At 57.4% G+C, this 70,123-nt stretch overlaps 1 protein-coding gene across 1 annotated transcript; it reads right to left on the bottom strand.

The window, feature by feature from the left end:
- Positions 1 to 32,575: 32,575 nt before the first annotated feature.
- Positions 32,576 to 43,352, bottom strand: MINAR1 (membrane integral NOTCH2 associated receptor 1). Its single transcript, XM_044230660.1, has 4 exons — positions 43,333 to 43,352; positions 38,005 to 40,355; positions 36,450 to 36,704; positions 32,576 to 32,773 (listed from the first exon to the last, which is right to left on the bottom strand). Exons 2-4 carry the CDS (start codon positions 40,306 to 40,308, stop codon positions 32,576 to 32,578), a joined length of 2,757 nt encoding a protein of 918 aa, XP_044086595.1. The 5' UTR covers positions 40,309 to 40,355; positions 43,333 to 43,352.
- Between the last annotated feature and the right edge of the window lie 26,771 nt (positions 43,353 to 70,123).

Here is a 70,123-nt window from a genome sequence, read left to right on the forward strand (position 1 = left end):
TCCGTGGCTTTTGTGATGAGCCACAGACTTGGATGGAAATTCTCTGTGAACCCCCACCCGTCCGTGGGAATCTCCTGGCAAGGTGAAGCGCTTCCCTTTGACCCTCGGAAACCCCCCACCCCCCACCCCAAGCTGGTTTCTGCCGCACGTGGGGGGAGGTGGGAGGGGAGTGTAGGGCATGGTCCCTCCTGTGTGTGCACATCCTGTGACGTCGTGACCTTGAAGTTAGAATCCCCAAGTGCCTGGGTGGCCCAGTCGGTTGGGCATCTGACTCCTGGTTTCGGCTCAGCTCGTGACCTCCGGGTCGGGCTGCACACTCGGTGTGGGGTCGGGCTGCACGCTCTGCTCGGTGTGGGGTCGGGCTGCACGCTCTGCTCGGTGTGGGGTCGGGCTGCACGCTCTGCTCGGTGTGGGGTCGGGCTGCACGCTCTGCTCGGTGTGGGGTCGGGCTGTACGCTCTGCTCGGTGTGGGGTCTGTGCGAGATTCTCCCTCTCCCTCTGCCCCTCCTCACCCTCTAAAAAAAGAACGAAAGGGAAAATCATGCTGGTGATGTCTGGACCCAGAGGGTGACCCCCGGCTCCCCCCTCCCCGCGAGCCCGCACACAACCTGAGCCAAGGACCTGGGGATGGCGGGAGGGCAGGAGTCAAGAGGCTCTGCTCCCTCACTTTCGGAACCGTTGAACCATGAGGCGAGCTTACCCTCCAGCGTCCCCCCTGGACGAGGACCCAGTTTTCCTCCCGACACGCGCATTCCCTGCGTCCCTCCGTGAGAAGCGCCTGCGTGTTTTCTCCTGGGGACGGGCCGAACAGCGCCTCCCATATCGCCTGAGACTGTCCGAGTTCTTTAAAGTCCCACGTCCCTGTACCTTGTCCCCTCCCTTGGTCCAGGTCCCCTGGGCCAGTGCTTGCTCCGTCAAGACAGGCACACCCGTCTCCATCTCCGGGTCTTGGAGTCCAAGTCTCTGCTCCCGGTGGTAAATGCTTCCCTGCAATCCAGCACCTTCAGCCCAGGCGCGGTGGGGACAGGAGGTCACGAGGGGCCTGGGAGGGAACAGCACACGGACACCTGAGGTGACACCAGGGGCCGGACGCCGGCGCTTTCTGGCCCGCAGGGAGGGATGTGAAGGTGGAAACCAGGGGAGGAAAGGACAGTACGGCCAAAGGCAAGAAATGAGGCAGGGAGAACTTCAGGGTGCCAAAGTGTCAGTAAATTGAGACATTTGCTCAGGAGGTTGGTGACGGAAGGAACGGGGCATCCAGTGATGAGAAATCCAGCCATGAACGCCTGTTGGATGAATGACCAGACAGACAACGTGACCAGGCTGTGAGACCCTCAGACAGGCTGGTGTAGGAAGGGTCTGCAGCCTCAGCGCTGGGCCAGAGGGGACGCAGAGCACTGAATCGCAGAGGCCAACGCTGAGCTCCACAGAGGCCCAAAGGTTTCCACGCCAACGATGGCTGGATTTCACAGTGTCGCTCAAGCCAAGTCTAGTCGATTCGCTGCTGCGGTAAAGAAGGCCGCGTGCGGGGGTCGGGCGTGGCTCTGCGCAGGGTTCTGGAGGCTTAAATGGAGGGTCTTTCCACATAGAGGCCTGGCGGACTGACAGCTCGGGACCGTGGACACCGTGAGGGCAAGCGAGTCTTGACAAGTAAACAGCCGTCTGGAAAGAGGGTTGTTTTGTCTGTGCGGCGAGACCAGGTCTAGAGGCGGAGCCGTCTTCTTGCTGTTCCAGTGAGTGAGTTTGTAGGCAGCTCCTGAAAAACCCAACAAAGGCATTTGCAACGTTCTCTCCCTGGCTAAGAATTTTCTGAAATAATAAAATTGTGCCAATCTCATTGGTTTCTGATCCTGTCAAATTGTGTGGTTGGGGGAAGTTCTTCCTCAAACTCTCCCCCACCCCCGCCGTTGAGCAAGGGGCCTCCCCGGGACCAGCACTGGTGACCTCAGGTGTCCCCCTGGTGTTCCTCTCGCGTGAACTTGGCTCCAAGACAGTGACAAGTGGGGAACAGAAGCAGGGACGACATGTACTTACCTGAAAACAAATTCAGGAACATGAAGAAGCCTTGGCCTAGAGAACAAGCCCTCCGGAGTAGGCTGTCCTGTGCCCATAAGGGGATCATGGCCATAAAATGCCGCAGCTCACTAGGAGTGCAGAGACCGCGCGGGCCCGAGGCGAGGTCCCAAGTCCTTGCTATGCGACCCCTCGGCCCTGCTGTGTGGTGGGGATGGCCACGGCAGGGCAGGGCCAAGGACTAAAACAGAGAATATGGGCTTGGGGATCGCTACCCTCCTGGCCTGGGGGGAGGGTACTCCCCGGTCAAATGTCTGGCTGGTGGTCTCTCTCCTCTATCACGTCACACGGGGACGCTGGGGGTGTTCGCCCAGGGAGGAGGGGTTCTGGCCAGCATGGGCTGCCTCCCTTCCCACCCTGTGGATGCATACCAGGGTCAGGGGGCGAGAAGATGTGGTCTAGCTGAGCACCCCGCCCCAGGACGGGCTCCAGAGCGCACGGAATTCCAAGGGCACGAGGAAAGTGATGGAAGGTGACTCGGGGAGAGGCGGCTGGGCAGGTGAGCAGCACAGCAGCGTGGACGGAGTCCAAGGAGGGCAGGCGTGCAGGGGAGAGGCGTGCAGGGGAGGCTGGGAGGATCGGCAGGTCAGTCCCATGATCTCCTGGGTCAGGTGAGGTGGGGGCTGGGCAGGAGGGGGCCAGGGGCAGCCCCGTGGTCCCGAAGCCCGTCTCCCAGGCTCCAAGGACGGCGATGCAGCGGCCCCAGCGGGACCCAGAGCCGCGGGCCTGGCCCGGGGAGTCAGCTGCGGCCACGGCTGCTTTTCTACCCACGCCCCCACCGCCGCTGGGCCGAGAGCGCCCCCGGGATCCCGACATATGGCTGCTTATTACCCATAATGTCCCCGCTGTTGTGAATTTTCTCCTTTTCATCTTTTTTATGAGTATTTTAATGGGAAGGTAGGGGGAGGGTGCATCAGGCTGAAGCCGGAGACGATGATTTGAAGGAGTTTCCTTCCCGGTGCTGAGTCGTCTTGGGGGCAGGGCCTTCCAGAGTCTATGAGTGAGGGACACAGGAGGGGCTCCTGGCTCGTGGACCGGGACGCCAAGTCGGAGGGGCGAGCGCTGGTGGGGGGCGGGTGGGGGTCACAGAGTCAAGGCTGTCCCCACCCAGGGTGCTCCTCCAGTAGGAGCGGGAGCCGACACTGGGACCCACGTGCCCTGAATGACTCAGAGCCCAGATGTATGACCCGGCTGGCCTCGAGGGCGCTGACTGGCTTGGGGCACAGGAGGACCCCACGGAACGCTCCGGGGCCCCAAATTCTCATTTTCTCCCAGGCCTTGCAAGCCCTGCAGCCCCCCCTGCATGGATAACGTGCGTGTTCGTGTGTTGGGAAAAGCTACAGCTCCGTGTGACTCACACAGAGCACTTCGACGCTGACTCTCGGGTCCCCGAAGGTGGAGGGTTTCCCCCACCGAGCAACTCCGCGGCACCAGCCGGCCGGCCGGCCGACAGCGTCACTCACCTCTGTCCTCCACTCGGGGACAGCGTCACATCCCGCAGCACAAGGGCCCGGTCTCCCCAGACTGTCCCCGCGTCCCACACAGTCAGGAGCCCAGGCTGTTGCGGCTGCTTCTGACCCAGCGGAGGCCCCCACTGGTTCACTGGAGCGGCTCCCGGAGCCGGTGAACAGCCACATGGGAGAGGCGTGGGGCGAGGCCTGGGAGGGGTGCAGAGCGCCCGTGCCCTCCCCAGAGGCACCCCCCGGTGCCCCTTCATGCTCACCAGCCTGAAACCTCCCTGAACCCTGTGCCATCGGGATCTTCACGGAGGCTCCACCACGTAGGCCTGGCCCGTCCTCGGAGCGACCCTCTTCCAGCCCACAGTCCTCTCCCTGGAGAACGGGGGCGGGGGGAGGGTGCTGAAAGTCCCAAACTTCTGAGCACAGCGGGGTCTTTCCCGCAATTGGACCCCACCTAGGAGCTCCCCAGAGTCACCTCGTTAGAACAAAGGACACTCGTGTCACCCAGGAAGTGACAAGAGATCTAGGACTGTCGGGAACCAAGGTCAAGACCAAGTGTTAGAACAAGGGGGACTCCTAGTGCTCTTCCTCCTTGGGAATTTACGGGTTTTAGGAGCTCTGTGCTGGGAACAGGGACGCAGACCAAATATATATTTCATATTATAAATCACAACCTCACAACCAGAAAATGTTTACCTTTGATTAATATTTTATTGAACACGTCCACACGCCTGTCTGCCAAGGCTTTTGTTCACATATTTGGTCTCCTTGGCCATTCTGCCATAAAAGTTACATTTTGTAAACATATCAATTATTTTAAAACCTGCTATCGCATAAATATTAAAGGACTGCGTAATAAAGAATTCAGCCCCTGGAAAGCAACCAGTAATTGCTTGCCTTCTTGTTTGCTTTCTACTCCGGATCCGGATGCATAAATAAAATGTACACACTTGTAAGCAGAGCGTGGGAACAATACTGTATGCCTTCTGTTTCTTTCTTTCCCTGGGCCCTTAAAATAAGCTTCTCCCACACTGTAATACTGCATTCCGAGGACGACATCCTCTCACACTGAAATGATCTTGCATGATTGAGGTAAAAAATTATCCTTTTGTGGCCGCGCGTCTTCATTCATGATTTTCACAAGCTCTGGAATGCCAGCTCTGTGTCGTGCCCCGTAGAGACTGCGTTGGGGACACAGTGGTAAATAAGACAGACCCTGGCCCTCAAAATTCTCCAGGAGGAATTAGCTGGGGTGAGCATCCGTATTTTGCCTTATTTTGTTGTATTTCTCGAGGAGAAATCCCGTGGAGGGATTGCTGGGTCAGAGAAGCCAAGCGTTTTAATGGCTGTGAGGGCCTAACGTCAAGTTGCTTCCCGGTCTGTAGTCCCTCCGGCATTCCGCATCCGTGCCCGCTTTGCTGGCACCTGGCCGAGATCGGGTATCACCGTGAAGAAGTGTCCTCCAATTTAATAGGTGTAAAATGACAGAGAACCGCGTTAGCTTACATGCGGCCCCCAGGTCCCGGGAATGGCTTATTTCTGCCTTGACACTTGGTCTACATGGCAGAGCTCCTTCCCCTCCTTTGTGGAGTTAAAAGACGTCCTTTCCCTTGTGGCTTCCTTAGAAAATAGTGTGTGACCTAGTGAAGCTTTTACAGCCTCTAAAACCGTTTCCTTACAGAGGAATCCTTCTGCTTCCCCAAAAAGCACCTGTGCCCCGAACACTAGCTCCTTCCCACCCTGCCCCAAGGTGGGGGCCATTCTGGGCAGAAGCTTCTTTTACCAACACCCGCCACTCCGAGACCCACCTTTGAGGAGTGGCTCCCGCACACCTGAGTCCAGGCCACCGGGGACCCACCTGGTTGCAGAGTCTGCCGCGGAGGCAACGTCCCCCTCCCCTGCCCCGGCCCCCTGGGCTGCGGCACTTCCGCGGTCGCAGAGCTCCACCCACCCCGTCAAGCTGAGCCAATCCGATCTCCCGCTCCTTGGACGGACAGTCCAGTGGGCAGGCGTGCGGTTCAAGGCCGGCCAATCACAGTCCTGCTCTGAGATTTTCTCCAGCCCAGCTGGGAGGAGAGCAGCGCCGTCTCCTGCGTCCTGGAGCGCAGAGACCTGCGTCCCAACGGCCGCGCCCTGCCCGCGGCTGCCCTTGCCCCTGCGCCCGCTCCAGCCCCAGCAGCGGAGCGAGCCTGCTGGGGGCCCAGAGAGGGTGAGGGGGGCGCTCCCGGCTCCTCGGCCGCCCCGCCCCCCGCCCCACCCCCTCCCTGCGTTTCAGTCGCAGGGTCTCAACCAGCCGCAACAGACGCCGCGCTGTGTCTGCTCCGCGCGTCCCCGTTACGGTACTTCGTCTGCGGTGAGACCTGCTGTCACTCAAGTCACGCAGACGTTCCGCGCGGCTCGTGGGGTCCGCGGATCCCGGACGGGGGAGACACCCCGGAGCCCCGAGGACTCGCGTCGAGGGTCGGACTCGCATGATGCCGTCGCTGGGCACGAATTCCGGGCCTGCTTCGAGCCAGACGGATCCCGGGCCCTGGAAGCCGACGCTCCACGCGCCCGTCCGAGCCGCCGAGGGTCCGAGCGGCTCTCAGGTCCGTGCAGCGCGGAAGCGGGGCCGGCACGGGACGCCGCCCCACTCCGTCGCCCTCCGGCTGCGCCCGCCCTGAGGAGGCTGCCCGGGAGCGCCGAGGCGGGGCGCGAGCCGCCGCTGCGCTGAGACCCGCCTCTGGAGAGCGGCGATGCGAGCCGAGAGGGGCAGCCAGGTGGGCCGCGCGCCCGGCGGGACACAACGGGGAACAGCTTTCGCGTCCGCGGGGCTCGTCTCGGGAGGAGCGCGGGGAGCCGGCGCGTGTTTGTGGCAGAGGCCGCGGGTCTTCGGGACCGACGCGCCGTTGCGGGAGCGGGAGCCTCCGTTCCCTTGTTCTCCTGAGTCCTCTGGACCGCCCTCACGCGTGCCCCCGAGGGAGAGTAACGACGGCCAGGCGGGGACGGCTTCCTTCCGCCTGCAGGCTGTGGGAGCAGGTGCCTGGCCACCCCCAGGGCCCTTTCGCGACAGCGGCCGAGCCCCGCCCACGCCCTGCTGTGCACCTGCTCCCGGCCTCGCTCCGGCTGGCCAGCGGGTGCGGCGGAGTCAGCGCCCCAGCGCCCAGGCCTCCGGGTAGAACAAGCGAGGAAAGAGACCAAAACACTCTTCCCATCAGCCGCCCTTGAGCCCGGGAGCCGCTCCCTTCTCTGCGGCTGGGACTTCTCCTGCCCTGAAGGTCAGGCTCTGCCGGCCGGGGCCTGTGAAATGGGTCTGGGAGGTAAGGGAGGGCGTGAGAATAAGAGGGTGTGTGTGGACGCCCGCGAGGACCCAGCGAGCCAGGGGCAGGGACCGGAGGATCTCGTGCTGACCTGGGACCTTTCGCTTCCTCACAGGAGGCTCTCTGCCCGCCTCCTTGTTGGTCCCCAGTGAGACGCTTGAAGTGAGAGGCGCCTGCACTGTTCTGGAGGACGGCAGAGAAGGGTTTGGGGACACCCCATCCAATCTCACAACAGGGGTAGTTAAGAAGGTGGCATACCTGCCTGTGACCCGCCCTGGGCCACAAAGAAAGGAAAGATGGTCCATGCTTGTATTTGTGTAGGAACCCAATTGTTCATTCATTTGTCTTTGTTTTATTCTGTATTTTCCAAACTGTCCTCTTTTCTGTTTAGCGTCTCTGACAAGGGCCCTTAACGTGTTCGTCTCAAAGCCCAAAGACTCCTTCCCCGCCATGGGCCGTGGGGCCAACTCCCGACACCTCAGCTCCCACAGCCTTCCTGACTCCTAACCGATGACCCTGCAGCCCTGCACCCCTGTTCCAGTGGGGGCACCTTTCGCAAACACACAAGCACGAAACACCCCAGAAATTCTGAGTCAGATTAACCTTAACATAGGAGATCGGGGAGGGAGAGCCGTGCTCTAGCTGGGACCCGGGCCCAGCCCACGGCAGAGAAATGCAGGGGGGCGTCTGGGCCTCTGTCCTGCCTCTTCTTTCAGCCGCGGGGGGGGGGGGGGACTCTCTCGGCAGCAGGTGTTAGCCTCAACATTTGCCGTTTCCCAGATGAGTTACTAAGTCTCACGGTTTCATAATCTGCCTTTGGTCCGGACAGTTTTATTTACCTGTGTTGTCCTGGGAAACAGGAATAGGCCTCGCGGTCCAGATGCCAAAGCCAAGGTAGGTGGAGAGGACGCGCTGACACAGGTTCATTCATTCGTCAGTAACGACCGAGAGCTTCTTCCTGAGGAAATCGCGTGGATCCGAGGCCCAGACTGTTGTTCTGAAAGCCGGCTCGGCAGGAAGTCTGCTGGGAGCCCGGACGGACACCGGCGCAACGGAGAAAGCCTTTGTCCTCGGGTGCAAAGGCACAGGGGTGTCTGGCCGAGGTGGGTCAGTCTGGTAGAGGCCGCAGTCGGGGGGTCTTAGTCCTAGGTGTCCTGGCAGCGGAGGTCGCTCGCCGCGCCAATGAGAAAGACACGTGCAAGTCAGTCAAGACTACCGAGTGTGGGTGACGGTGACCTGCTGAGCTCCCTCCGGAGTGTCTGCAGACGGGCACCCGGGGCGCCCCCGCCAGGCTGGCACCTCGTCTCCACGATGCTCCTTCTCCCTTTGTTGCGTCTGCGCATGGAGGACCGTGAGTTCCTTCTCCTGGTGGGTCCGTGCAGCAGCCCGCGGTGTGCAGCCCCCCCCGCCCCGCTCGCCTGCCGTTCTCCGGAGGCTTGTGTCCTCCCAGGGAAGGAGAGCAGGAGTCCGACAGGAACGGGGCATTTACCCGGTGCAGGGACTGGGATGGGCACGGCTGCGTCGTGGGAGCGCAGCCTCTGCCTCCAGGGAGCTCATTGTCCAGTGCAGGAGACAGTCCAGTTCAACTCAGTGTGGCGAGTGGCCGGGGCAGCCGACGGGGGCTGACATAGGACCTCGCGGGGGGTGGGGGGCGCTGGGCTTCAGGGGCAAGGAGAGTTTCTAAAGGGGAGGTCATTTGAACTGGGCTCTGAAGGTCAGGTGGAATCTGGGGGTGGGCAGAGGAGCCCGGGAAAGGGACCAGCATTTGCAGAGCCCCGGAATGAGGGAAGATGCGTGTGCGCAGGGCTTGGATGTGGCTCCTGTGGCCGGAGCAGGACAGACAAGGAGAGAAGGGGGAGATGAGGCCAGAGACATGGGCAAGAGCCATCCTGGGGAGGGACATGTGACCATGTCGCGATGGAGAAGGGCTGGAGGGGAGGAGAGGCTGGGCTATAAATCGCGGGGTCCGTGGGCATGGGACCCCGGTCCATGGTGTTGGCTGCAGGCATGCTGGGCACAGCACTACCTGTGGGGATGTAAACATGAGTAAATAAACAAATAAAAGGATCCGGGGCAGGGGCAGGGGTGCAGGGTTGAGCCCTTCCTCGGGGGACAGAACGTTCTTCATCGTAATGAGAAAGGAGGAGGCTGCCGTTGAGTGGGGAGGGAAGGGGGTGTTCTGGGCAGCCCGTGGTGCCCTGACTGATGGCTCCTTTCTCCGGAAGCAAAGTTATAAATCACTTATTATGTATTAGGCACGCTCAGAGAGAAATGTTTCACTAATGTGAGCCCTGATTTTAAAACTGACAGGGACCACATCTTCCTTATCCATTTGTCCGTTGAAGGGCATCTTGGTTCTTTCCATAGTTTGGTGACCATGGCCATTGCTGCTATAAACATTGGGGTACAGATGGCCCTTCTTTTCACGACCTGCTACCCCAACCTCCCACCCCCCGCCACTTCAAACCCCTCAGATTGTTTTTCACAGTCCATAGTCTCTCATGGTTCACCTCAATGTGGTTTTAATTTGAATCTCCCTGAGGGCTAGTGATGATGAACATTTTTTCCTGTGTCTGATAGCCATTTGTATGTCTTGATTGGAGAAGTGTCTGTTCATATCTTCTGCCCATTTTTTGATATGTTTGCCTGTTTCTTGTGTGTTAAGTTTGAGGAGTTCATTATAGATCCTGGATATCAACCTTTTCTCTGTACTGTCATTTGCAAATATCTTCTCCCATTCCGTGGGTTGCCTCTTTGTTTTCTTGACTGTTTCCTTTGCTGTGCAGAAGCTTTTACATACACTATGGAGTATTATGCCTCCATCAGAAAGGACGAATACCCAACTTTTGTAGCAACATGGACGGGACTGGAAGAGATTACACTGAGTGAAATAAGTCAAGCAGAGAGAGTCAATGATCATATGGTTTCACTTATTTGTGGAGCATAACAAATAGCATGGAGGACAAGGGGTGTTAGAGAGGAGAAGGGAATTTGGGTAAATTGGAAGGGGAGGTGAATCATGAGAGACTATGGACTCTGAAAAATAATGTGAGGGGTTTGATGGGGCAGGGAGTGGGAGGTCGGGGTACCAGGTGGTGGGTATTATAGAGGGCACGGCTTGCATGGAGCACTGGGTGTGGTGAAAAAATAATGAATACTGTTTTTCTGAAAATAAATAAATTGAAAAAATTTAAAAAAACATAAAGTATATAATGGGCCAAAAAAAAAAAAAAAAAAGACAGGGAGCATTTCGGCTACACGTGTAGCCGCGCTAGTTTTGAGAAAGAACAGGAGGGAGAAGAATCAGCTTTCCAGGCCCCAAAATGTATCCCAAGTCTGTAGTCACACAGGGTGGGGCTCACGCTCCGATAGAGAAACAGACTCACGGCACAAAAACGGGCTCGTGCAGACGTGGGTCCTCTAGCGCAAGTAAGTCGGCTCCTGACTCGGGCTGCCGGCCTTCTAGAAGAGAGAGAATCGTGCCGACACCGGGACGTCTGAAAGGACAGGAGCAAACACGGAGGGACAACGCAGTCCCCACGCACGCAGGTCCAAGAGCGCGGACAGCAGGGTGAGGAGGGACGGGGAGCCCTTGATGGTGAGACGTGAGCAGAGGACATCGCCCCCAAAAAGAAACGCTGGGCCCAGCCCCCAGCACTGGGAACAGACGTCCCAGCTCACGGTGTCGGCTGAGCCGAAGGGACGCACACGGCTGCGGGACAGGGTCAGCCCTACGGAGAAGGCGCGATGCCTATGCCCCCAAGGGATGTGGCAGTGAAGGGGAAAGAGGGAGTCAGGGTGGACCCACCAAAGACCCTGCAGGAAGGGAAGAAAGACCGTCTCGGCACCTCCACATCCCAGATTACAGCTGCGTTTCCCTGAACGGACGGAAGAAAGTCCAGGGCCCTCGTCACTGAACGTCTAGCATACGCAGAAACCAAACCAACTCTAGACCCAGCTACGATAAAAAGAAAAATTAAAAATGTGAATCATAACCGTTTAGCCGATGATTGTTCTTCTCACAAAGCCGGGAAGTCGGGTCGAAGGGCAGCGTGACACGGTTTAGACGACGTCTGACCTCCTCAGACTAGCTTTTGGAGTCATTAAAAAATACACAGAAATAGGAACTCAAAGATGAGAAATGGAAACGTCAGAAGGAGGAGGAGAGAGAAGCAAGGTGAAGGCAGGAGAGAGAGGGAACCACAAGGCGAAACCATCTCAGAATAAAAAATAAATCATAAAATGGCTAAGGGGAAAAAGTCGAATTAAATCTTAATCAGAGGCATGAAGACAAGACAGAAAAGTCGCCGTCAGAATGAAACGGAGCTAAAGCAGGACGTGAAAGTGACCGACACGGGAGTCCGCTGGGTCCCGGAAGAAGAAAAACAACGGAGCCGTGTTCGTACCCCAGTCTGCAGCCCAGGGTCTCAGGGAGAGCTCACGCCGGCCCCATCGCGTGCTCTGGAAATTTTACCTGGAACGGTCACCTCCAAGGCCCGCGTCAGTAAGACAGTTAGGCTTTAACGACAAATATCCCCATGATCTCCACGTGCGGAGCGTTCATGGCATAACAAGACGGCAGGCAAGACCCTTCCCAAGAAGAGCCCGCAAAGGAAGGCAAGAGTGGGGATGTGTTTCCGGGAAACCCAAGGAAAGGGCAGGGCCGGGGACGGTGTGCGCCTACGTGCTGTCTGCCAGCTCTCTCCGCTGTCAGGAGCCGGGAATGATGACCTCCCGCGATAGCCCAGATCGTGGTTTGCAAATGTCATTCCCACTACACGGAACGAGGCCCGTGGAGGGCTGACTGATTCAAGGGCAGGAAGGAGAATGTGCGGGATGAGCCAGAAATATCTCGTGCGGGAAAGTAACACTGCGCGCCAGGGAATAACTGCTCGGAGTGGTGGGGCTCGTCACAAGGACGGAGGGACCAGCTTGAAGGGGGCCCCGTGGGCCAACGCTTGCCGTAATGTGAGCACCAGACTTTGACCACAAGAGACGTGGGATCCACAGCCTCCAAAGATAAGAGGCTCCTAATCCCTGCCCCTTGTGAACGTCACTTGAGATGGCTCAGGGGACCCGGCGGGTGCCATCGAGGTGACGATCTTGAGACGGAGAGATTCTCCAGGGTCATCCGGGGAGCCCTAAAAGAACCACGAGTGTCCTTACCAGCACGAGGCAGAGAGAGACGAGAACACGGGGCAGAACGGGGCCGTGGGTGGGGGCCTCCCCGCCGGCTTTGAAGGTGGAGGGCGGGGACAGAAGCCGGGACATGCTAGGAAGGGGGGCTCTGGGAGGTGGATCCGGGAGGGAAGGGTCTCCCCTGGCTCCAGAGGGGGCGTGGCCTGGCCGGGACCTGGACTTGGGCTCCGTGGAAGCGATTCTGCGCTTCTGACTCCAGTAGGAGAGTAAATGTGTTTAGAAGCCACCAAGTACCAAGTTCATGGTGATTGTTCCAGATGCCCGAGGGAGCTGATGGAGTCGCAGCGGGCACAAGTCACAGTGACACAGGAATCCAGGAGTGCGTCCTTGTAGGTGGAGGGGGCGCAGGAGAGGGAGGGGATGCGAGCTCAGTGGAGTCAGTGGAGGGGAGGGGCTCGACCTTGCAGGAGAAGGCCGGCTGGTGAGGGCGGGGAGTCACCGCTCTGTGGTGAGGACGGGTCCAGGCAAGAATCGGGGATGAATCGCTGTGTCTGGGGGACATTCCGATGAGGGTCAGGGGAAACGGCGACATGCTGACCTTTACACTCGGGTCCAGCAGTCACGATCGCAGTTAGGAAAACAGCTGGTGCACACCGTGGGCCTCCGGGTAGGAGACCCTGAGAGAAACAGACGCCGCATTTGCAGCAAAACTTGCATCTGGATGGGAGGAAACATCGGACAAACGCAGTTGAGGGAATAACCAGCGAGTGCGGAGAACTGACTCGTGTCCCAGAATTATCCGTGTCGTGGCAGAAGGAAGGCTGTGGAATGGACAGTTCTAGATCGACGGAGACCAAGACCGGTGAGTCAACGCTGCGTCGAGAAAGGACGTCCGCTGCCTCCATTCGGACCTCAGATTTCGCAGCTGGGTTCTTCTTTCCAGCGGGGCCTCGGCTCAGGCTGGAGACCCTGAGGGCCGAGCGTCCCACGGTGGGAACAGAAACCGCCCCCTCGAGCAGCCAGGATGGCCCTGAGCCCGTGAGACCGCGTGACTGACCCCGAGACAGTGACGGACCTGACCTTCACCGCCCACCTGCCCACGTCCTCCTCCTGTAGGCCTGGAGCTGTTTTCCACCCTTGGGGGACGGTCTTTGAGGCGCTGGTCCCGGGCTTCCCGGGCCTGGCTCCGTGAAACGAACACCTGTCCTGTCTCGCCCCCGACGTCTCCTGCCTTTGATGCTGCCGCGGCGCGGGGCTGACCTGGTCCGTCGGGGAGCCCCAGAGCCAAGGGCTCGTGCACTCCAATGCCCCATGCCCTGGAGGGAAAGAATGACATTAAGAACAGTACTGGGACAAGGAAATGACTGGAACGTGGACGGTGGGTTTGGTAAAGTGATATCCTCAGTATGAAAGTATTGATTTCAACATCAGCACTCGGTTACATAAAAGAATAACTTTATTCTTGGGCGCCTGTGGGGGGCTCAGTGGGTTAAAGTTTCTGCCTTCAGCTCAGGTCATGATCTCAGGGTCCTGGGAATCGAGCCCTGCATCTGGCTCTCTGCTCAGCGGGGAGTCTGCTTCCCCCTCTCTCTGCCTGCCTCTCTGCCTACTTGTGATCTCTCTCTGTCAAATAAATAAAGAAAACCTTTAAAAAAAAAAGAATACCCATATTCTTAGGAAACACACAGTAAAATACTAAGGGGCAAATGGGTACAATGTCTGCACCTGGGAGACTATGTTTGCAACAAATAGTAGGGGAAAAAATTAGCAATCCTAAAAATAATTGAAAAAAAAAAAAAAACCTCCACAAAGAACACAATGTAAAAATGATCATATAATAAGAAATAACAGAAAACATACATGGAAAGATGCTGAGTCTCTCATCACTAATGACATGTAATTTAAAACAAGGAGGTTCCAGAAGAGTTTGGGAACGTAAAGCGTTGGCACTAAACCCACAAATAGTGGGGGTGCATCACGGGGCCGCCGCTCCCGGGGCAGCGCACCCCCACGGGCGAAGACGGTCTCTGCCGTGGTCACGCTCAGGGCGGAACATGGGTAGTGACGATGTGTCGGGATAGGAACGGAGACCGGTCCCTTCCTCCAGCGGGACTCGAGGAGTGGGATGGATCGTCACGTGCAGCTAACGAGTCCGTCCCGGCAGCGGCCCTGCTACCCAGCGCGGCGTCACGGGTGGGCGAGGACCCCGGTTGTCCCAAGTGGACGTCAGCCTCCCTCGGGGCCGTGTTTCCTGTCTCGGAAGGGGAAACGTATGACTGTGTTGCTTGTGTAATTAAGGATTTCATAGGTAATTAAACATTAATTCCAAAATGCAGGCAGCAATCTTTACCTCCCCAAGATCATTTATAAATCAGTGTCCCTTGTGTCTGTGAACAGAGCAGCGACCACGTGCTGAACGACGGCTCCCTCCTGCCATTCTGGCTTCTGTTTTCCCTCTCCCCCGACCCCTCGGGACGCACCGTTTAAATCTGTAATGTGGCGACCCGGAAATCCGACCGAGGCGAGGACCAAGGAAAGCGCGTCTGGATCCCAGCAGCGGGGGTATCTGCCTCCCCCCGTCCCGGTGCGTGTGGGAACGTCTTCCGTCTCCGTGCTGCGGGGACTGGGGGGCGGCGGGGAGGGTGTGGCGGTGGGTCTACGCAGTTGCCCATTTTGGCAGCTCTGTTCTTCGGGGATGACGTAAAATGACGGTAGTTCCCTCCCCAAGCCAGATGGCTAGAAAATCTAGGTCTTGCGCGACCTCAGGGTCTCAGGGACGAGTGCCCAGCCTCGTACGATGCCCGGCGGCCTCGAAGTCTCCCCAGAGATCTCTCCACAACCGCGGGCCCTCACGGTACAGAGCGCTTTGTTGTTGCTGTTGATTGGCCTGTAGAGAAACCGCGGTCCAGAGGAGGGAGGTGACTTCTCCGGGCCACGGGGTTGAGGGCCGACCCCGGCGCTGACCGTCCCTCCGACATCACAGTGAGCCCATGTGTTTCTCACGGGCTCTCCTTGGCAAACCGGAGTGAGCGCAGCAGGGCACGTTCCGGTCTTCTGTGGGTTTACCCGCGCACATGGGCGCTGACGGGAGCCCAGTCCCGGGACGCTGTCTGCCTTGGAGCCGGGGTCCGGGAGAGGGTCTGCACCTCCTGTACTGACGAGGGGCGACGGGGTGAGCCGTTGCAGGGGGAGCGGGGGCTTCTGGAACACTGCGAGGGAAGAGCATCATCTCCATCGTGAAAGTAGACTTTGTGAGGGTCTGGTCATGGGTTACCCGCCGTTTCCCCCAGTGGTGAGGGAGCCCGTTCTCTGCCTCCCCAAGGGGCAGAGGAGCCCTGGGGGGGAGGAACCAGTATCCCCAACTCCCCGGGGCTACTTCTGAATCTGGTCGAAGCCTGACCTGGTTCATCTCGCCGTATTACGCGCCCATGCGGTTCGACAGCCGTCCAGGAGGCCAGCTGCCCGGCGCAGCGTGGGGAACGCGCCAGCGAGGCGGGGGCCGTGGCCACACGGGGGGAGCAAGTGTGGGGCGGGTCTGGGGACGCCCGCAGGGAGCGACGGTGCAGAGTGTGGGGCCTGGGAGCGGACGGGCCAGCCTCCCACATCTGTGCACACGGTCTGACGTTCGGTCACGAGGGCCCCTGATTTTCCCGCCCGCAGGACCGTGGTGACATCGGTGGCCGCCAGTCCCTGTGGGCTGCAGGGAAGTGAGGGGTGGGGGACGACCACCAGCCACCCTGTGGGGCTCCTGTCGCCGTCGGGTGGGACAAACTACTCAAAGGACCCAGTGTTTTGTTTCAGGTTTTCCTTCTGTGGTTAGAACCAGTTGTGCTGTAGAATCCAGAGGGGACCCGGGCTGAAAACCCTGTTTCTCTCCGCAGACATGTGGGTCACCAGCCGTGTCATTGGCTTTGTTGTGTGACCTTGGGCCCAGTCCTGCCCCTCTCTGAGCGTCCTGGGGAAAAATGGGGGTCAGAGGTCGATCCCACTGTGACCGCTTAGAGAGACACTGGTCACAGTGACAGAGGCGGGCGTGGATGCCCCCGGCCGGGATCAGAGCTCCTGGGGCCACGTCCGGCGAGCAGGACACGCACTTTGTATTGGCCGCTGGCAAACGCGCGGGGAAGCAACGAGGACGGGAAGCAAACGGCACATGTCGGGGTTCTTCAGAGGAGCGGAGCCTACAGGATCCATACGTTTACACCGTATGCACCGTGGGGGCGGAGAGTTCTCCTAAGGGACGAGCTCCTGGGCCCATGCCCCTGGGTGCACAGCCCGCTGCGCAAAGACCCGAGATCGGCAGCCCCTGGAGTCGGAAGGCGGAGACCGTGTCCCGTCCGGCAGGAGGACAGAGCCTTAACTCAGTCTGCCAGATTGCATGTTCGTCCCTCCAAAACCCCTTCCCGGACGCACCCAGGGCCCGGCTGGTGGCACGTACAATCCACCCCTGCAGGAACCAGACGCCGACTTCCCAAGGGACAGCTGGGGGCATCTCCTTTGTCAGCTACGGGGCTTTTCTGGGGGACGGTTCCCTGTACCTTGTCGGGCCACGGAGTCTAAGTCGGCATAAGAGAGAACGTTCTGGCACTCAGGGAGGTCTGTTCCCGCAGACAGCGGCAGGAACACCAATGTTGGGGGCAGGCACGGGATGGTGTCCGGGGCCTCAGGTATCTTCCAAGCACGGGGGTCTTTGGAGAGGCTTCCAAACACAGGTGGTGTCGCCACCAGGATCCACACGGGACCGAGCTCATCGGCACCTAGTCCAGGCCAGACTGTCCCTGTCCTTCTTCAGTCCACCCACCACAGGGCTTGTGTGAGGACACTCTCCCTCAATAACCATCAGGGGCTCCCATCACCCAGCAAACAACGCTCAGACTCACTGGGCCAGTATACAGGGCCTTCCTCCCCCGCTGACCACACCACAGCTTGTCTCCCCACGGCTTTCCCACCAACCTCCCATGCCCCAGGTCTCTGCGTCCTGTCCCTCCTGGAGGGACAAGCTCCCAGTCCCTCAGGAGAGGGCTCTCTGACCCTCCGTGAGTCGCCTGGGCCCCGGGTCTGATGCTTACACCAGCACTGGCCACACGACCCTGCTCTGTCTGCGTCCTGCATCTGTCACCCCTGTGAATGGGGCGCGTGCTTGCTCCTGTGCCCAAGCCGCACTCGGTGCCGGCCAAGGCGACGGTCTCAGATCCCGTTCACGGAGGTGGACAGATCGTGTCTGCCGCTGGCTCCCTTCCGCCTGCGGTCCTTCCTGCTGAAACCCAAACCCCTTTGAACTGCTTATCTGCCCAGCTGATGTGTGCGAGTGGTTTCCGGGCACCAAGCCCCGCCCCCCGGGTTTGGGGACAGACCTGGTGAGACGTGAGAGGACACGGTCTTGGCTTTCAGGAGGTGTGTGATCCAGCAGGGGATGTAGGAACAGAGCCGACGAGCAGACGCCCCCCCGCAGGCCCCCAGCGAGCCGTTGGCCGGACGGACAGCTCCCGGCCGGCAGGGACGCTCCGGGTGTTTTATCTCCGTCCTTCAGTGCCCAGCGGGGGGCACGGCGCGTTGTCCCAGTTATGGTCCACACTTGGGCCAACGACGGGTCCACCTCCTCCCACGTGTCCGAACCACGGGCATCTCAGACGCACCCAGAATCCCGAACTGAAAAGAGCATCAGAGCTGGAGAAGTCCCGTCCCCGGGCACCCTTTCAGTTGCCTGGACAGCATTCCTTGTCCCGTGAAGACGAGCACGGGTCCCTGTGCACGGAGCCGTCCCGTCGGAGTGAGGGGTGCTGTGTGGTGGGGTTTCAGAGGCGGCAGAGGGGGCGTGAGAGGCCTCGGCTCCAGGGCAGCCTGCGGGGGGTGGCGGTTGTCCAGAGCCGGCACCTGCTGTCCGTGGCTCCTGTTCCTCCTGGCGCAGAGACAGGGACGCGTGGCTCACACCCTCATCCTGGCGAGCACAGAATTGCTGCCCGTGTAGCGTGGTCAAGCTTCCGCCCAGAGCCGGCTAGTTCCACACACCAGGCATCCCCGCAAAGCCAAGCTTCTGGAAATTCACCACGACCCTCTCTGCCTCGGAACTGACGCCATATTAGGGGGGGGCACAATTCACTCGGACTCCTTGGCTTTGCCTCGCTGAGTAAATACGTCTTGGATACAAGGCAAGTGTTTAAACTGGTTGAACGAGACACATCTCCATGGGAACTCCAGCTCTGGCCGCTGTGCTGCTGGGGACAGGGAGTGACCGTGTGACACACAGATCATCTCATCGATTTCCTTCAGAGCACGTGCTGGTCTCCATCGCATGGGGCCGTCCACTGTCCCCAGCAGCAGCAGCACTAAATGAACCTGTATCGTAGGTTCGATTTCTTCAAGCTGCGGCCATCGTCTTGATGCCTCCTGTTTGGGACGCGTGGGGCTCTGCGGTGAGAGGCTCGGGGGAGCTCGGGAAGGGTCTCTGGGACCACCTGCTGACATGAATGGTCTCAGTCCCCTTGGGAAGGACAAAGGGGATTTGGGGGATTTGGAGAACTGACTTGCATATCTGGGAAGGACGTGGATGGACGTTTCAGGGACACGGAAGCGCGATGTGGAAGGTGAGTGGGGAGGCTCCTGTCACGGCCCTGCTGCCCACGTGCTCTGTGCGGTGAGATAGCCACAGAGGGGACAAGGCGCGTCCCCCAGGTTGAGGGAGCGGGCGAGGCAGGGCAGGTGGCTCAGAGCTTGGTGAACATCCTCCCCCACCCGCACCGGGAGCATGGGGTTTACACGCGTGCACACACAGGCTGCACACGCGTGCACACAGCAGGAGGCTCCAGGGCCCGGCTCGGGGCCCTCTGCAGACCAGGCCCCGCAAGGCCAGGCATGGGAGTGATGGATGAACTCTGCCCACGACAGCTCATCCTGGAGGCCGGGACGGACCGTGCGCCTGTGACAAATCGTGCGGCTCCTCTTCTGTCTTTACACGAACACACTTGTCGGCATCAGAGAAGGAGAGAGAAAACCACAGAGAAGCCGGGCGGGTGTCAGGGCAGGCCTCTCACCGACGCGGTGACTTGCTTCTGTGACGTTCTTGTTCGGAGTGGGACGCGGGGGCCTCTGCCTGAGGGTGAGGACAGCCCAGGGGCAGGACGGGGACCCCAGGGTTCTGCCCACCCCCACCCCTGTCCAGCGGGGGAGGGGGAGCGGGAGGAAAAGAGCAAAGAGGGGGCCCCAGCGGAGGTCTCTTCCCTTTGACCACGGCCCCCACGGCACAGTTCTGAACGTCGGCTTCAGAGTCAGAGCGGGATTTAACCAAAATGAGGTCCAAGTTCAAAACCCTGCTAGCTGGGTGACTTCAGACGTCCCTAGTAACGTCTCTGGCCTCGGTTTCTGCATCTGTAACGGAGTCGAGAGCAGTGGGAGCCCGGGGAGGAGCTGCTGTGTCCGTCTCTGGCAGGCACGGTCTGGCTTGGGTCCAGCTTCGGTCTGTGGGTCCCCCCACTAAATGTGTGTTTTGTCCGCTGCTGTGCCCTCACCCCCAGAACCCCGTCCGGGGCGGAGCAGGCACTTGGTACCCACCGTTTCGGGGAGCAGCCGTGCAAACACAGTGGTCGGCCCGGCGTCCTCACAGCTCGGTCCGGGGGGGACAGTTTCGGGCGTCGGTGACCTCACTGCCAACTGCACACGGCTTCCACACTCGGCTTCCTCACTTGAAACTGTTAAAACCTTGGAGTGGAGCCCGAGCACGAGGAGTTACTGTTACAGTTTTGGAAATATTGTTTTAATAACGGAAAAGGTGACTGTAGAGATGAAACTCCCTTTCGCCACCCCGGGAGGAAAGAATTAAACTGACACGGAGCAGCGCGGCGGCCTGCGGACCACGGGTTCCCGAAACCCCGCGCTGCGGTCCCCGTTCCTGGGTCTCTGCGCTCAGGTCAGACCCTCTCTGGGTCACAAATCGCTAGTGGCCAGCACACGTCACACAAGGAGGATGCTCTCCCGGCCGCGGAGACCCGGAAACAAAGCCGTCCTGCGTTAGCTGTGCCTCCCGGACCCGAGAGGGGACCCCACATGCTCCCCCAGCGATCTGCTCTGTGCTTGTCTACACCGCAGGAACCCGTCTACACATACTTCACGTACTTCTTCTGGGTCTCTTGCTTCTCTGTGTTGGATGCGAGGAACGCCCTTCCCTGCTGGTCCCTCCCCGCAGGGGTCCCCGGCCAAGCCATGTCTGTCCCATCGTCTGCCCCCGCAGAACCTCACCCGAGCTGCCTTCTCGGCTCCAGAATCTTAGCCTCGCGAATGCGGAGATGCCCAAACAGCCGTGTGAACGCTCGCATTTCGTGGATTTTGTGCCGTTTAAGCAAAAGCTTATGACGGTCCTTACACGTGTCATTTCTAAATGTGTTGTTTTACGCTGTTTTTCGTTGTGGCGGGAGAACGGGGCAGCTAATTTACAGGAGTTTATCCACCAGCGTTTTTCACTGTGTGGAGCGTCCCAAACCCACATGAATAATGTTTTTCCTCTCGTAGGCGACACGTCCTTTACACAGCTCCGTATGTGTTCTCATCTTTAATGCCAGTCTCGGGAAATGCTTCGTCCTTTCCAGAAATGCTCCCCGAAGGCCGCGGGGCTCAGCCCTGGGGTGGGCGCCGGAGAAGCAGCGCTCGGTGGTTTCCACGCAGCGAACAAGTAAATGATGCCGTCTGCAAACCAACCAAGACAGGTGCCCGGACGCCTGGTAACGTGAACGGCAGGGACGGGGGGTGAGGAGGCTGGGGGACGCCTCCGGCTCGGTGATGTGGGGACAAGGGAGGACATCTCTGCCAAGCAAATGCCCCGAGTGGGGACGGGCGTGGGGTGCTTGGGCAGCACGGGGACCCGGGGCTCGGTGGGAGGTGAGCGCGCGGGGGGAACCACAGACCCTGTTTGGTCCACATGCCATGGGAGCCGGCGAAGGTGACGCAACCCGGTTTCGACCGGTTGGGTGGATCCCTGCGGCTCCTTACGGAGGATGAGCTCCAGGGCGAGGGGAGGGAGCGGCGCGGGAGTGAAGGGCGTGGAGCTCGACGGGCGTGAGGGGCGGCGAGGCACAGGCATCGGGCGGGAAGTGCGAGTGAACCGGGGTCCGCAGGCGAACGCAGGGCGGAGGGACTCGCCGATGTGGCTCCGCTCTTGGCTGCAGGGACCGCTGGGGATGCCGCGGGAGCCCGGGGAGGGCATGACCTAGCGGGCCGCCGGTGGGTGCGTGAAGGGTGCGGTGCCCTCACACACCCACGGAGGAGTCAGCGGACATCTGTCTCTCCGCGCTGGAGCTCGGGGGAGCGACCGGCAGCCAGGACACGAACGGGCCCGTCCGCCCTCGGGTGGTGTTTGAAGGCGCCGGCGGCCGGGGCCGAGCCCGGGACCCCACAGCCGGAAGGAGGAAGGGCGCGGAAGGGAGGCAGAGACGGGAGCAGGAACGTGGAGGCCAGTGAGGAGGGGAGAGGCCGGGGGGCGGGTCTGAAGGAGCTACTGCGGGGCTGGTGACACGGACACGGAGCGAGGACCTAGCGGGACGGAAGTCTCCGGCACCTTCGCGGGCAGTGTTGGAATAGTCACGGGTGAGAGGTGGGGCGGGGCGAGCCGAGGCTGCTCCCCACGGCCCAGAACGTCCCTCCAGGCAGAAACTGGGGGTGTCCTGCTTGCCGACCTCACCCTCCTGGACGCCCCGAGTCTGACGCCTGGAAGCAATTTTGCCTCCTTCACATTCCGTCCGGTTCTCGACCGGCTGATGGCAGGAGGGCAAGCTCGGGGCCGGTTTCTCCGTCTCGACCGCGGGCTCGTGTCTACGCCCCGCTGACGGGACGGGGTCCTGTTCAGTGAAGTTGACCCCAGTGTGATGCCCGATGGAGAAAAACCCTTTCTGTTCACATGTGTTTCCTGCCAGGCCCTTCGGGGTCTCGTGGTTTTGAACACCGAGCCCTCCAGCCCCCACGCAGACTGACTAGGGCGAAGGACGTAACAGAGCCTGGGTCTGACTTTCTGCTACTGGAGCTGTGACATGCCTCCTCGGCACACGGAGACCTCCACACGACCGCACCTGTGTCTTGACTCTTTCTTTTGTTCAAAGAACACAAAAGTTCTGTTGCTGAAACCACCCGGGAAACCACTCCGAGCTCCCGACACCGACCCGCAGACAGGCCCCCGCAGGAAGGCTGTTCCAGAACTCCCGGAACACGGGAGCGGGGAGCCGAGCACGGGCTTACGTCTCCGTTCCGCGCTCACTCCCTGCTCGGCCCGAGCGAGCACTTGACCCGTGGGCTCGGCTTCCTCGATGTGAAATGCGGCCAGCGGCCCTCTCCTATCCCTGCCCCCTAGGCCCCTCACTCCCGCAGGAAGGGGCTGGCCCTGGAGCACGCCCCGTGGTTTGTGTGTCCACGTGCCGCCGCACGCCGCTCCCTCTGCTCCCACAGCAGTGTCACGCGCTCCTCGGGAGGGACTTTCACCGTCCCTTACACCGTAGCCGCCAGAGCCGCCACGCCTTGAGACCGTCCCGTCCCCCGGCTGTGCAGACCCCCTCGGGCTCCCCGGGCCGCCTGCGCGCGTCTCCCAGGGATGGATGTGTCCCGTGTCCGGCCCCGGCAGTGGACCCTCACCCCGGGGTGGAAGCTGGGCTAAGTATCCCCTGATGAGCGGAACCAGCGCGGAGCAGGGGCTCCACGGGTCGAGCCGACAGGCGGACAAGCAGGTGCTGACGCGAGGCGAAGCGAGGGTCCAGCCGGCCGCCCATGCCCCTCCTTGGCTCAGTGGCCACGTCCTTAGTTCTCTCCTGCTCCCTGATGACAGCGTCTCGATGTCAGAACCCCTCTCCCTGGGACTGTCGACCCCAGCTGGGTGCCTGAAAGTCTCTTCACAGCTCCTCGAACAGCTGTCCCCTTCTTTCCCCGCGGACGTCCCTGCTCCCTCGGTGGGCCCTGAGCTCCTGCTACAGGCTTTGGTGGCCTCAGGACATTGGCATGAGACCACCAGGCAGGTCCCTCACTGGCCTGCAAACCCGTGGGACGGCAGGGCTGTCCGGTGGTTCTGACCCCGGCCTCCCGCCTGCCCAGGGCTGCGCAGCGGGGCCGAGACTCCGCGTCTGCCCACCCTCGCCCCTCAGGCTGCCGAAGGCAACTAACATTTTTGAGCAATTGCCGTGAGCCTGATGCTTTGTATGGGGTTTGCTTTTCACTCTCTCAAACCCCCGAACACCGGGGTGATCTCTTCTGTCCCCAGCCACCCCAAGCGGCTGAAAGTTTCCAGCAGAAAGCGAACATGTAGGATTTAGTCGCCGAGCGCGAAGACCCGTCCTCCTTCCGCAACTTCCTCTGACGCCCTGGCCCTGCTTTCCCGGGGTCATCACGGACCTGGGGCACGCTGCATCCGGCCCATGGCATTAGACCCCCAGGGAACCCACTGAGCGGCTCTGTCGAGGCACCTGCTCTGTGGGTCTCCCCCGGTTCAAAGTCCGCTGCTTCGGGTTTGGAGTCAGAACCCCCGGGCCCTCCAAGATTTGCGTTTAGGTCCCGCCCGTGTTGCTTACGGATCCTCAGTGTCTCTCGCCAGAGCAATGCTCCCTCCCCTTCCCTCCCAGAGCAGCCGGTTCCTGGAGGGGGTCCGGGACTCACCTTCGAGAGCACACTTCTAGACGCAAACCGACCATCCCCGAGCCCACCCTCCTACGTCTTAATTGAGGGGTTCGCCCTCCCGGCTCCTCTCCACCTGCCGCAGCCGGGGCCCGCGTTCTCGGGCCGGTGCCTGGAGTGGGAGCTCGGGGTTGAGCCGTTGGACCTACTAGTCCAAGCTGACCTATCGGAGCACACACCTGGGCGCGGAGACCAAGTCCGCCCTGGGAGTGTTGCAAGAAGCAGACTCGAGCCGGCAGGCGGGGCGAGGACTGGTGTAGACGGACGTACGGACAGCGGAGGGTGACCTCCCGGAATCCGGGTTCTCCTTGACCCTGCACAGAATCCCAAGAGCATGACGGACCGGGGACCCCGCAGCAGGGAGAGAGGGTGGCGAGTGCCACACGGTTCCACCAGCATTTATTATGCACCTACTATGTGGCAGTCTTGATAGCGAGAAGGCTAGGTCTGCCGAATACGGCGGTGATGGAAGTGGGGGTGTGCCGGGGAGCAGCCCCCTTGACCTCGTCAGTAGCAGTCAGAGAAGATGCACGAGGTCTGTGGGTCTCAAACCTGAGCGTTGGAACCACCGGGAGGGCCGGCACATCACGCCCCCACACCTGCGTCCTGCCCCCACCTCCAGGATTTTCTGCTTCAGTAGATCGGGGGGTTCGGGGGGCTGAGAATCTGCCCTTCGAACACACGCCTACGTAACCAGCCCTGTGTCATGTGAGGTTGAACCTGACCTCGGCCCGTCCCTGCCAGGCTCCTCCCTGCTTAGCCGCTCCCCGGGCAGGGGTCTGTTTCCCACTCGCCGACCCCGGGAGGGGCCGCGTGACTTGCGCACACACGGGGCTTCCCTGTGACTCTGGGGCAGGAACCCCCGCCGTCCTTCTTTCTCTCCGTCAGCAGACAGCTGTGTCCCAGACATGGGGCTGCCCACACGGCCGGGGCCCCGTGACGATGAAGATGTGAAATCCAGCTGCAGGGACACAGGGTGACCATGCCCTGAGGGAAACGCAGCTCTGTTGTCGTGAGCTGTGGGGACGGCTTGTTGGTGCAGCCCGTCATGGCCTGAGCCCACAGATATGGGGACTGTCCGGAGAGAACTGCCCCGAGCGGAGGCCCATGGGGAAGCGTCCAGGCAGGGAAGGGGTACGGGTTTGCAACAACACACAGTGGGGTATCTAGGGCACAAGACAGTCCAGTAGCAGATGCGGGGGGTGGCAGGCAGCAGCCAAGCCGGTGGGGACCAGAGGCAAAAGACCTCGAAGGCAGGGTGTCCACGGCAGGGCCCGAGATGCTGGTGCCCGTCCCGAAATGGTTCTGCCCAAACTCTCCAATAACACACTCTGTTCTTCAAGCCCCAAGACCTTCCGCATCAGCCTGTCCCCTCTCTCTCACCAGAAGGGCCAGGTGGCTCTGCTCACAAATAAAGGTCAGTGACGTTCAACTAACGGCCTTGCCCCGGCCCAGCTCAGCCATCTCTCTGCTACTGATACCAGTCGCTCTGGGCCCGTCACCTGCTGCCGCCGCCTGCCTCCCTTCGGCCCACTCTCCACACTGCAGCCAGAGCAATCTCTTAAAAATACAAAGTGGATCGTAGACAATGGCTGGATCTCCCTATTTACCGCCTTCCGGCGGCTTCACGTTATACTGAGAATAAAATCCAACCTCTTTACTGTGCCTGAGGGCCTCACCTAACCCAGCCCTGCTTGCTCCCCTGATCTCCCTCCGACTGTGCTAATTCGAGCCACGCGGCGAGCTTGCTTCATTCCCACCTCAGGACCTTTGCACAACCGGCTCCTTCTGCCAGATGCGCTCATCCTGAGATGTTGCAGTCCTTATTCTCCCAGGAGCCTGCAGCGGCTGCCCTACCAGAGCCCCCACCCCTCTGAAGGGGAAATCGCCCTTCGTTACGCCTCTTGCTGTTTGAAACGACGTGTTTGCTCCCTTGGTGCTACGTGTACTTTCATTAGAATGGAAGCTCTAAGACGCCAGCTCTCGGGCGTCCTGCGTTCATTTCATCACTCATCATTCGACGAGTCTTTTTTATTACGCATCTAGTATGTTCAAGACATTGTTGCTTCTGGGGACAATATTTCAGTCCCAAGCCACGGCCTTGCCCGTTCGAGTTGCTGAATAAATGCCGTTCGGTAAGGGAATGAGTGGAGCAAAGGGTAGGGAAGAGACTGGGTCAGAAGGACACGCGTCACGGCTACCTCGCTAGCGGTGGAGCTGAGCTTTCATACTAAAGCGGATCGGTCACGAGATGCTAACTGGGGCTGCGCAGACCCCCGCCTGCAGCGGCACTGGTCCCAGAGAGAGCGCGCGGGGAGAGCCTTCCTCGCTGGGACTCTGCCGTCACGCGGGGTTCACCACGACGCGGGACCGGACGGCGAACAGCCAGCACGAAAACACCGGCACGTTTCCTCCCTTCGCAGGGGACTGTCTGGTGACGTGTCAGGCATAGTTTATTAGCTGCTTTCCTTGACGAATGAAAGCAAACTGTTAGCAATTAACCGCACGCACACCGTCGATCTCCAACAACAATTGAATGTTGGGATCTAACGAATCTTCCAGGAATGTCCAGAAACTGCTGAGTCGCAGTCAGACTGGAGAGGGCGGGGAAACGGCGCGTTCGCGGCTTGGCCGGGGGTGCCGGGCTCCAGCCGGAAACGCGGACCTTCGCTCCCGTTTTCAGAGATGGGTGTATTTGTCACATAACGTGGTATCTCTTCCGTCTAAAGTCAGGCTGCCTCCTCCCCTCCTTCCCATTACGGGGACGAGTCCCGGTATCATCCGTAACGGGCTAGGACGAAACCCCAGACGAAGCCTGAAATCTAAATGACCAGGGGCCGCACGTGTGTTTAAAAGTACCTTCGACGGCAGAAAGAAAGGTGACCAAGTCTCGGCTTCCGCTGGTACTTGAGGGACACATCTAAGTTAATGACGGCTAAGATGGCTTACGATAGCCCAGTGCACACCGGCTTGTCCCCACGGGGAGGTAAACGTTCCCCCCACACGATTACTCACGCACTCTTTTTGTGATTCGCTTGCTCAGAGCACTCTGGCCAACATGCAGTCCAGGTCCAGTTACTGTGTGTGCAAACCTTGGATTTAGGTCTGAATTGGTGTCTTATTGGGGAACTGGAAGCGTTCCTTAGCCCACGGAGGTGTGGCCGCCCTCACCTGGTCCAAGCTCGCATCAGAGACTTCTCTCCACGCGCCGCTGTCGAGACACGAACTGCTTTTTGCTCTGACTTGTGTCCGGTCACTTTTCTTTGCTGCCTCGGGCGGGGAACTCAGTGACATTGTGAGCGGCACAATGAGATGAAGGAACCGGATGAACGGCCTTCTCCTCCGCGTCCTCCGCGATACAATTTCCCAGGCGAGAGGCGTGCTGGGGCCTCTGCCCAGGTCAGCGATGACGCATTTACTCCAGCGTGAGGGATGTCCTCACATCGCTGGTACGGAAAAGGTCCTGCTGAGGCTGTGCTCACACAAACACAGACGGACAGACCTGCAGCAGGATAGCAAGTGCAGAAAAGCCGTACCTTCAACCGACTTGTGTCAAAGGGGGAAAGATGGTCTTTCTCATAGAGATACCCCTGTGGGGAAACACACACCGTACCCGTCCACCTCACACCAAGTGTAAATATGAGTTCAGGAAGACGGACAGATCTAACCATGAAAGGTAAGACAATAGGAGTTCAAGAAGAAAACATGGCAACTTCACGACCTCAGAGTCTAAAAATTTCTTAAATGGACTCAAATTGTCAGTCATAACGAAGAGAATGATACCTTTCTCTATCAAAATAGAGGACCTCCATGGTCAGAAAGACACCATTGGGAGCATAAAGATGCAGCGCCCAGAATAGAAAATAGTATCTGTGACGTAACTCGTATCCAGAATGTCTACAGACGTCCGACGAATCATGAAGGAAAAGACAACAAGCCAAACAGAAAACTGGGGAAAAAACGTGAACAGGTGCTTCCCAAACTAGGACACCCAAAGGGCCAGTGAGCATACAGAGGGAAGTGAGTGTCCTTCATCCTCGGGAGAATGTAAACTGAAGACAACGCGGTCCCACGACACACCTGCATGACGGAGAAGACGAGAGAGCCGTGTGAGCAGGACGGAGAGCGCCGGGAGCTCACAGGCCTGCTGCACGGGGAGGGTCCCCGGGAGGAAGCACGGAGACAATGTTGGGGCCTGAACCTCACAGCAAAGCATGCGCCTACGCTGCGGTTCAGCGTTTTTACTCTTAGACATGCCCGCCGCAGAAATGCACACAGGCCTCTGCCAAAAGCACAGACAAGAGTCTTCGTGGCCTGGGACACCTGGGTGGCTCCGTCTGTTAAGTGTCTGTGTTCAGCTCAAGTCATGATCCCCGGGTCCTGGGATTGAGTCCCACATTGGGGGTCCCTGCTCAGCGGGGAGTCTGCTTCTCCCCCTCTCTCGCTCACTCACTTGCTCTCATTCTCACTCTATGTCTGGCAAATAAATAAATAAAATATTTTTAAAAATGAGTGTTCATAGCCCAAAACCAGAAGCTACCCAAATGCCCATCCACTGTAGACTGGATAAATAAATTGTGCCAGGTTCTCCATCAGTGATGCAACAAAATGGGAAGGCTACCCCCCCACACAGCAACTCGGCGTTTCCCACAGCAGCTGGGCGAGGAAGAGAGACACAGAAGAACACGAAGTATGTGTTCACTTGTTTTTTTAGATCCCACCTATAAACGAAATCCTATGGCATTTCTCTTTCTCTGACTTACTTCTCTTACTCTGACTTACTTCGCTTGGCACCCAAAGAGGAAGCAGGGACAGACCCGTGAATACAGAGAACACGCTGGTGGTTGCCAGGGCGGCAGGCAGGGGCCGGGTGGGCAGGTGGGGGACGGGGAGCGGGAGGTCCAGGCTTCCAGGAATGGGATGAAGACTCCACGGGATGGAAGGTGCAGCTCCCACGGGAGTCACCCTTCCTGTAACAGCGTCGTGGTGACGGACGGCAGTTACACTCGTGAGCGCAGCCTCCCAGGAAACTGCCCACGTTGTACAGATCCTTGGAAGTGAGGACGCTCGTTACCAGGAAGGGGGCATGAGGGAGGCTTCTGGGGTGTCTGGATGTCCCGCCTTCTATTCTGTGCTCATTATATGCCTGGTGTTTCCATTTGCGCAAAATCGCCAAGTCGGACGCCCACGATGTGTGTCAAACTCAACGCTTAACCGTTCCCGCCTAGAACAAAATCTCACGGCAAGAGATCGTATAATTTTTCAGTTTATTTTTGATTATATTTGGAGAGGCAGACTTTGCACAAAGAGCTTCCAACCAACCATGATACGTTGCCTAAATTTTACACAAGCCATTGGAAAAAGGATCTAAAAATGTGCTTAGTTATTGGTATTATATAACATGGATCAAGCACCAAGAGTGTGCTGTACAGAGCCAACGTAGGAAAGACGATCCCTGCCCTCGAAAATACCATTCCTTGAGGCTTGCACGTAAAACTTCACCTCACGCTCCACACCCTTTTACTCATAAGGCATAAATAAGGAAGTTGGTTGCATTTCTCGTTGAGTCAATAAATATCTAATCCCCTTCCCCCAATTGTACCAGCAATCACGAGTGTCTCTGCCTTTCAACACAAATGTCCGCAGTACGGTATACGGTACGTACTGGTGTGGTGTTCACACAACTGACCACAGCATTCTTGTAGGGTGGCGATGACACGGAGCAGGTTGAATCTCAACATTCACAGATTCTTATACCACTGAACAGCTTCATTGACTGTTGGCAGAACTGATTTCTTGTTTAAAACAAAGAGAAGGAGGTGCATTACTCTTACGTTGATCCAGTGTAAACGGAAGCAGCCCTGCCTGGATCCCGAGAAGGGTATGGGGGCTCGGGGCGGTGAGTTCGCACACCGACGGATAAGTCCCCTCGTGGGTGTCGGTCACACAACCGCGGGCGCGGCCGCACGAAGGGTTCACGATCCGCGAGTCACGGGCAGTCGGAATCTGATGTGTTTACCGTGTTTGCAGTTTGCAGAAGGGGCTCGTGGTGTGACGTCAGAAAACTGAGCTGGGAACCTTTTTTCTTTTCTGCAAGGCTGCGATCAAAGTGGACCAGACTAGGGAAGAGAAATGGAACGATTCTGAACTGAACCACGGGCTGAGGGGACCCAAGTTCCATGTCGTCCCTTGAGCAACCTCCTCTGAGGGTTCATCTTTTAAAAGCAAGAGAAATGAAGTGGATTTTAGGCCCGGGCATAAGAAATTGTACTTCGTGGGAAAATGCCAGCGAGCACTGTAGAAGGTGGTGCCCAGCCCAGGAGGCCGGCCGGTCTGCATGTCCGTCACCCACCAGGAGATCACAGCAGCAGGAAAGGAGAGGCAGGCGATGTTAGAGGGAGGGGGAGGGGTCTCCTTCCCAGCCTGTCTCTGGCCTCGCCCTGTTCTGCAAATACAGGGATGGAGGAGTCTGGGGTCCAGGGAGAGAAGGCTGGCATGGGCTTGGGGTCCGTGAAGAGACAAGACCCAACCATGAGCTACGCCTTCCCGTCCCCAGTCCCCAGGACCCCAAGCATCCGCCAGCTTCAAGCCGCGGCAAGGATCCTTAACTTGATCGTGTGCTCCCTCCTATCAGGATGCGGATAACCCATCCGCATAGGAAACAACTTGCCGTTGGGGCCGTCTGGGTTCCCAGTGCACTGGCAGGACTGGGTGTTGTCCATTATGTGGCAACGGGGTCACCTTGAACTCTAAGGCTACACTGGACTAAGAGCAAGACGAAATTTCTCGCCACCATCTCGCCAGATAGGAGAAAGGTAGAAGAAAAATCTAGAGTCCAGTCTCCTCCACACATGCGGTGGGGCTCACGGTCACATGCCCCCCACCCCGTGGTAGCCAGACACATGGCTCAAGCAGGGCCCATTAGGAACAGGTTCACCCAAAAGCAGTGACAACAGGGGTCTGGTCCAGCCCCTGTGGTCCTACCTGGCAGGGAGAGCTGGGGGGCAGGGGGATCTGACCAAGTTTCTCTGATCGCGGGAGGCTATCTGATCTCCACTTCTCTGCAGATCCCAGCGGGACCTTGGGAACTCCCTGTCTCTGGGGCTCTCCTGGTTTAATCTGTGATAACAGGGACCACCTGCCCTGGAACCCCCCCTCCCCCCCCCGCGGCCCCGTGCATGGGAGAGCTGGTCCGGGGATGCCCGACTCTTGTGGGTGCAAATCGTGCATTCCCTTCCGGAAGAAAGAAACAACCTTATTTAGTGTGCCCAACCCGGAACGGCACCGGGAGACTAACATTCTGACAACAGACAGTAACATAGAGAGAGATAGAGATATATTTTTAAAATTTTCAATTATAAATCCTCAGTTCTTCATACTAAGGCTTCATCCCAGTCACCTAGAAGAAAGTCCATCCACCCGCGACCAGAAACGGGCTGCGTGGAGGCCCCTAACAACGAAGCGCCCTGGCTTTACTCGCCGACGGCGGGAGACGTGCCGACGCCCTGTGCGGGGCACTACAGGCTCAGACAGAGCAAGAGAAGCATTACTCGGAGGTTTCTGGGATGGATGCCGGAATCCTATTGCTTTAACATCTGAGACGCGCCCCTAACCTCTCCTTCGGGAGCTTCCTCTGCGGCCCAAGAGAACTCTCGCTCCCCACCTTGTTCTCCGAAGGGTTAAGCTGGCTGGTATTTGTCGATCACCTTTCTCCGACCTGTAATCAGACATTAGGATCAGCTGCTGGAAAGGATTCTTTCTGTCCGGTTGGGTCAAAGCACCATTCGACAGGTGGGAGCAGAGACCAAAATCCGATCGAGTCACAGCCGCTTCCTTCACGTGGAGAAACCGTGTTCTCGCGCTGTTTAACAGAGGACACCATAACCCCAGACTAGGTATTTAGATAGACATATAGACGTGTAGATAGATAGATAAATAGATAAACGGTTAAATATTTTTTCTTTTTTTTTGCGCTGCTGACAAGAACACGAGTTGGGGTCGTGGTGGGTGAGAACACCCGGGTACCTCTGTCGTATGATTGGCAAACCTGCCAGATCCTGTGAAAGCCCCCGGAAATGGCTGGGATTGGGGCACACGGAAGCCACGGCTTACGGTTAGAATGGGCGAGTTCAGCCAGCGTCTCTGCTCTTCAAGGCACAAAGAAACGTTCCAAGCTCTTCCAGGAGACAGAAGACCAGGGAGCAGAGCCCCCGGCCAAAGCAGGCGTGGGAGGCCCTTCTGGGGATGGGGGGTGGGCTGGGACTCTCAAAGCCTGGCCTTACGCCGGGGGCAAGTGGCTCCCCCAGGCCTCGGGTGGGGACAGGAAGGTCTCCCGGCCTGAGCACGGCAGCCTCTCAGGCAGAGGCAGCACACTCCGGGCTATGCCTGGTCAGGCAGTCCAGCTCCTCCCTGCACTGAGCACAGGAGGACGGTCCGGAATGTTCCGTGAAGATCGTAATGACGACTGAAGGGCGAGAATGGAAAGTCAGTAGCCCTTGATGAAAGTCAGCAGAGAAGAAACCTCCTCCGTGGCCACGACCCCCGTGACTCCACCCGCCGTGGACTGGACGTGATGGAAAACACAACTGCCTTCCTTCCTTCTCGGCTCGCCATCTCCCGTAGCCTCCCCCGCGGGCAGGTATCAAATAGCTTCGCGGAACACCCCCGCCGTGGAGCTTCATCAAGATGGGAAGACTCCGACTAGAATCTGTTTTTTGCTTGGAATTCAGTTTGTGTCTACCGGGAGCGCAGAGCGTTCTTCTGGTAGGAAAAGACATCGCGCGGCTCCCAGGAGCATCCGCGCGTCCCCAAGGCAAGGCCAAAGGGAGGCGGGTTTCTCCGGAGAACGCACCGTCCCAGACCCTGCCCGCCCTGGCCGAGACCGGCAAGCCGCGGCCGCGCCGGCCCCGAGCCCTCCCGCCGCGGGGTGCCCCGGCCGTCGCGGGCTGTGCCGCAGCGGCCCCGCGCTCAGGACTTCATGGTGCAGATGGGCACGACGATGACGAGGATGACGGTGCAGGCGGCGGGCGCCACCAGGGCGGCGATCTTGCAGACCTTGGCCCGTCTGAACTCGGCCTCCTTGCGCTTGAGCAGGGAGTCGTAGCCCGGCGTGTAAATGTCCTCCATCCAGTACTCCAGGTTGTTGGGGTTCAAAGATTCTTGCGTCTGGAAGTGAACAGAAGCGGTTAGAGACACCGCCAACGCCGGTTCCCCAAGGCCCCGTGCGGCCCGCCCGGGCTGACCGGGCTGACCGTGACGTCCGCCGCCGCCGGGCCGGGCTGGGCCGGGCTGCTGAGGGCCCAGGCCCCTTGGCACGGCGGCGGGCGCCTGCCCCACCCTTGCTGCCTGGCTGCCGACGGCCCCGACGTGGGGAAACCACGGGTCTCCTCCGCAGCAGCCAGAAAACAGGGCTGCGGCCTCGGGCAGGCTGTCCCCGCGGCTGCAGGACCAGGGGTCTCCCCAGCAGCCCCCCGGAAGCAGGGCCCTTTGCAGCACGGCTGTCCCCTCGCTCTGATTCCGTTCCCAGCTCCTCCCTGAAGCCTCCACTGAAAACTCAAAGTGCCTCCCGATAAGCAGCTCGAACCAAATAGAAACTCGTTCCGTGTCAAACATTTGTCAGAGCCGGTCAGGCCCCTGCTCAGGGTCAGGGTCTACAGACGTGCGCAGGCCATCCCCGGGCCTGGGGCTGCGTCCCCACGGGCAGAAGCCGCGTGGACCCTGTCTCCTGGCTCCCTGAGATGGAGGCACCGTCCACAGGAAAAACACCAGAACGAGCCTGTCCTGCGGAGGGCCCCACTCCCGGGGATGGTTACGACCCCCCGTCACAAAAGGCAGCGTTCTCGTTTGGCAGCAAGTATTGGATAACACGGTGTCACATGAAAGCAAACACGTTAAAATTCCAAGTGCGGTCCCCTCGCTCTCTGAAACGCAAACATCCGTTTTGAAGATGGTCTCGGCTTGCTTCATACGAAACTTGGGCACACGAGAGTCTGTCTCATGAGATCACAAAACAAACCCCTCCAAACCGCTCTAAACCTGAGTCGGACTGTGGCATTGGGAGAGCGCTGGTGATTCGAACCCGTTTCACTCATCATCACCTGACCCTGCAGAGGAGCCCTGTTCTTTCCCGCCGTGCTCTTTGCCCCAGGAGCCTGGCTCCTGGGACCACCCGGGGGGGCCCGGTCAGGGGATGAGGGCCTCTTGGTCCCTACCAGGCACCAACTCCCGAGCCGTGGGTCTCGGTGGACTGCAGAGCAGCTCCCTTCCCTCAGCTTCAGATCCCCAGGTGACAACGTCCTGTCACTGGCACTGGTTCCCCAGAGGCTGCCCGGCCTCTGCTCCTGCTCTCTGCACCTGCAGACCACCCCCCCGCAGGTGGGCCAGCCGGGTGGACAGCTGCAGCCCCACGTCCAGCCCCCGCCACCTGCCCGTGGACAACCCCCAGGCTGAGAACAGTCCCTACACTTTCCAGTGGCTGACAAAAGTCAAAAGAGGACTATTTCACACTATGTGAACATTATATGAAATTCAGATCTCTCAGTCCACAATAACGCTTCGTGGAATCCCAGCCATGCCCAGCCGTTCGCAGGGGGTGGGCAGCCACTTTCGGGGGCAGGGGCGGAGTCCGGCAGCTGTGACAGACACCAGAGTCCTTGAGGCCCAGACTGGTCACCAGCCTCCTTTGCAACCCTGTTCTAGTGCATTCTGTACAACACTGCATCATGGCAAGGACAGGGCTGAAGGGTCCTTAGAACTCCCCAGACTCCCTTCCCCACTAAGACAGAACATCCACGGGCTCCTGTCCCCTGCGGGGTGGGAAGCAGCGCTAGCCACCCCAATGTCCATCCTGAGCAAGAGGACCCTCTCCTTGAGCTCAGGGTGCTCCGTCTTGGCAAGAGCCCCCTACAGCGTCCTCCACCAGGGTCCCCAGGACGGCAGCCTCCCCGAGCTGCCCACTCCCATTGTTTGGACACACGCCCGTCTGCACGCTTCAGCCAGAGCTCCCTCCCCACCAAGCTCTGCCCTCCGTGGGCCCTTGGGCTGTGTGGCTACAGCCACCAACCCCCTCAGCCATCACACAGACAGCAGATGGGACAGAAGGATCCAGGGTGGGCGCATCTGGCTGGGAGACTGGTCCGCAGTGGCGGGGGGCTACCCGCGAGGGCTGGTGCACCTGTTCCTGCCGTGCACCTTGAGGATGAACTCTGGCCACGTGAGCCACACCAGTCCCCGCCTTCCTGCGCTTGCCAAGGAGGGAAGCCGTGAACACACCCCACTTCCGGTGTCTCCTTCCCTCCGGCTCAAACACAAGGATATCAGCTTCTTTTCTTGTACGTACGTTTGATGGGCTGGGGGACAGCCTATGAAATAAACTATTTTTCACGAGTTTTTCTAGCAAGCGGAAGCTCTAGTGACAACAGATGGAACGGTGACACTGAGGTTTCCAGGGATGCAGGCGAAGAGCCTTGTTGTGACCAGACTCCATCAGGGAAACCAGGAAAACCCAGCCCACACCCTTTCTCTGCCCTCGAGTGGGCCTTACCGACAGGGATACTCATGTGCCCACGAGGGGACCCCGTGAAGACCATCCCCACGCTAACGCTGCTCTCACACGACCCGAGCTCCAGGAGCGTCCCCTAACTGCTGTCCCTTAGGGCCCACTATGAACAAATGTCACTGCACAGCAGTCACGACAGGGGCCGGAGGCTCCCGGACACCCCCACCAACAGGAAAGAACATGCGGGAGAAAGGGCCCAGGCCACTATTGGGCTAAGCTTCTCCATCTCCTCATGGGGAGCTGGAGGTGACCACAGTTGTCCCTGTGCCTTGAGCTTGCAGCTTGCCGTGAAAAGCCCCTGCGAGGGGGACTGACGGGTCTCAGCATCACGGACTGGCCCCAAAATCCGTTTCAGTGCCCACTTAATGGCGGTGCTTTAAGTACCTTCTTTCCAAAATTCCTCACCATGACTCTGCATGGGAGATAGTGCCGTGTGCCCACCGGACAGCCGAGGGGACGGACGCTCAAGCAGAGGCATGAATGTCCTGGGTCTCACGGCAGAGGAGCTCTGGACCGGAGCCCCACACTGCCGCGGACCCGTGGAGTCCATTCCGGCCACACCGCGCCCCCCGCCCCCCGCCCCTCTGCCTCGGGCCTGGGCCAGCCCCTCCTGGCGTCTCTCCCACTGCCCCTCAGTGACACGGTCATCCTAGGACCCAGAGGTCCGGCCCCACCACCCGCAGAGCGAATACGCAGGTGGGGACACGCACCTCCGGGTCCCGCAGGGACGCGGACACAGGCAGATGCGGGGCCAGCGGGAGCGGGTGGAGCTGCCCACCCACGTGCGAGGGCCCCGGGCCCCAGCCCCGCGTGTGGGGACCAGACACATGCCCGTGGCCACGACGGCCTTCACAGAGCTGACGGGGCGCTCCTTACCTGGGGCGGCTCCGTATGGAAACAGAGTCCATAGCTCGGCTCCCACAAATGTGCTTATCCCACGAGCTACGTGTGGAAGGAGAGATCAGCGTGCATCTCACTAAACAGTTCGGCTCAGGTCTCGTGTGCAAAGACGAGAAGCTTCCCTGGGTGCAAAGCCTTAAACGTGCGGTGAGCAGCGGTGCGGCCCGAGCCCGGGCGTCAGTCACGCCGCGTCCCTGTTATCCCCTCCGCTCTGCGGCCCGGTAAAGCTCCGAACGCCATGGCGGCGGCCCGGGGAGCTGAAGGGCGCGGGGACGGGCTGGCCCTGGCCATCCCGGGTCCTTCCTGCGCAGGCCGGGCGGGGACGGGCTCCTCCCCCGCCGCCCCTCCCCCGCCCGCACGCCCGGGGGACAGCGCGAGGCTCACCTGCAGGTCCAGGGCGGTCAGCTTGCCCTTGTCGCCCGCGTTCCTCGTGTACTCCTCGATGGTCCAGGAGGGCTGGCCGCGCTTCACCTCGGCCAGCTGGGTCAGACGCATGTCCGTGTACAGGGGGTTGCTCTTCAGGTGGGCTCTGAGGGAGGCGGGGTGGGGACGCGGGCTGAACACCTGCGCCACCAGGAAGCTGTCTTTGGGCTGCTTGGGCAGTCGGTGCTGGGGGGGGACGTCGTACTGTCTGTCCGCCTGCGGGGGGGCACAGAGAGGTCCAGACAGACGGCACGGGGGCTGCAGGGTTTCCTCCTGCTAACCTCCCCGGGCCCGAGGCCAGCCGCCGGCGGAACCGCTTCCCACGCAGACGCCGCTCCCCGGGAGCAGCCGCGATGCGGCCGGCCTGGCCCGAGGCCCGCACTCGACCAACCCTCACACCCTCACGACCCCCGACCATGTGCAGAAAAGGGGAGAACAAGACCGTGAGGGGAGGCAGGGCAGGGAGGGCCTGCAGGTGCTGAGGGGACGGGCGGCGTGAGCGCGTGTGCCCCTGCCCGGGACCCGGCCAGCGAGCCTCCGCCGGCCCCTCTCCAGCCCCGCCAGCCGTCCGCAGCTGCGGACGGACAGAGCAGCCACCAGCACGGACATCGATGATTCTCTGGGATCAGAAAAAAAAATCACTGCTTTTATTTACTCTTTCCCCCCGACTTTGGACACTGAAAACCCGCCGAGAGCCTGTCTTCTGAGCTTCTCCTTCTTGGCACCATGGGAGGGTCCCGGCCTCCCGCCGGGCTCTGTGTGTCGGCAGCCCACGCCGCCGTCACTTCCTCTCGGACCCCGGGCCCTCGGGTGTGTCCCCGACCTTCAGAATCAGGGGAGGGGTCTGAGAAGGCAGCACGCGGTCACTGGGGCCAGGGCGGGGGTGGGGAATGACAGGGGCCACCGACACCTGTCACCCCACTGCAGGGGACGCGAGCACCTGCGCGTGAGCTCCCTCCGGCCCAAGCAGAGGAAAGGACCGAATGGGGATCTGCTGTCCTCGGGGACCGGTGCCGGCACCGGGAACAATTTCCTTATTTGTCTGGCTTTTCCCACTCAGCCTCTACCGATCTTACCATGGAAAGACTCAAACTTTCCAAGAGGAGCACCGTGAATCCACAAGGCCCAGGGAAGGGACACAGGACCCCGCACGCTGGGAAGGCAACCCCGTTCCCTCTGCCTGCACCCCGCTATCCCAGAAGGAACAGGGTGTACCCTGGGCAACGCCCGCCTCTGCACCACGTCCCCCATCACGAGGACTTGGCCTCCGCCGCCCAGACCCCTGGGTCCTGCATCCAGACCCCACTTTCGCCCACGGGCAGCCTGGCAGCCCACGCTCCTCGAGCAGGCGGGACAGACAACCCGCCCGAGCCGTCCTCCCCGTTGTAACGCAGAAAGCCCACAAATCTGGAAGGAGAGGAAGCGCACGGAGGGAAGCCCTCCTTCCTGACCCACACTCTGCGCACGGGCCGGGGAAGGTGCGAGGGCCCGGCATCATGGGCGCGGGTAAGATTACCTCTTTGGCCTTGCGGTGCCAGTCCTTACTCTCCCCGGGGCCTCTGTCCTTGCCGTCCTCCTCCCCGAGGCCCCCGCGGCTGGCATGCGTGATGGTGCGCCAGTCTCTGGGTGAGTTGGATGTGCTGGCGATTTTGGATTCCGTAGCGCTGTTCTCCTCCGTCAGGGACCTGGAGGACGGCCGGGTGAAGAGGTTCTTCTTTAAGGCCTTGACGCGAAGGCTCTCGCTGTTGCTGCCGCTGGCGTCCGAGCAGTACCAGTCAGCCGCGGTCTCCAGCTTGGGTCCCCGGGGGCCGCTGGGCGCGCGGAACATGCGCGGAGAGGCACTGTCGTCCGACGGAGCCTCGCTTGTCAAGGAATTCAGGTCGATCTGCACACCCACCTTCTCGGGCTGTTGCATTTTCTGATCCAGCTTGTTGAGCTTGCCCAGGACCTGGGAGATTTCCTCGCGGACCCCGGACAGTGACTCGAGCTTCCGCTCAATCTCACCGATGCGGAGCACCAGTCTGCACACGCTGGTTTTCAGCTCCTCGTCCGAGGGGTGGCTGTTGTCAGGCCGGTTGCCCTTTTCTCCTTTGCTGCCGGGAAGCCCGTTGGCAGTTTTGGCGAGGTTGTGCTCGGGGGAACTGTCGCCGTCGGACTTGTGAAGCTGAGACAGGGACCCCGTGCTGTTGTAGCAGGAGGACGGCATCACGCCCGTGGAGCCGCTGACGCTCATGTCATCCAGAAACCGAAAGATGTCGCTGATGTCGTCGCTGACGATTTCCGAGTCGTCGTCGGACTGCTTGGTGGCGTGCCTGTCGCTGTACGTGGTCTGCCCCGAGCTGCACAGGTCTTTGCGCTTCTTGGCCTCCAGCACGTGCTGCTCCGTCTGAGTGCCCACGCTGCTGGTGTCCGAGCCGAGCTGCCCACTGGTGCAGCCGATGCTCTTGTCTTTGAACTTCCTGACCGGCTCGTGCTTCTCCAGCTCGACCGGGGACGAGAGCTCTTTACACCTGAGCGCGTTTGGTTTCGCCGTGTAGCCAACGGGCAGGATGGGCTGTTGGTCCTTCGGCACCAGGTAAGGGGGGCGCCTGTCTGGGGTAGGGAAACCGGGGCTCTGGCTGCTGGGATTAGGGTAGCGCAGCTTCTCCTCAGAGGGGTTTCTGTTAAAAAAGGACCGTTCAAAGTCAGGGACTTCCTCGGTGTTCAGGCTCCAGCTTTTGGCCGGCCAGGGGATCTGCTTGCCCGGCCTCCCGGCACAGCGCCTGGCGTCCTGCGTCCCCATCACCGGCGTGGGTCCGAAGTACGTGGAGGCTTGAAGGTCGTCCAAGCTCTCGTGCTTTGCGCGCCTTTTGTCGGGCACAGGGGAGTATTCGGGATTCAGGTACTGGCTGCTGTAGGGCACCTCGAAGCTGCGGTTGAAGAAGGCCGTCTTCTGGGGCTCCTTCCGGCCCTGGGGCTCCCCGTGCTCGGCCTCCGCCTTGTTAGCAGGGCCCACCAGCGTGGGGGACACGGTCATCAGATTATGGAAATCCTCTTTAAAGATGTTCCTTTTCTGGACACAAGACGGCACCATGAACGGCTCTTCGCTGGAAAGGAAGGTCCCCTTGATGCCCTGGCTGATGGGCAGGGAGTCCTGGTCCGAAATGGACTCGTTCTCGATGTTCATGGGGAAGTAGGTTCTCTGCATCTCACAGGGCTGGGGGCTGGCCCCGGAGTAGGGGGGGGCGAGGGTCTGCAGCCGGTCCAGGGAGGCCGCCCGGCCCTTCAGCTCTCTGCTCACGCCCAGCAGGAAGTTGGGCTCGGAGGCGGGCACGAACTGCGGGCAGTCCTTGCGGTCGGCCTTCCGGCCCTGGGAGGACTGCCGGGCAGGGTAGCCCCGGTGGAAGGGCCTGTCGCTCAGCTCACAGCCGACCGGCTCGCACGCGGCGGCGGTGCAGACCTCCGTGTCCGAGCGGCACAACTCGAAGGACGCGTCCTTCTTGCGCACCTTCTGCCGGCTGGTGGGCAGCTTCTCCTTGGCGGCGCCCCCGTTCATTTGGATCAGGTTGAATATGGTCACGATGTCCGCGGCCACCATGATCTTCTTGGACTGCTGGTTGTTCACGGTACATTTCATCTTGTCTTTGAACAGCGTGGCCGGGAAGTTGGGGTCGAGGCAAGCCGTGTAGAAGAGCACGCTTCTCAGCTTGGCGAGCTGGGAGAGGTCAAAGCGGGCGCACAGGGACTTGCACAGATCCTGGTAGGAAACGGTGTTTTGCTTGCTGTCCAGCTCCTCCAAGATCTTCATCAGGAAGAGGGAGGTGTCCTGGTTGGTCTCCATGACTTCGGACGTCACAGGCTCCTGCCGTCACGGTCTTCCAGTCCGTTCTACAGGGACAACATCAAAAAGCAGAGGGAGGTCACAAACACGGTGGGGCTGGGAGCCAAGCTTGTTACGAACCACACAGACACATGCAAGGAGAACCCTCTTAATTGAAAAATGTATTATCAGCTTTGAAAATATTTAGAACACACGACTTTGTAATTCCCTTCCCGGGAATCGATGACAATGATTTATGGATAAAGATGTTCGCTGCGATGGCGTTTATAACAGTGAAAAAAATAAACCATCTTGAATACTCCAATAAGCGAGGGACGCGTGAACAAAACTATCGTACAGGACGACTTTCCACAGGCATTACGACGATAGCCACGCACGTCCTTACGACGGAACGTGACCCGTCCATAAAAAGGAACTCACTGGGGCATCTGGGCGACTGTGTCGGTGAAGCAAACGACTCCGGGTTTCTGCTCAGGTCACGGTCTGAGGGTCGTGAAATCGAGTCCCATGTGGGGCTCCGTGCTCAGCGGGGAGTCTGCTTGTGGTTCTCTCCCTCTGCCCTGCCCCACCCCTGCTCTCTCTCTCTCTCTGTCTCTCTTTCAAATAAATGAATCTTAAAAAGAAAAGAAGGCATGAACTCGTGTACAGACAAGGATGTGGACGGCGCCCACAGGCGTGACGCTCGAGCTGAAGAAGCCAGAGTCGCCGGCTGTGTCCCACAGGACTCAACTCTGATCACATTCTAGAAAACACAGCACGGCCTCGGGGCTGGCTGTGAGCGGGGCGGGGGCTTCCCCGACTGACTCAGGAGACCGCGCTCACACGTGTGCGTTTTCTTGCACGTCCGTGACACCTTCCTTGAAAGATGACACATTGAGGACTTTTGGGGACACACACCAAAAAACCATGCTGCAGTACTGAGAGGGGGAAAAAAAGGAAAATAAATGTTTTAAGCCAGAAGCTCTTAATTACAGGAAGTTATATATTCTTAGAGACGAAAATTAAAGAAAACAATGTACACTGAAATATTACCAGTGGTTATGTTTGGGTGATAAATATGGATTTTTCCTGAAGAAGAATCTTTGTTCTTCAGTATTTTATGATGCAAATTTTCAAACGTAGAGCGAAGTTGGAAGAATTTTTCTAGCAAATACCCGTATACTCGCCCTCTGGATTGCACATTTCACGATATTCCGATCTGTGTACCCTTCATGGAGCCTGCTTGTTTCTTCTAATGCACTTGGAAGTAGAGTGCGGGCATCTGAACATTCCGTCACGCGCCTCGTTAACCCGAGGTCGATCGTCGCTCACGGTTTTCCTTGGAGGATCAGATCCTCATGCACGAACCCTGAGCGAGCGTTTGCCGAAGCTCCGATGAATGTGCCTGCTCGTGCGGTGACCCTAACCCGGAGCGTTCCCAGCCCCGCCCACCCACCGTGTTCTCGTGTGGCCTGGGTACCGTCGCGTGCTCCTTGAGACTTCCCGTCCTTTCTACAATTCGGGCATGTGCTACTTGTCATCCGCTCACAGTACTAATAGTAAGCCTTACTTCGAAACGGAGGGAAAGCTACGTTAACCCATCCTGATGGACAAGTTAAACACAGGAAGCCCAGAGTTCCACGAAACGTCACAAGAGCAGTAGAGCGCATCGATACACGCGGACCAGGTCTGCCCACGGCACCGCCACACACACCGCCCCCCGGCACACCCGCTTGGAAAGGCCCTCGGATGGGCCGGCCTGCTGATTCTGAGGTCGGCTCAGCCCGTTTCCCCAGAGAATGGTGTCTTTTCTCCGGGTTAGAGTTCGGTGCTCCTGGCAATGGGTTCTCCGTCCCTCCCGAGGGAGCCTCCCCAGGGGCTCCTGGCTCAGGCTCGAGCTCCCCCACACGCGTCTGCAAGGACTTGTAGGGCCCACGGTTTGGATTTTCCCATGCCGAAGAGGCAACAGCTCCGAGGGGTCCTGTTCCTACCCAGGCCTGCCTGGCCACTAAGCCCGCCCCGTGGAAGCATCGGTGAGAGGCGGGGACAGCCTGTCGCACTGGGGCATCAAGTAAATGAAGGGACGCAGGAATCCGAGCAGCGTCGAATGAACGCACGGAGGGAAGGGCGAGCCAGGCACACGGTACTGGGCTGTTTTCTGCGGGATTCTTCCAACAAGCACTTCTGCGGTTGCCCTGACCCACAGGAAGCTCGCATGGGAGACACAGCGCGGCCACAGGGAACCCCATGCTGCAGCAAGCAGACCCCTGTGGCTCCCGGGACTGCCGGACGCTGCCCCCCTGGGAGAACCTCGCCACGCCTTATACCACTTCCCTGGCTGATAATCTCCATCCCAGCCCAAAAGCGGCATTGGGAAAAGCACGGCCCCGTGTATCCTGGGGAGAATGGGATCTGGTTCACCTGACTCCGCTTTTACTGACAGTGAGATCTGGGGGCTTACGAATGCCCAGGGAGGGGACAGCGCAGGGGTTGCTGGCAGAGGGCGGGAGGCTTGAAGGGGTGGTGGGGCAGAGTCCGCTTGGGGAGACGGAGAGAGGGAGGAGGAGGTGCATAAGCAGGGATTCGGAGCAGGTGGGTGCTGGGCTGCTGGGGTGCATCTGGACTTGGCGCTAGTGGGAGCGGAGAACACCAGGCGTGCAGCTTGGGGTGAGCTCTTAGCCCACGGGATGCACAGGCAGACCCACCCCATCTGCCCCTTGAACGCCTCCCGATCTGCACAGCCTGCTCTAGGCTCTCCCGACTCCCATCCAAGGCGGCCTCCAGTCTGTGGCTCTGGGAAACGCAGGCCCCAGACGCCTGATGTTTTCCCCGCCCCCTCACGCATCCCCCTGTGGCCTTGACGGATGTTGCTGCCGTCTGGTCCTTGCGGCTGGAGTGAAGGTTCACCCCTCACAGCCTCATGCGTTTGTCAGAGCTCCCAGTGCTGACCTCTGCTGCCGACCGAAACAGAGCAGAAGAGCGGGGGTGCACTGGGGGCTCGCGGGGTTGCCGCGGGAAGCTCTGGGCGGACTCGGCTGTCCTCACCTGCCTTACAGACTCCGTCTCCTTTCTGCCAACAACCTGAATGCCAAACCTTCACTCGGATCAGCAAAACTGTTACGAAGGGTTCTCATTCAGGCTTTCCCACGGGCCGTCATATCCTGATGGTTCAGAAGCCGAGATGATGGCAGCTGTGAAATGTGGCCGCGGCGGTCCGGCTCCCGCGCTGCCACACAGTTCCTCCGCAGCCCCCGTGTGGCTCCCGCCCGAGTGCTGGCCGGCTTGTGGTTTGGATGTTGTCTGCTTCCAGCACAGTGTTCGCTGCCGTGACTTCAGTATGGATTGAGGGAAACTGTAAAAGGGAGGCAGCAAGTGAGCATTCTGAGATGTGTGATCTGGAAAGTCTGCATTTCCTTGTGTCGCCTACAACCCAGCGTCCCGCGGGATGGAGACCCCGTTCCCTCTCTCAGGCAGCTCTCCTCCACACCGTCTGCTGAAGACGGCGACGGGCGCTGGGAGGAGCTACCCTTCTGTTTGCCCAGACGTGCCCCCACCCCAAGCTCAACCGTGGTGCAAAGCCCTTGCCTAGGAAACCAGGACATTATGAAGCAATTTCCAGGTCTGGTGAGAAGGCAAGCTTAGACAATGTGAGAAACCTTCCCATTATGAACACCTACAAATGCTGGATAAAATACATTTTTTTTAAACATGTGGAGCTAAGTTTGGGAGAGAGCCAGGTGAATGTCCAGGTGCCAGAAACAGAGAAAGGATTGAAAATCATGGGGTGAGCGGGAACGTTGGTAATGTGGCTGCTGTGGGGAAGGTGGGCAGGTGGTTCCCACTGAGTTAGGAGACAAGAGGCCTCCACCAGATGGCGAGTGGGAACACGGATGTCTGCCTGGGGCTGGGACCCTGAAGGACTATTCTCTAACTCTGCGTGAAAATACGAAATACAGAAAAAATCTGTTTATGAGCTCAGGAAACAAGGAAGCTTGTTGGCCTCTGAGTTAAACAGAGGAAAAGATTACTCCTTTAATTGTAAAGCAGGGCAATGCCTTAAATGCTTTGGGGCCAAAATTTATGCTACCACAGGGTTCAAGAACTCTCAAGCTGAGAAATTAATATGATCTCATTTCCACACTGGTGATAGCCCCGGATGCAAGCAAGGCAAATGCGAAACTGCTCTGGTCAATCCACGGCGCCCTGCGGAGGTAAGAAGCCACACGCGCTGACCCTGAGTAATAGTTCAAAAAATTACAACGCACAAGAGAAAATATTCGCCAGGGAGTGAGTCATCAGACACAAAATAATCAGGACCATTAGGACTTTAAGAATGTCACAAAATGGAATGGCAATCTTAAAAAAGCTATAAATACATTTTAAACAAGGAAAGACATTTTAAAATATTTGGAAATCCAAATGAAAGAGGATGTTGTGAAAAAAGAACACAGAAACCTAGAAAAGAACCAAACGGTACCCCTAGAAATATAAAAATAGTCACTGAAATAAAAATCACAATATCACAAATCACAAATCAAATAACATATAGCATAAGTAACGAGAAAAACAGTGAACTGGAAGACAAATCTAAGGAAATCTATCAGTATGCAGCATAGAGAAATACAAAGATTTTAAAAATATGAAATCAGGGTTAAAAGACATAGAGCACAGGAGAACTTTTAACAAATGCTTAACAAGAATTCCAGGAGAGATAAGAGAGGATGGTGTAAAGTCAATGATCAAAATAACAATGTCTAGAAATGTTCGTAAATTGGAAACATGAGTCCTCAAATTCAAATAGAAACTGCAAATAAGACCTATAAAAATAAGAGCAAAGCACACCATACTGAAACTGAAGAATACCAGAAGCAGAGAGAAAGCCTGAAAGTGGGTGAGGCGGTCAGGAGAGGGAATGAATTACCAAGAAAAGAATAAAACAAAAAACAGGTGTTTCGGGAATAATTTAAAAAAAAAAAAGGAGAGGGGACAGGGGCAACTGGATGACACAGTCAGTTAAGTGTCCAGCTCTTGGTTTCAGCTAAGGTCATGATCTCAGGGTCATGAGATCAAGGCCCCTATCCAGCTCTATGCTTAGAACAAAGTTTACTTGGGATTCTCTCTCCCTTTCCCTCTACCATTCCCACTCATGTTCTTGCGTTCCCTCTCTCTGAAATAAATAAATCTTTTTTAAAAAAATCTAAAAGGGACAATTCTGTTTTATAAAGATAAGATTGTAATTTGGGGCATTTTTTAAGATAAACTGAGGTCTATGTATAAAATCCACATTTTGTGTATATTCTATGAAAAGATGTCCAGAATTCTTGGTCCTTTTAGAGTTAAAAAAAAATAAAAGAAAAACTAAAAGACATGGACACAAAATTCTTAAAGTGTTAAGGAAAAGTGACTTTACAGTTCATAATTCTATCACCTGAAAAAAAAAACCCACTATTCATAAATTAAAATTAAAACTGAAGACACATTTCTTACTGTGAAAGTAAGGAAAAAGAAACTCCTTTGGGGAAAAAGAAAGCAAATTTAGAAAAAAGAAAGTAATAAACATATAATTAATTCTAAACATGTATCAATTGTATAAAACCATATTAATGACTTTTTTTTAGCTACAATAGATGGGGGATGGTAATCAGGGTTAAAACTTCTTGAGCAATACCAGGTATTCTCAGGAGTAGGAAAAGGATGTTAAATAAATTTAGATGTTAACTCAAAAAAATGTATATTAGAAAACAGTTTATGGATAACCACCAATAGAACAGGAAGAAATTATAGAACTTAATGTAAAACTTCTAAACTAGTATAGAGAAAACCAAATAAATAAAATCTCAATCAATTAATAGAAAATCAGGAATAAGAGAAATAAAGAAGAAATGAAAAACTAAGATAAGCAAAAATCACAAGATGACAGAAACATTTCCAAATACATCAAATCACAATAAATGTAAATGGGCTACAGTTAACAGTTCAAAAGACTGTGACTCTGATATTGGATTTTAAAAAAATACTGCAGTCAAATGCCACCTATGAGAAATATACCTAAACATGCTGTCACAGGAAGGTTGAAAGTATAAAGATAAAACTTTAAGGCATACCCGTCAAAACCGAACCAGGATACAGCTGGCATTTGCTATAGGCAGAATGGTACACCAGCTAAAGACCATAGACTCTGGAGCCAAATTGCCCAAATTTAAATCCAAGCTCTTCCACTTACTAGCTGGGTGACTTGAGCACTAGGAGTCTCTGCACCTCAGTTTCCTCAGCTGAAAATGGGGATGACACTAGTACCAATGTCACATGACTGCGTTATATGCACGAGTACCTGGCAAAGAGTAAGGAATCTGGCAATACAGGTAGAGCTCGAGATTGGCAAATCCTATTGCCCTCCAAATCTCCCTCTGGTTATCCAGCAAGATAAACATTCACATGGGTTTACAAGGTGGCAAAACTGCTTATTTTTTTAAGATTTTATTTATTTATTTGACAGACAGAGATCACAAGTAGGCAGAAAGGCAGGCAGAGGGAGAGGAGGAAGCAGGCTCCCCACTGAGCAGAAAGCCCGATGGGGGGCTCGATCCCAGGACCCTGAGATCATGACCTGAGCTGAAGGCAGAGGCTTAACCCACTGAGCCACCCAGCTGCCCCAGCAAAACTGCTTATTAAAAACATTTTTTAATAGTAAAGAAGTACAGTGGGAAAGAGATAAATATGGGTTTCTCATAACACCAATATTTACAGCAGCTAATGTGAATGAATTTATTTATAATAAATTTAAGGATAAACTTAAAAAAACACAAAAATGCATGGAAAGGAAAGTTGCAAATGGATGTATCCTATCATTGATGTCACTTGAAAAAAATATATAGATTGTTTTGGCATGTTTATATAAAAAGGATAGTATGAAAACATATATGGAAATGAAACATGCCAGGTTTAGAATGACGGTTTCCTTTGGAGAAAGAGAGGGGAGGAGGGAAGGTGTGCTGTAAGACCTAAAATGAAGGCCTACCATTCTGCGCTGCCTTGACATCTGGTCAAACCAGGAGAGCCTCACGGCCTCCACACTCTGCTCCTGCAGAGAAGACCCACTAGCCAATCAGCTCTCCTTACCAAGGGGATCAGGCACAGCTCCTACCTGTTCCTGAGTAGTAGGAACAATCACAACACAAACCAATCACAAACAAGCCAACCACAACATCCCACAGGATCCAGGGGTCCCTTCACCCTCTTGCCCCATAATGCCTGCCTCACATGGAGCCAAGTTCAAACCCTGTGCCCCGTGCCCTCCTCCTCTGGGCTATGAATACATGATATAGAAACTGCCGTCAACTTCATCTGTCCAACTTCAGGTGTTCAGTGCATGGCCATCCCCATAACCCTAGGGAGGGAGTCCTCCCTCTAGCGGGGTGAGGAGCAGGTGAGGGAAACACAAGGAGCAGCAGGTAGAACATGAACTTTCACATACTCTTCCCTTAAAAAAAAAAAAAAAGCAGGGAAGCAAAAATGATCAAATGTGAACTCCCAAGTTGGGTTATGTTCAGTCCTTTTATTTGACAGACAGAAAGAGAGCGCGAGTGAGCACAGCTGGGGCAGCGTCAGGCAGACAGAGGGAGAAGCAGGTTCCCCGCTGAGCAGGGAGCCAGATGTGGGGCTCGATCCCAGGACTTTGGGATCATGACCTGAGCGGAAGGCAGATGCTCAACCGACTGAGCCACCCAGGCACCCCCTTTTATTCACTTTTTTAAAGATGTACTAATTAAAAGGTAAAGTACATTTTAAAAACTGGGAAAACAAGTTTCCACTTAGGCCTGTCAAAAGGGAGGCAAAAGAAAAGAACACAAACTTAAGTAGGCTCCACACCTGGTGTAGCGCCCAGTGTGGGTCCTGAACTCAAGACCCAGAGATCAAGACCTGAGCTGAGATCAAGAGTCAAGAGACTCAACCGACTGAGCCTCCGAGGCGCCCCCAAAAGAAAATTCTTATAAATGAGGCTGTCAAGGTGAGTAACTAAGAAAATCGAGAAGATGGTGTTTTGCTTGTTGTTCATGCTTCATTGTCTTTGCATTTCTGCAGTGAGAGGTCCTGTGTGCTGGAGGGAACCGAACCCTGTCAAGGTATTTGCTTTGAGATACTTAGTGAAGTGTTCTGGTCAAATGTCAATCTATTTGGATAGCCAAGTATTAAAACTTGCTACAAAGCTCCTGCATTTACGGTGTGATGGCTAACTCACTGGAGACAAGAAAGACAAGCAGCGGACTGGAATGTAGGTAAGGACCGCACATATGATGAAGGGAGCCTTTCGAGTCGATGAGAAAACAACAGTTTATTCTGCAGAATGTAAATGCATCAATAGTTAAGTTTTATGGGAATGATTGGTTAACTAATTGGTGAAAAATTAAGTTAGCTCTCAGTCTTTGCCATGCCAAAACGAAATTACCAATGAAATAAAAAGAAGGAAATTTGAGTCAGGATTTAGATAATGCGAGGTCATGTAAGCATTGTACATACAAGATTCCAGAAATTGCAGAAATAGAAATCATGGATAAGGGGTGCCTGGGTGGCTCAGTGGGTTAAGCCTCTGCCTTCAGCTCAGGTCATGATCTCAGGGTCCTAGGATTAAGTCCCAGATCGGGCTCTCTGCTCCGCGGGGAGCCTGCTTCCTCCTCTCTCTCTCTCTGCCTCTCTGTCTACTTATGATCTCTCTCTGTCAAATAAATAAATAAAGTCTTAAAAAAAAAGAAGAAGAAGAAATCATGGAGAAAAAGACTGATCAGCTGGGATAAATGGAAATTACTTTCTTACAACACCAATAAAGGTCACAAAAATTGGGGGTAAAAACTGGAATGCAGAACCTTTTAGCAGCTTACTGAAATCTCTGAATACTAATAGGAAAGAAGGAACAGCCCCCAAAATACTGAATTTACAAAAAAAGAATAGTGCACATCATAATCAGTAAAGCAAACTAAAACAGCAATTTGACTAACTTATAATTCATAAATCTAAAGAAAGTATCTAAAATGATATTCTCTTTATGAGGTGCGGAAGCGGTATTCGGCATGGGATTTTGCTTGCCGGATTGGTAATTGTTAGGAAGGCTCATACTGCTCTCAAGGGAGGGGTCGACAGTGGAAAAGAAGGCTCCCCATGTATCTGTCGTTGGAGAGGTACACACCTGTGTGACTGCTATAGGAAGTAATCAGCAGTAAAATTAAATAAAACTTAACACCTAGAATGAAAATATACCTAATTTTATTTTATTTTTTTTGAGATTTTATTTATTTATTTGACAGAGAGAGATCACAAGTAGGCAGAGAGACAGGCAGAGAGAGAGGGAAGCAGGCTCCCCGCTGAGCAGAGAGCCTGATGTGGGACTCGATCCCAGGACCCTGAGATCATGACCTGAGTCGAAGGCAGCAGCTTTAACCCACTGAGCGACCCAGGCGCCCTATACCTAATTTTAAATTTAAAAATCCATACTCCTAAGTACATCTCCAAAGGAAACACTGGATAAGTATAAAAAGAAAAAAAATGCTACAAATATTTTCTCTTCAATGTTGCTTCTAAGAAGAAACTTTCACCAAATAAACTTTGTATCCAACTGGTCATGTAAGATTAGGGCACATCAGTATGCTGAAATACCATGCAGCTATGAACATATCATGTTGCAAATATTTATTATTGACACATTTAATGTTAATAGCATATTTATAAGTTAAAAAGCATGCTACTAAGTGACATATTGTAATACGTTATAAAATTGTCTATATATAGTATCTTCTACATACCAAAACTAGTAATATTTGTCCCTGGGTGTTTTTTTCCTCCTTGTTTCAGGTCTGTGTTTCTTAAATGTTCTGAATATCTCATTTTCTAATGAAAAATGAAGAGGAAAAGATATACAGGCAGATCCCAGAAATGTAAATTGGGGAGTAAATTATCTCCTCTGATCTTTGGCCTTCTCGTCTAGAAAGGGAAGGTATCACTTCCTCCTCCTGGGATCACTAAGAGGCTCAAATGAGACATTCATTTTCTTCATTCAAAAGATACTCATTTTGTAACTGGTACATGCCAGGCCCTAGTTTAACAGGTAGAAATACAGCAGGATATAGAGCAGATTAAAACAAAATGAGAATACCCTAGTAAGCTTATATCCTAGGTGGGGAAATAGATAATAAGCAAAATAAATGTAAAATGTGTAGTGGAGTCGAGGTAGAAAGCCTTATGGAGGGAAAGAGAGGAGGACAGAGAGAACAGGGCAGATGGGGGTCGCAATTTTAAAAAGACGGTCAGAGAAGTCCTCAGAGGAAAGACTGCGTCTGAACGAAGTCCCCAGGTATGTCTGAAAAAAATCATGTGCCTACTTTCTTTCCATGAGGTGGAAAGGTGGAGGAAACAGCCCGTGCAAAGGCCCTGGGGCAGAAGCATGAGTGGCATGTTTGGCTGGCCATGGAGGCGTTCTATAAAATATAGTGTGCAAAGAAATATGTATTACTGTATGATCTCTGATACAATATTTTGCTCCAAAATGATTATTTTCTTTATCAAAATGTCTCCAAAAGATAGCTTCCTAATGCTCAGGCATCATTCATGTCTCATTTTAGGGCAAAATATTAATAATGAGTAGGTAGTCCCTTATCTTCCCCGCTCTTCTCCTGAAATCATCCCCAAACCAGCCTCCTCCCTTCGACCATCCAGGGAGAGGTGAGGCCCTGGACCAGATGACTTCTGTGTTTTGTTTTAATTTGAGTTAACTATTTGTTTCCAGCCCAGCAATAAGTCTAAACGCACATCCCAGATCCCGTGTGTGGCCTCCTGACAGCCGGGTCGAGCTCTGCATTTCCCGAGCCTGAGTGCTTTGGTGATGATGTTGAACTTGTTGCCGTGTTTCCCAAACCTGGCTCCATGCGTTCAGCCATCACAAGAGGGCAGAACTCTAGGATTTGAGAAACGCCGACCAACGTGACGATCGGTGCCGACCCTTCAGAAGTCAGATCAAGCTCTGCCTCCGGGTCAGCCTCCCTGCACTTCCGTGGCAGACACAGATCATCTCGGACGTCGGCCTGTATCAGCTTCCCCTGCGGCTGCGACATCACAAGCACAGAGGCTCGGCGCCGCCCTGATCTGCCATCTGAGAGAGGAGACAAGTCCCCAGCGGGCCACACGGGGCTGAAACCCAGGTATCGGCGGGGCGGCGCTCCTCCCCGGCGCTCTAGGGACGAAGCCCTTTCCTTGCCCTCTTCCTGGTTCCTGCACGCGGCTTTCCTCGACCCTCAGCCCCTTCCTCCATCTCCAAAGCCACCAGTTACGAGGCTCCCAGCCTGCTCCCTCTGCGAGTCGTCTGCCTTCTCCTCCCCATTTACAGGCTGTCGTGATGATCCCTGGCCACCCAGATGTCCGGGATGACCCCCTTCCCGAGGTCCTCAACTTCTTCACGTCTGCAAAGCCCCCCCCGCCATGTGGCATGATGTGGTCAGGGGTCTGGGGGGCTGGCCCGTGGGCAGCTTTGGGGGTTCTTCCTTACGGGGCCTCCCACCGGGACCTGGAGCAGCGGGCCTGAAACCCCGGCCACCCCAGCACGTGGAGGGAGGGAAGGCTCAGCCCCTCCACTCGCTCACACGTGCGGCAGACGTCCCTGGAAGCCTGTCATCCTCTCCAAAGGCGAATGCTTTGCCCCAGTTGATAAAATCCAACCTAAAACAGAGAGGGAACCTCTACCGACAGGCACGCGGGGGGAATGAGGCTACTGCTGGTGCGGGACTAAGGGCTCCCGCGGCCGTAATCCAGAAACACATCCTAAAATCCCAGAATCATGGCCGGCCACACGGCCTCATCCCTCTCCCCATTCCTGGAGCTTACGGCACCCCTGCCCCGAGCCAGTGGGCGTGGTGGACCCCCGGAGAGAAGGCAGTTCTCCCCCTCCCTTAGGGGCCCAGGGGCCAGGCAGAAGTCAGGGCCCCGGGGAAGGCAGCCCTCCAGGGATATGCGGGTGGCTCCTCCACCTGCCCCCCACGCCCGGCTCCCCCCGCCCCCCCACCCCACCCCACCCCCTGCTCCAAGGCCACCGCAGCCACCGCAGCCACCGCACCTTCCCTGTTGATGGCATGTGGCCGCAGGAAACATTCTGTGACTCGCAATGTTGGCTCAATTCTCCGTGCCCCTTCCTCACGTGACTGGCCACGGCACTTGTAAATGTGGGGTAAACCCAGGCTTGGTTCTCAGCCCAGACGTTCCAAAAGGGCAAAGCCGGGAAGTCCATATTCATGAAGATCCCAGGAGGCTCTGGGATGGTTGGCCGCTGCTTGGGAATTCTGGACAGGTCGCACCTCGGTGCCGCGGACCCGGGGCTCTTCTTTAAAGAATTCCCGACGGGCACATGTGCTTCTTGAGGAGCCTTTTTATCCTGGCGTGCAGAGCACGGGTCTCTCCCTCAGCCTGGACCTGACGATCTTTCCAGTGGCCGCACCACGCAGTGCACTCCGACCGAGCCTGGGGGGGACCGACCGAGCCTGGGGGGGACCGACCGAGCCTGGGGGGGACCGAATCGCGATGCCTTCTTCCTGTGGCCGCTGGAGAGTCAGGCCTTCCGTAACCCCACAGAGAACCCTGTGAGTCACACGCCGGGCCGATCAGTCCCTCCCTCACCAACGGTGCGCGCCGATCTACCCAGACTGTGCCAGACGCCGTGCCGGTCCCAGGGCAACATGGTGACGGGGGCTGCCCCGCCCCCCCAGGGTCTCCCAACCCAGCGGGAGAAGCAGACCAGCAGAAGGGCCATAGCGATGGGGACAGAGAGGAGCAGCTCACAGCCCACTGCCCACACCCATTCTTCGTGCCCACCCGGCCCATTGCCCGCCCCACTCATTGCCCGCCCCCTGTCCCCTCACTGTCCACCCACCCACCCCCTGCCCCTGCCCCTCACACTGAGGAATGACTTCCCACTTCCCTCAGCTCCACACCCGTGTCTCGTGGTCGCTTCTCAGCGCTGCTGAGGCCTCGCAGGCTTCCATGAGGGCTGCAGCCCCTCGTCCTCACAGGGCCCCCCCATCCCTACTGCCCTGCTGACCTTCTCGGCTTGTTTTCTCAGCTGCTTGCTGAAGTCTCTTCAAGTCACCAGAACCCTTGCATGTGTAGCTTCCTGCAAAAACCCTTCTTTTCTCGAAATCCCAATGTTCACAGAGGCTCCATGGGGCCGTCCCCGTCAGCCATGGGAGGGTCACAAGGGCCCCCAGCACAGAACGGGAGCAGCAGGAGGGAAGGACGCAGCAGCCGGGACACACACAGAGGCGAAGTGGACGTGGGTGGGCTCAGCGCGGTGCCCACTGTCCCACCAGGGGAGAAGGCTGTCAGGAAAGCTCTCGGCGGAGGGCGTGCGCGAACAAACCCCAGAGCCCCAGAAGCATCCACAGTGAGCTCGGCCGGCAGCGCACGCCGTCAGGCTGGCCTTCGGGGAGGCGCGAGCACGCACGTAGCGCAGCTGGAGGGCAGCCTCCCACCCCGGATGAGGAAGGACACATCAGCAGGCCACAGCCACGTGTCACTGGCCTTTCAGCTCATCCCACAGACCTCCTTTGCTCTAATTCCAATGTCACAACAGAGCTTCCCTTATTACCTGGCCTCTAGCCTCCCTGATCGGTGAACACATTAATCAGACTCACTTTCTTCCCCTGAACCATCAAACCAGCACATTATGGCTCAAGCCCTGGGCTTTTGGTCATCGTGGTCCTTCTCTGGAAGAGCAACGAGGGTATGCCGCCACCGAGCGCACCCTCCAACCAGCTCGCGGTGACCGTGTCCTCAGCCCGGCGTCCACACCCCAGGGAAGTTCCCCATAAAACCATCTCAGCAGCCACCCGCCCCCTGATGGGTTCTGATCCAAAGGCAGCGTCAACCCAAGGCCGTCACCTGCCAGGACAGGTCAGGTTCTGCTGCAGCGACAAACAGTCCCCAGACTGCAGTGGCTCAAAACCCCCACAGCTGACTTCTCCAGGCCACGAGTCCACCGTGAGTAAGCTGGGGTCTGCGCTCCTGGTCATCTCTGTTCGGGGACTCAGACTGAGGGGGCAGCCACCTCCCAGAGCTCTCCCTGTCACTGGAGTGGAGGGAAAGGGGGGAAAGGGTGAGCTTCCTTCCACACCTTAAAGGGGACCCAACCACGTAATTAGAGGGTTGGCACTTTTGGTCTCAGCCCCTGTCTCCAGGGAGGGGACAGGGACTGGAGCTTGAGCCAATGGCCCACAACTTAGCCAATCCTGACTCTGTAATGAAGACTCCATACAACCCCAAGAGCAGAGCTCCCTGGCCCTTTTTCAAAGAGCTTTCAAGTTTGGGGAACCAGGACGTGAGCCCTACGGCTCCTCCAGCAGCTGCCGTCAGAAGGAACCACGCGTGTGTGTGTGCAGGACCCACCCCCGATGCTGGAACTCGAAAAAGCCTCCTTAGCAGCTCCGACTACAGGAAAGGTTTTCTTACACTGGGGACAGCAACGGGTAAATCCAAGTCCCCCTCACGATTCATGCGGCCCCGGAGCCCAGCCATCCATTGGTCACGGTTCCAGCCAAATAGCTCCTTATCTGCTCATCCATCCAGCAAGGACCCACAAGCAGCTGCTCGCCCGCTGGGCACAGGGTAGACCCTGCAAATTTAGGGCTTGCAACAGTTAGGGTCCTCTGGGACTCATGTGCTGGGGACACGGCCAGCCATCTGGAAGGAGCCGGAGCCAGGGAAACACTTACAACACAGGACGGAATCACCACAGTGTCTGCTTCCAACACTGGGTAGAAGACGTGCCATGTTCTAGGGAGAAGCCTTTCGGGACCCTCCAAGTGTGTTCTGGGGAGCCGCTAGTGGTTCCAGAAGGGCCCTCTGCAGTCAGGCTGGGAGGGAGCCGCCGTCGGGTGGCTTCCCACTCTTTAATCTCTTCCGTATACGTAACAGTCATATAAAGTTCAATTTTAAAAGAGAAACAGAGGGGGGACATCCATGATCTGGTCTGGTGCACTCTCCTTTCCGGCCCAGGAGAAGAGGCGAGCAGGGCGTGAAGGAGCTCCCCAAGGTCATTCGAAGAGTGAGAGGCGGCTGGAGTAGAGTCTGGCCCCAGCTGCCTTGGCACATCTCTAAACTCCATGATGCTGTTCCTCTTCTTTCCCTTTTTTTCTCTTTCATGTCAGTGGACACCGAGTCTGCAGGTCAGCTCCCAGAACTGCGATCCAAATGTCAGTGGGAAGAGCTAATCCGCGGGGCTTTAGCCACAGATTTGCGGAGGAATCTGGAAGGTTCCCCCAGCTAGTTTGAGAATGCCCATCACCCCCTGGCTGGAGTGGGGCGCAGGGCCCTCCCTTCCTCCCACCCCTGCCACCCCGCAGACGCCTGCCCTGCAGGCGCAGAGCCCTCGTGGCAACACTGGTCTCTGCTTCACATTTGTCAAGACTCGAGACAGGGCTGATGTGGGGACCCCTGAACCCCCAGACCAGTTCTGTGTGCTGTGGATCGAGACAGGACAGGCGGCCTGGCCTCGACGGGGCCTTGTCCTTGGAGGGAGTATCAGGGAGTTAATAAATCCAAAGGCTTTTAGAAGCCGCAAAGTCTCATCAGTGTTGCCTCTAGTGCCAGCCAGGGAGAGAAGACATTATGTATGTTAAACTCAGAAAGAACATACCACCAACAAAGAACGCTTTGTCTGTCCTCCAAGTATTAAGTGCTCTACAACACTTCCTCACCAAATCATCAGAAATGCAAAGAAACTGTTTGATCTCATCTTTCCCTGGCAACTGATGTGTGTTTTCATAAAGTCCCTGATCTATACAAACCTCAGACACACACGGTGAAAATCAGACTATTTACCAGACAGCTACGGCTTTCCCTCCAGGCTCCAGGAAGCTACGAAGAGTCTGTAAGTTTGCTCCTGCCTCTGCTCTCCTCTGCTGCACAAGAAGGAAGCCCATTAACGGGGTCGCGCAAGGCCCTCTACAGTGCCAGGAGCCCAAGGCTCTCTTACTGTCTTCTCGCGCTTCGGCTGCTCGGAACACTGCGGCCAGGCTCACAAGGAGCTGGGGGCCCAGAGCTCATTCCAAAAGCCATCTGTGGCCATAGCCCTGGCTCCCACCCGCAGGGCAAGCCCAGTGGATTCCAGAAAGGGGGGTGGGGGCGGGGGGGTTTACTGACCCTCTCCATCCAGAGAGGGGATGGCAGCGGCTTGTTTGCAGGAGGAAGGGGAGCCTAAGGGCCCCAGGAGCTGCTGGCAAGTCTTCACATGACACCTAAAATCACAGCAGAGCCCTGCCGGGAAGCTCCAGGTCACAGCCCCGGGGGCGGCGGCACTCAGTCCCCTTCTGATGAAATCACCCCATCCGCAAGGGAAATGGGCTGAAAGCTCTTTAAGACAGACCTCTATTGTTTACAGCGGAGACTCTGGCTTTTTCCCTCGGCTTCGGTCTGCACCGAACGTGTGCACAGCCGTTGAACAGCTACACTCCTCCCCGGGAGCTGACAGAGCACGGTCCCAGTCAAGCTTGCCGGATGCTGCGGGAAGCTCCGGGCACCCCCGGGGAGCAGACAGATGATTACTCCTACTCCGGCTGGACCGGATCCCGCGGGGGACACTCGCCGCCTCGCTCTGCATACGCACGGCTCAGACGGTGTGTGAGGGCGCACGGCCCGCCACCCAGGCCTGGCTCCTGTGCTTTCTGGCAGGTGAAGTCGAACCTCTCATCTCCCCGGGAGGAACAACAATCCCTTTCCACCTCTACGTGACTGGAAACGTCAATGTAAGAATCGGGTGTCCGGGGTGGTCCACCTGGGTCTTGTCCGGCTTTCCGTCTTACTTTGCGCCTCTGATGTGTCAGGTTCTTTGCACACCCAGCTCACATATTTAACCCTCCAAATACGTTTTCCAGAAGAGAATTTTCAGCCGCGAAAACTTGCCCCAAACTGCACGGTCCCTTCCCGGATCCCTGACCTCACCGCCTGGTTTGGCGAACCCCGGCAGTCCCCACCCCCACCCCAACACCTTTTCCACCAAGCCCAGGGCGCCGCGCCAAGCGCCCCGCGGCCCGCAGAGCTGGGAGCCCCGCCGAAGAAGGGGGACGCGCCTGCCGGCCCCATCTGCCCCCCGCGCGCGGCGGCCCCACCGCAGGCACTCGCGGACCCGCGTCGCCCGGACACACACCCGCTCGCGTGCGCCCCCGCCCCGCTCGTCCCGGGCTCTCCGAAGTTACCTCTGAGGCCCCCGCGGGGCTTCCTCTGCTCTCCCGCGGCGCTGCGCTCGGCCTCCAACGCCGCGCCTCGGGAAGGTTCCGAGCCCCCGGCCGGGCTCCCGGGGCAGCAAGGGGTCCGCTCCTGGGGGCGGGGCGGCTGCAGCTCCCGCCACCCAGCCCGGGGGTCCGCCCTCAGCCTCGCAGCGCCCACCGGGCTGCGGGCAGGGCCGGGGCGGGCGCGCGGCTGCCGGGGCCGGCGCGCGGGCTGTACCGGGGCAGGGGGCGGCCGGCTCGGGCTCGCATGGCCCCGGGCGGCCCCGGCCGCGGTCTTTTGTCTCGGCCGGCGCGCCGCGTCACGGGCTGGGGGCAGAGAGCCGCGTGGGCCGGGCAGCCGGCGGCAGAGACCCGGGCTCGCGGCTCGCGGTCGCCCGCCCGGGGCGCGCAGCAGGCGGGGCGCACGGGCGGGGACTGCGCGCACCCCGGGGACGGAGGGGCGGGCCCGGGCAGGGGCGCGGCTGGAGGCTGCGGCGAGCTAGAGCGGGCGTGGGGGCGCAGCCAGAGCTCGGGGACGGCGACGTCGCTGGGTCCTGGATCGCGGCCGCGGCGCCGGGGGAGAGCGAGCCGAGGCTGCGCGCTGGAGGCGGCCCGGCCGCGGGAGCCGCCAGCGGGGTTCGCGTCTCCCGGCTCCCCGGAGCTGAAGGTGACTGCGGCCCCCAGTGGCCGAGCCGGGGCGAACAGTGTCCTCGCTTCTCCTCCGGGTGCACTGGGCTCGCCCTTTCCGGGCCTCGGGCTCCGCAGTCTTTGGCAAGGCCCCAGCAAAGTGGTCCCTTCGCTCATCGATTTTCCCTCTTGGCGGGTCTCGGCTTAATTGGTACCCAGATTGGAGACTGGAGGTCATGTGACTACCCCCTCCCCAAACACGCACAAACACACACACTCACAGTTACACACACCCCAAGCCCAACGAAACCCGCGCGGGTTTGCAAGAGTCAGATTGGGCACATCGATCAGCGCTGGCGGCCTTTGGCAAGTCACGGTGCGCGCTGCAGTCAGCGGGGCTGAGACGTGGCGGCTGCCTCTCCTGCCACCGTCTACACAGACCTGTCTCTGCCGCCGGGCGGGCTCCCATCTTACAGCGTTCTGGGCCCCCTTGGTGAGAACAGCACAAGAAAGTCTTCCTTTCAGACCCATGGAATCCCTTTTCAAAAGGAATGCAAGCCCCCCCACCCCCACCGGGTCTTGGTACCTCCTCCGGTCGGGGCCCTCTCCCTGGGCTGCAGCCGGTGGCTCTCCCCGGAGCACAGCCAAGATGCCCTCAAGGCATTTGCTACCTGTGGTCTGAGCCACAGCCCCGCAGGGGGTGGGGGGACGGCCGGGGGCGGGGCTGCGGCAGGGAGGGGGGGTGCATGCAGAGGGAGGTGGGGGTCGCAGAGCTCTGGCAGACTCCCTCCCTTCGGGGCCTGGAAAGTGAGCCCGCTAAGAACCAGATACTTTAGATCCTGCCTGACCCCAGTGCTGTGTGTGGACAGCTTGATTCTTCCCAGAGCTCTTCTCTGCTTGAGCTGTTAAATGCATTTGCCTTCAGTATCTTTTCACCAGGCAGGTGCAAACCCGACTGCGGCGGACAGGAAAGGACTGGACCTTGGCGATGGGAGTCAAGTGCGCCCCCTTCCTCCCCCCCTCGCTCAGGGACTCAGTTCCTGAATGGCACAGCCTCTGTCTTTTGTCTGGATGTGGTTTGTGACAAACAAAGGCATAACCCCAAAGAATAAAGGGGTCAAGGTGAGGAGTCTGGTGGTAGCTGGAGAGCTCTGAAGCCCCCCCCCCAAGAGACCCCCGACCCTTTGCCCTCAGAGCACAGGTTGAGAGTCCGGCAACAGCAGATGGATTTCTCCCCAAAATGAGCACGGTGGCCCCCTGCAGAGCAGTCAGACAGAAGTCGTGAGCGTCTGCCTTCCCCGGCTCTAAGTTCTACTTCCTCACTCTCCCTACGGTTTCTCCACCAAGGGCCGGCACAGACGTTCTGGGAGGAAAACCTGAGCTTCCCAAAGCTCGGAAGGACCCCAGATCTGCTCTTTCCCTCTTTGTTCAGCTGAGGCCGTCAGAGGGCTATTTAATTGTTTCTTCTGAGAAACCATTTTGGAAAACAATGTTTTAAATTTAAAACCGCCTAGAACAAACATGCAGAGTATAGGCCTCAGATGCTAAAGTCACTGGGTTCTGGCCAGAAGTTTCCTCTTGCTGGTCAGAGTCCCAGAGAACTCAACGTATGTGTCTCCCAGGACCTGACTCCGGGTTTCCCTCAGCCTGTCCCAGAAGCCCTCCTCGAAGCCTTGGGAGAAATTCCGCCCACTTTCTGTGCGGCTGCTGCCCATCCCCAGGAGAGACACGGGTGCTGGTGTCTTTCTCTGGGAAGTGGCAGTCCTTCTGGGACTCTCTTGACTTTTCTGCACTCATGGAGGATGTCATTGGAGCCGCCCCGTCCCGGCCACTCGGGACAGAGCCCGCACCCTCCAGAGTCATTTCCGTCCACCATCCCTGCGCCCAAAGTGCCATCAGATCATGCCCACTGATCTATGCACCCAACACAGAAAGACTGGGGGGAAATGATGGAAATTCATGGATTATACTCCCAGGATAAGCTAAGTTTTTTGTTGGTGGTGGTTTTTTGTATTTGTTTTGTTTTTTGGTCTGGAGAACAGGAGACAGAGGCTGAGGTGGGAGACGAGCACCAGACCAGGGCGGCAAGAACAGAAGCAGCCCCCAGCCCCCGTCCTACGGCACCCTTCCCAGACCCCCGCATCCCACCTCGTAATACCATTCGTAAACGGGACAGAGCCCGGTGCAGAGTGGGCAGAAGGGCATGAATTTGGAACCGGAAGATCCGATGGCAGACATCTGCGAAACGGTGCGCTCCAGCGAGCGAACACAGGCAATCACTCAGCTTCTCTTCGGTCCTTTAACACTTGAAACGCTGGGTTTTGCTTAAGTCTAATATCCGGGCTGAAACACACGGCCGGTTTCCATCACATAGAATCTGAGTGTGAGACACTAGCACACCGCTGGGGAGCCTCTGGGCGCCATGGGACCCAGTCTCGGCAACATGTCCCATTCGATGACATGTGGTCCAGCAGCCCAAAGAGATGCGTCCGTCATCAGGTCCTTTGTCCGAGTGTCTCAGGGACCGCATCGTCCTCTGCCCTGCGTCATCCCTTCTGACCTCAACTGCTTCCGACCCTGTCTCCCCCAGAGCTGCCCCCCCATCTCTGTTTCTCTCCCTTTCCATCTTCTTTATCAGGTCCCTGCGTTCCCTATCCTCGCTCCACGGGGAAGGGGGCACCCCGGTGGGAATCGGAACGCCCCGCAGTGACAGGCGCAGGGAGAAGGCCGTCAACGCCCACGGAGGGCCTTTCGGGGTCATCATAACTATGGCTCTTCGGGTGCGTCTGGGCCACCTGAAGCGTTAGGAAAGGACACCACGGGTAGCGCGGCAGACGGAGGCTCCGGTCTCCCGCCCCCTGCCGGCTGTCCTCCTGCACTTCACACCGCGTTATAACCTCTGCTGACCTCAGTCTCGCCGTCTGGAACTGGGGTGGGAACCTGCGCAGGGCCCCTGGGAACACAGCAAACGCACACTGTAAGCCTCGTGACAGGTGCTTGTGGCTTTCGAAGATGACAGGAGGGAGGAAACAAAAAGAGAGGAAGAGAGGGAGGGAGGGGGAAGGAGGGAGGGAGGGGGAAGGAGGGAGGGAGGGGGAAGGAGGGAGGGTGGGGGGTGGGAAGAAACAGAGGGAGGGAGGGAGGGAATGAGGATGTCATCTTGCGGCCAAAGCTTTACTGCATCCATGAACAAGGACGGGAAGCGCGGGGACCTGCTCCCTCCTCTGCGCTGCGAGCCGGGGCTCAGTCTCCTTTGGGGGGAGGCGTCCTTTTGCTGACTTGACAAACGGTGAGCGGCTCCAAGGGACAGCGCCATGGCCCGGCACGGGTGCTGTCCCTCACTCTCCTAGAGCAGTCCAAGACTCTGCACCTTGCGGCTTCCGTGCGCCCCCGGCAGTCACCTGCGAAGGAGCACTTACAAGTCTCAGCCCGCACTGGGGCTTTCTGGATCCCAAGCCACACAACCTCGCTCGTCCGGGCTCTCATCCCGGACTCATCCAGACGTCTCTACCAAGCGGAAACAGATGTCAGAGACCATCTGACTCTGGTCTTCAAACTGTAGGAGAACAACGGCCTCTACCCTCGACCTCCCAAGGAAAGCCTTTGTGACACGCTGCCTCTTCTGGAGGAATTTCCTCAGTGTAGGGACTTCAGGCACAGTAATAGGTTCCGGGGGCAAATTCAGGGTGAGGTGGGGTCCACACCTCTCCACGTCCATAGCCCCTCGGCTGCGGATGCATTCCGAGGGCAGGGGCTGCCGTCGCAGGCTGCCCAGTGTGAACGTGCGCCCGGAAGGGGCTGTAGACTCGTCTTGCTCTGATTTAGGACCGGATCGGAACCGGACCAAGCTCTCGTGAGTCCTCACTTGGTGTCCGCGGAGGGCTACAGCCCCCGTGGCAGAAATGCTGTGTGTTGGGGGAATGTCTCTGGGCGAGGCTGGAAACTAGGGATCTCTTGGGGCAGAGATGAGCCCGGCAGCCCCGTGGTCCCCTCCGGAAAGCCAGGCCCTGGGCGGGACCCTTCCCCGGTGCATGTGAACCCGCGGCCTCTGCTCCTCCACTGCGCGCGTGGCCATCTCCAGGCAGACACCGCCGGGGATGGGGGACCGTGCTCAGCAGATGCAGAGGACATTGTTATTCTGCGGCTGCCCAGATTCCGCTTATTTTGGAGAAAGCTGCCATTTTGAAACTTCACTGTCCCCTCTCCTCCCAAACCCTGGCAGAGCCTGAAGCCGAAGACTCCGGTGACAGTTCGGAAAGTGTCTCATCACGAGAGGCGGTGGCATCCACGCCCCGTGTGGGAACACTGGGGGTTCTCACGGAGCCCTTCCTCTGGCATGACCTTGACGGGGATGCCAGGCCCTCCCCACCGGCTTCTGCCCGTGCACTTTCCAAGCCTGGCTCTCTGGCCTCCTCACGGACTCAGTCAGCTCCTGGGATGCTTCCAGCAAATTCCCTTGGCATCTCTGTAGACCGGAGTCAGGCTCTGGTGCTGGCAACCCAGGTTCCTGACTGGCAGCGAGACGCTGGTTTCCCGCGTGGATATCCCATGGCCTGGACATCCTGGACAGGAGATAATGATGAGACCCAGCTCAGAGTGTCCAGTGTCACCAAAGCTGAACTCACCAGGCAAGGCCACATCCTGCATCCCCCTCTCCTTTCTCTGCAGGTACAGGCCATGGTGGACGACAGGGGAGCTGCAGTTGACGGCGGGGGGGGGGGTGTCCCATCCTGCCGCCCTCCCCCCAGGCTCGGGCACCTGGCCCCCAGGCTGCTGCTCCCTCCAGGTCTGGCTTCCGCATCCTCATGTAGAAGGAGTCCGCATCAGGTTGTCCCTGGAGACTTTGTCGCCCTGGCCTGGCAGTCAGGACCCTGGGATGCATACAGGAAAGTCTGCAAACCACGGGAGACCCCAGCACTCGCCTCTCAATGACGGGGTCTCTGGAATGTGCTGCTGGAGGAGATCCAGGGGGAGAAAGCGGGGAGAAGGAGCTTTGTCATGCTCTGAGTTCTTCAGTTTCATCGCGAGGGGTGTGAGAGGCATGAGGGGTGCCACCGGGACCAGGTGATGGGAGTCCGTAAGTCCGGGGCACTGCCGTTTGGGGGACGCGTTCATCCGAATTTCTTGTTGTTCTGCACTTTGTTGCAGAAAAGCCACGATTCCTCTTCAGACCATAACTACGCGAGGTGCCTGTAGGATCCCCAGGGGGCATTGCTGACCTGAGAAGATGATGCGTGAGCCCCCAGCAGAAGGAACTAGACCTTCCCAGTTCTCTCAACGGCACACAAGGGACTCGGGAAGCAAATGGAAGAGATCCTGTGGAGCCCGACCCCTGACTCGGCCCGGAACACGGTAGGGGCTCAGGAAACACCCAACAACTTTGGTGTCCTTGCAAACATGGCATAACACGAACCTTTTCTAAGTGAGGGATGGCACACAGTAGGCTCTCTCCATGCAGAGTCACCTCTGTCTCCCGGCAGTTCACCCTGGGAAGCTCCAGCCCAAGCTCGACGCTAACTTCCCAACACCCACAGGGTGCCCTGGAGTGGGGGTGTGGTTTCTGCGTGTGTCTTCCCGCCATCTCTGGACAATTTAAACTGGACAGACCAGAGAACCAAGCCTCAACCCTGAGAGGGCCATGACCTCGCCAAGGCCATTCAGGAGGTGGGCATTCCCTCACGCTGATCTAACACGTTCCCGTCGAGACGGGGTTCCGACGGGAGGCGGATCTCCGTTCCGTGTGCCCGCGGGATACCGCCGGACAAGGAAGAGTTCGCGGAGGCTCGGGGAGAAGAGTGCCCACCGATGCGCATGGAGGCTGCCTGGTGATTGCCTGTGCCGTGCAGGCGCTTTGGCAACCAGAGAAGCCTGGCCTCTCGTTCTGAGCTCCCAGGATTTCTGGACCCCTAAGATAACCAAAAATATTCAGCGCTGGCGAACGGGCACGCCTGCAGGTTTCTGCGGAAATAACCCTCTCCTTTATGGTATCAGGATGTCAGGCTGTGGGACCCCCCGAATCACCCGGAACCATCTACCAGCTAAGCAGAAGGCAGACAGCCCTGCTAGCGCCGGACCACGGGGAAGGACGCCTCTGCTTGTTCTGTGGGGACACCGAGCGCCACGATGGCCAGGCCCTGGGAGCCGCGCCCGAAAGCGGAGACGTCACCAAGCGTAAGGAACTCCCGCCACGCCAGGCATGTGTTCTGAGGCTTAGCTTGCTTAAGCTTTACAGAAATCCTACAGGGCCGCTGCTGCTGTTCCCATTGTATGAACGGGAAATCGGAGAGCCGAGAGCATCAGTCACTTCTCTGCGATCACACAGCTGGTAAGGACCGGGGCCGGCGCTGCCCGGGGCTGTGTGGCTCTCGAGCCTGGGGGAGCGTCTTTATGCCACAGAGGCAAGTGGGGCTTAGCTCCCGAGTCTCCCTGTCCATGGGAAGGACGAGGGCCCAGAAAGCCCTTCTAGCTCAGGCGGTCAGTGAGTACAGGACGGCCTGGGGACGCTTGGGAGGCCAGACCAGCCCAGGTCACAGGAGTGCCACTCTGTTCATGGTTCAATCAATTGCTCATTGTACTGTTTTGAGTTAGTAGCATATACAATGTAGGAAATGTAACAGTAGCTTAAAGAGGTCAACCAGTTACCCGATCTAGAGACACCTGCCGTCCCAGTTCCTCCAGAGACAGACTGTAAAAGCAAAAGTGTATCAGGATTTCTTCTGCAAAACAGCAACATTCTACCCACATTACCCTATGCATTTTTTTCACCATCAACAAGATATTTTGGAGATCACTCTTATCAGTGTTTGTAAGACTGCTTATTTTTTATTTCAGGTAAAATTTGTTTTTGAGATATATGTAGATTTGCATGTGGTCGGCCTGTTCATTTTTGTGGTTGCATAATATTCCACTCCACAAATTACCATGATATGTTTAATGAGTCCCCACGAATGGATATGTAGGTCATTGACAAAGTTTTGCTATTATAAAAATAATGCAATCGCTATACCTCATACATGTTATTACACACACTTAAGAGTAAACATCTGTAAGATCAATCCTGAAAAGTAGAACTGAGGAATCAAAATGTATATGTAACTCAAATTTATTGATATTAAAAATTTACTCTCCAGTGAGGTTAAAACAATGCACACTCCCAACAGATCAGAGAAAGTTATTTGCATGTTTTCCATTTTTTGGGACAATTTGACAATTAGCAAAAATGCAATCCCCATTCATTTATATGAGAAAAGTTTCAAGCATTCCTAGACCCAAAAAAGACCCTCTTTTAGGCTTTTCTGATACCTCAGGACACATCTTCCTAAAGGGCGCAGGGACCGAGCTTAGATGCAGCTTGAATACTCACGCGCTCCCGACTCTGGCGCTGGACTTGCTGTGCTGCCTGCAGCTCTCGGGAAGGGGTGTGGGGAGGGGGGTATGCGCAAGCCTTCGGGGCACTTGTGGCTGGGGGTGCTCATAGCTGGGGAGGCCTTGGGGGCCGTTCAAACTTGGAGTGTGCTCAGGGCTTGGTGGGGACCCTTGGGACTTGGGGGACATTCGTGGCTGGGGGCACTGGTGGCTGGTGGGGCACTTGCAGCCGGTGGGGGCCACTCCTTGGCTGGGGGTGGGGCGGTGCCTCTGTAGGCAGCAAAACCAGCACGGAACACTATTTTCGTTGTTTTTGGTTTGTTTTGCTTTCAGCCTTTCTCGAAAAAACAAGAGGGTTTCCCCAGTTAGCAAGAACAGGCAGGAAGGTACGTCTTTCTTCAGCCTGAAACGGGTCACGCCAGCTTCTGCGAAGTGGGGGGAGACGTGCGTATCTTCATGACTTGATCATCAGCTTTAAGTCATGTCGTTGGCCCCAACCTGTCTCCCATCCACAGGTTTACTGGAAACGGAATACGCGTGTCCCCAGGACGTCTGCCCTGCGTGCTCTGACCCCGCAGCGCCGTCCCCCCGCCTGCGCCGGCCGCACCCTGCTGTCCCATTAACCGACTCCTTCCACCCCGGGCTGTGCTGGTTAGTAGTGACTCCGTGCATCTCCTGTGCGGGGAAAGTTCACCCTCCAGAAGTCCCTTAAGAAAGCTTCGTGGAAACCGTAGACCCTGTGTTCTCCAGTAGTAAACCGTCTCTCTCGACTTGCCACTGAGCGACAGCTCCGAGCGTTGCCTACGGACTCCTCAGACGTTTTCTCTCGTGGAGTATCTCACTTTGCTGCCTTTCAGAACCGACATTTTCTGAGGAAGTCTGAGGCGGTTGTACTTCTTTTCATAAATGATTTGGTCTTTTCGTCTGGCTGCTCAAAGGACCCACCCTCCTCCCTCCCTCCCTTCTCCCTCCTTCCCTTTCCCTCCCTCCCTCCCTTCCCCCCCTTCTCTCTCCCTCCCTTCCTCCCCTGCCTCCTTCTTTATTTTCTCCCCAGTAATTTATTTTGATTTTATTGTGTAAAAGTATTAATTTAAACAAATGGAAATTGAGGGGGGGAACAGAAATCAACAATTGGTCATTCACACTGAGTAGTCCGAGAAATGCCCAGCCCTCCCAGGGGGAAGCTCCATGAGGCCAGCGGAGGAGGGATGGGGACCCCAACTCAGGATGCTAAAACTGGGGGAGCGAGCAAGGCTAAGAGTCAAGTGCTAATCGTGGTCCGATGTCACAAAGGGGGGAGCCTGCCAGTCCGACCAAGCTGGGGGCTGCAGGCAGAGTCCATGAGCAAGGTTTGGAGCCGGGGGCCAAGGCAGTACAGTGGGTCGGGGGCAGCTGCCGAGAGGGGCCGTGCTGCCCCGGGTGGCCTCAGCCCATGTGCTGTCTGTCCTTGCGTGGCAACCACAGCTGGTGCAGGGGGTGGGTTAGGGGACCAGCAGGGTAGCCCACAGCCTCCGCCCACATCCGCGGTGATCAGGAGCATCGGATGGGAAAATTTCCTATGAACCGTGTACAGCACAATCCGAAGGTCGTATTGGCGTCCCTGTTCTGTGAAGCACGGGGTGCAGAAGTCTTCGTGAATCCAGGTGCCGGGACGGCCAGTCCCCAAGCCCTCGTCAGCAAACAACTCTTCCCATGGTTCGCTCCCGACGCAGAGACGCCCACGGGAGGGTCACTGCAGGCCGCACGGGCACCAGCCCGCACGTCCTCCATGGGAGCCCAGGCCCCAAACGCCCGGGACACTGGGAGGGGGAGACAGCGCCGGCAGCTCATACAGGGCTTCTTGCCTGTTTCCTTGTGAATTTATGTGGTGACTTACGTGCATTTTTATTATCTGCAAGAGTGAGGGTAAAAGAAACAAGTGAAACGGGCTTTTTTTTGAGCTCTGTATTTTCTACTAAGTTTCCTTTAAAGAACAGTTTTCGAGTCACAGAGATTTGCAGGGATGGTATGCACAGGGTCCCCGTACCCCAGACCTGATCTCGGCTACTGTTCACGTCTTTACACAGATTCGGCTCACGGGTCCCACTTAATGACCCGTGCGCCCTTACCAAGGATGGCCGACGTCATCCCGGGTTCCGTGGTTTGAGCCCCGGTCTTGAGCTATCCCAGGACCCCATCCAGACACCTGGTCACGTTTCCTCGCCGTGTCCCCTTGGGCTCCTCTGGGATGGGACAGCTTCTCAGACCTCCCTTGCTTGAGATGACCTTGACAGTTTGAGGATTGAGGGTCAGGGATGGTGTAAATCGTTCCTCAGGACGGGTAGCCGGTATTTTCCTCCTGGCTGGACTGGGGCTCTGGGGTCGGGGAAGGACACCACAGAGGTGATCTGCCCTTCCCATCGCATCAGACCATGGGGACACGGCACACTTTGCCACCGGTGCCGCTGGGGGCACCCGCCATGGTCACATTTGTCAGATTTGTCCACCACAAAGTCACTCTATTTTCCCCGTTTCAGAGCCCTATTCCTTGGAAGAGGTCACCCCCTGCGGCCCACACTTTGAATTCTCCCACATGACGAAGAAACTTGTCTATTCATCCTCCTGCACCGATTTCTCTACTCAGTTGCGCACTGACGGGACCATGGACTCTGGGTATTGACTGTCGCTCCGGCTGCCAGCCCACCACTTCCTGGCCGGCACAGCGCTCAGCTCTCCCAGCCTTGCCACCGGCCGCTCCTTCGGGGGCCCACGGGGCCGTAGGAGAATGGGCCAGCATGACAGCATCACGCAGAAAATTCACCGAGCCCCCCCCATTGCACCTTCCTCCCCATGCCCCCAGCAAGCACACGTGAGCACGTGCTTCCATGCATGTGTCCGTGTATCACCACCAGTACACGGCACTAACACACGGACACGCATGCATACACCTGTGCGTGTATGTGCGCATACATGTACATATAGTAGGAATAAAAGCACTTCGTTTTCAAGTGGTGCTTGCACAGTAACAATACTTAAGTTTACATAGCTGGTTGCACGTCACAGAATCCCTCGAAAGCTCTTGGTTAGCTGGTCTGATGCCTGAAATGTCCGGCTGGCGGTTACCGCTCATGGCGCTCATTCCCCAAGACAAAATCTTGCTGGAACACCTAACTCTGCGTCAGCATCTCCTTCTAGTTGGCCTGCGAACAGAACCCGATTTATGAATATCTTTCCTGAAGAATAAATAAGGTATTTTGGAGTTGGGATGGAGACAACCTCGCTGCTTAAACCCCTTGAGCAAAACTTGTAACTGGGTGTTCCCACCGGGGCTCCTTGCCAGAGACAAGGCGGACTCGGGCCAGCCAGGCCCCCGCCCCCAACCTCCAGCGCGTTTCCCCGCGGGCCCCCACTCTCCTCCACGCGACCCCATCCCCCTCCCCGTCCGTGCCTGCAGGTGCTCACCAGCAGTCCACGCCGCGGGACGGACGGGTGCGGGGTGCGCAGCCCGTGGAAGACCGGCCGGCACTTTTGTGCATGTGTTTCAGAAACATTTTGCTTCAAAGTTTCATTACCGAGAGTTTTAGCATCAAATGTACAGTTGTTTCCTTGCCTGTTAAACGTATTTGAGATTTCCAATTTAACTAAAACTATCTTTTAAAAGCTATCTTCAAAAATTTTCCTTAATGACGCAATTAATGTGCAAATAAATGTTCATGCTCGATTCTTTTTCTTTTTATCCTTTCCCGTGAGGATCTTCCGGATTCCTGCTGGAATATATCCTGTAACTCTTCTTTCTGGAGTGGATGGGAGGCTTGTCGACCTGCGTTCTTACACAAACGTTTCATTCTCCCTGCCGGATGGTGCTGTATTGGATAGAACGTTCCGGCACCAAAGTCTCCCCTCCTCTCCCAGCACGTTACAGTCCTTCTCACCCGGTGCTGCTGCGGCAAATCCGACTGTCGTTCAGACACAAACACTCTGTCTTCGTTTCCGGGGGTCCTTACGGTTTTCTGTCTGTGCCCTTGCAGCTTCGACGGTTCGCGGCCACCCGGCCAGCGGCTCCTGGGGGGCTCCCTTGTTCATCTGCCTTCCAGTTGGAGCAGGAATGTCTGTCCCCGTGTAGGAAGGGCTGTCGTGGCTTCCAGATGCTGCCCCCCTGCCCCGTTCTATGCCTTCGCCACTCCTCACACCGCCCCCCGATGGTGCCCTCACTTCTGCATGGATCCCTCGTGTCCACGAACGACTCCCTCTGCGCGCTCCTCCCCCCTTCCCCGTGGTCCGAGGGAACCCCTCACTTCAGCGTTACGGTCGTTCGTGCTCGCCTCTATGCTTTTCATCCTGCTGTTCCACTCGTTTTGGGGGTTTGTTTTAGTATTTTGCTCTTATTTACAAGGTTTTCGTTCTGCTTTTTTTTCTCGTGTCAGAAGCGCACCCCCTCGTGGTGGGGGGGATGGGAAGCTGTGGACCCACACAGGGGAGCCCCCTCTCAGCAACGGACGCAGGTGTGCGGGCAGGATCCGAGGCCGCCTGGGCCCCACCTGAGACGGGTCTCCCCTCTGGTTGCTTATCCGTGGAGACGATTCTGAGTCACGGGGCTTCAAGGCTCCTCGGCTGAAGGAGCCACCCTGCCC

This window comes from Neovison vison, chromosome 13 (assembly GCF_020171115.1).
Source record: "Neovison vison isolate M4711 chromosome 13, ASM_NN_V1, whole genome shotgun sequence".
NCBI lineage: Eukaryota > Metazoa > Chordata > Mammalia > Carnivora > Mustelidae > Neogale > Neogale vison.

Excerpts from the sequence above, each read along its gene's own strand:
- MINAR1 (XM_044230660.1), bottom strand. The coding sequence starts at position 40,308 with ATGGAGACCAACCAGGACACCTCCCTCTTCCTGATGAAGATCTTGGAG. Across the intron at positions 36,705-38,004 it reads GGCACCGCAAGGCCAAAGAG|GCGGACAGACAGTACGACGT; the intron begins GTAATCTTACCC and ends GCCCCCCCGCAG. Across the intron at positions 32,774-36,449 it reads TGACCGCCCTGGACCTGCAG|ACGCAAGAATCTTTGAACCC; the intron begins GTGAGCCTCGCG and ends GTTCACTTCCAG.